We start from the raw sequence: 72,089 nt of genomic DNA, 5'->3' as shown, positions 1-72,089 counted from the left end.
TGGTCGCTGTCTTGCCATTTAAGCCGAACCAAGTAATTTAAACACACCCACACACACAAAAATGGGGCAGCTTCCAACTAGTGGCGCGAAGACTGCCCAAACAGCGAAGCTGACGACCCCACCTAGCGTATTCTTCGTTCGGCTAAGTTTATGCGTGGTTATGCTTGAAGACTCGGCCAAGTTTGTTGCGTGGTTATGCTTCGAGACTCTGCAAAGTTTTTGCGTGGTGTCGTGATTAGTTTCCGAAGGAGTAATGAACACTCGGTCATCAAAGTATGTACAATATAAGCGTGCCCACCGGCTTTGAGGCGAAGCTCGAAGAGTAACGGAGGGCTCAGCGGTACGAGCGTTTGCTGAAAATTTGATCAACGTTGTCGCGTCTCGGCCTTGTGGCGTCTTTCAGTTTGGCATTAATTCCTCTCTTTGGCCGTCAAAACTGCATTACTCGTCGCAACAAGCGATAGAGCCAGCAACCCCGCGATCAGTTTCTGAAGCCGGGCTTGCAGCAGTTGTACGCGTCTCGACATGTGGCGAAACGAGTGCCGCCCGAGTGCGGCGAGGCAAAGCTCCGGTAAAGCTGCGGTGTTGCCGCGCGCGATGACGTCATTTCACCAGTGCTAATTGATCCTCGTGTCACATGGTTTTCAAACGGCGGCAGTTTTGAGTGAGCCACTGCCCAGAGACGTTCAAAGGAATGACAAGTGATTGAGCTCAACATCGTAGTACCAGCTGGTGCCACGCGAAACAGTGTTGCATGTCGTACCACGCACCATAATTAAACTGAGGCAGTGAAGATGCCAACCGCAGTGGAATATGTGTACGTATGCTGCTTCGATATTGCAATTAGACTTGTTGGCCCACGTTCCTACCTTTGCTGCACGTCTGTTTATCTCTAGGCTCTGACGTTGAGCCGTATGTAAGAAAGTGCAAAAAAGAGCCGTAAGAAAGTGCAAAAAATTAGGTTTTGAGAAAAACAAAAATAAAGATTTTCGATCCATGTTTAAACCAGATAATCTTGCCCGGGAACGTTCAAATTCACCATGTTGATAGCCAGGGATCCCCTTAGCTGCTACGACCTCTTTTTCGGCTTTTGTTCCTGTCTGTAATTTTTTGAGGAGGTGTTTCGTTTCACCCATTGATTGGCGCTTATCCTCCACCCGATAAGGGTCAGTGTTAAAACGGAATGTGGTGGCCAGGTTCCATGCCCGCTCCACCAAAATATCTTCTGTATTTCTTTTGCCATTGTTGCAGTGTCCCACCGCCTCATATATACTATACCAAAAGCTAGGATGGGCAGGCCACCTGGACGTCTTAGGTAACCTAAGTCTCTTGTGCCAAAACAAGTCATAGGGTCCGCAAACCTACAATTACATTATCTCTCAATAAAGGTTGTTGCAGCGGCAGCTCTCAATTGTTCTCCAATTTCCCAAGCTGTGCAGCACTAACCGATACATTCACGTCCACGGGGTCTTCGATTGAACCATTTATTGCGTACCGATTGTCACGAAACTTTCGCTTTGGTCGCCTCTTATGATGGACTCGACTACCCCTTTTTATTAAAGCATTCATGCTATGTTATAACTGTTTCTGCTAAGAATAATACCTATACAAATGACGAGTGTGCTAGCATTCAGAGCAGGAGCATAAAGCGCGCGCAAAATAAACGACAAAACCCTTGATGGGTCACGCATCCCCCTTACAGAAATTTAGAGCATTGTTCAGAAAAAAGAAAGACTCAAAAATTGCCTTTCAATAATCTTTTACTTATCAGACTAAAAGATACCAGAAAATATTTAATGTACGCTGCTGATATTCGCTGCTTTATCAGTTTCTGTTACTGCACCAATGTAGTTTCGGTTTCAGAACCGTCCACCAGCTGCTAGAAAATTGGCTATAACTTTTGAATTAAGACAGGAACATGATTCTTTCTGCAGAACATTTGAGAATGTTTGGGGGTTTTGAAATCTAAGAAGAAAAAATGGTATTTGTTTAAAAAAACGTATTTTTCAAAGATGGTGACATACCTTAAGGTGTCAAGCTAGTATCTGGAAGCTACTTGCACTCAAAAGGGCCATGAAGACAAAATACAGCACGTGGCTTCTTTTTAGCCCCAGAAGATGTTTTTGAACGGAAAAGATGCAAAAATTGTAAAAAAGAACTTCAAAACGTCGCGCGGCAGTGATGTAATATGGGCCGCAATAAAAACATAGTTATGAGTGTATTACCTGCGCGCTAGCATTGAAATGACACGACCAAACGGAACTAGGATAAAACGGCCCCCCACGATCTCCTAGTACAGCAGGCTCAATAAACGGAACTTCAAGGGACCAAAACAATTAGTTCAATTTAACAGGAGTTCCGTTTACTGAGATACGTGTGCAAAAGTGCAAATTTGTGTGTGTACACACTCTTAGTACCATTTTATGGAACTCTGAGTACTAGAAGGTGAATGTAGCTGATAGGTTTTCAGAAATCAAGAAAACTACAAGAGGTTTAGGCGCAGCATTCACAAAGTTTATTTGGCAGCAATTAGTCACTGTGCACTAAAAAATGCGTCATTTTTTTTAGTCCTTGCAACTGCATCTCCAGGATAGTTTTTCCATGGCACTTGAGTTCTGGACTACGTTTCACATCCTCGTTCCTTCTGAAAAAAATCTCTTAGATACTGCACAGCTGACTGTGCTCTTTGAGGTATGGTATGTTCTACGGTGGCAATCGCTTCATATTCCTCTTCCTACTCATCCTCGCCGTCCACCTCTTCATCAAAGACACTTCCTTTAGTGCCCGAATGACGAAGTTTTGAAGGCATTCCGTAGCTTCTCCTTGTCGTGGGGGATTCTCGTTAAGCTGCTTTTCGATACACCATGCTTCTTCGCGAGCGCCGTTTTCGTCAAGAATTATTTCCATCATCGTTTCTAATTTAAGCGCATGGTGTGCGTGCTTCTGCGCCGCCTTTCAACAACGGAGGTTAGAGGCCTGAACTTCGCGATTGATGACGAGCGACCGAATTTAGAAAACGGCAACGTGGAAATGGAGCACGAATAGAACCACGATGGCACGAACCGGCCGGCCGGAGCTAAGCCCTGTAAACTCGGCGTTTCGGGACGGAACGACGAGAACAAGAGCTGCGATGTTGCATTCGTCGCGCTGGCATGGCTGACTACTTACGAGACGAAGTTTACGAGGTCAACAAGGCTAAAAAAATAAAACAGCAGGAATCGAAAAAAGCATATGCTCATGGCAATGGGTCTGACACTAGTTCTATTTTCGGTTCCGTTTACACGGAGACGTGCAAAGTTTAATTCTGATTGCCAAACGGCGTGTTACGTTATCTGAATACAAAACCAACAAACTCACATCTTACTGTTCGGTTTAAGCGGCGAATTCCTTTTCAGCGACTTCTGTTCATCGAGATTCTACTGTATTATCGATTAATCTGTCCTGCATGCTAACCTCCCATTTATTGTCAGTAGATTCGACCGTAGGGCTAGTTGGTGTTCGTTAAACAGCTCGTGAATTCCAGGACTATAGAAAGGCTATGTCATTGTATGAGATTAAACGCCGTCTAGTGTCTGCTTTCTCTTTGACCTCGTCATCAAGCTCTGCATTACGACGTCCCGTTCGCTATGATTTGAGCACTTTCATAATATTGCAATGGTACTTGGTATGTAATAGCTTTCAATCAGTTATTCCCGGGCATACACATCCGAATACACCTGCCGTATCTAGCCGTTAGCGCTCAGCTCATTTTATCTAGTCCTCTCTTGAACCACATACAGATTCACTAATGCTCATATGCACATTTTTAATATCGTAACGAGAAAAAAAGAAGAGCAAATTGGCGCGCAGCCACATGACGATGAGAAGGTCACACTGGATTTTGTCCAAGTTCATGGCCTCGCAATAAAATTCCTGAGAGAGGTCCTCAGGTAGAACACGACGTCCGGCTTCATGACCGCCATCTCTCCATTGCTTACAAGTCTTCGGGGTGGAACTTGGGACACAGCGGGATTATCTGGTTGAAGATGTCCTCCTTGATCATGCTGCCGCCACACCTGGTAGTGACAGCTGACGCAAGATGCTGTTGCAAAGGACCCGGGTCATGTGATGACGTTGCGGTTTCCGCAGGTTTTTTCTAGGGTGTTGATGTTCTCCGGGGAGTTTCTGATAAGTTTGTTGCTGTCTTCTATCAGATTTATGAACATGTAAATGGTGTACGGGTAAATTGACTTTGGTCGATTTCCTTGGAGTGATGTATCAAGGGCACCCCCTGAGAGGGATGCATCAAAAACCCCCGAAAATAGAAGAAACGAACAAACAAACGCCAAATTGAACGGCGCGGCATGAACGCACCAATCACAGAATGCCCCGAGGCATCATGGTAAAATATGGCAGCGGACTGGTCATCCAATCAGAGAAGGCCGTGCAGGAGAGCAGTGGTGTGATGCCCATATATGAATATGGGAAAGGCAAGCAGCCAATTAGAGTGCGCCAGTGCGCCACGGGAAAGCCCAGAGGGGATAAAAGCGGGGCGCACAAAGAGAAGGAGGAGGCAAGACACCGTGAGGAAAGAAACCAGGAGGCGGCAGGGGCACGTAAGCTTCACGAAGCGAGCAAGGGCGACGCGGCCAGGCCATCGACCACGCCAGCCGAGCCTGGGTGGGAGCTGGGCGACTTCGGATCGGCACCGTCATCCCATTTGCACAGGGAACCTGTGTCTTTGTGGCCCCAGTGGCATCGGTCGGGCACAAGCAGCCAACGTCCACGCTCCGTCGATGTCCGTTTCGACGGCCCCGAAAGGCTACGTTCGTGCCGAGCCTACCTGTAACCTCCAGCGGCAGCGGCTACCAGGGGGTAGCCACCGAGGAACCACGCCGCCCAAGGGATGACCGCGCGCGTCGAACGCCGGCATCAAGGACCTCCAGCGGGAGCGGCTACCAGGGGGTAGCCGCAGAGGGAACAAGTCGGGACGCGCGGAGCCCACGCCGTCCAAGGAGTGGCCGCGCGCATCGAACGCCGGCACCGAAGTGAGACGAGGACGGCTATCACCGAGTCGCGGCCACGCAACGGGTGCGACACGACAGCGCCAACGACCGGGTACACAACTGGAGAGTTGTGGTGCGAAAGGCATTAATTAGGACTTGATGTAAGGAGAATATATGAACTAATTAGAGCAGATATGAACTAATTAGGAAGTACTGTATTGTAGATATTTTTGGGGTTTGCTTTGAACAGTATTTCGGTATATTGAGTTTGAGGTTTGATTGTTCTCGGGTGTGTACTACTGATTTCTTAAGTTGTTTCTTTTTGGGGTTTTCTAAGTGTGCAATAAATTTGTGTTTTGTTAAACATGCGAAGTCGGCCCGCTCCCGCCTAGGCTCGGATGGCGTGATCGAAGGCCTGGCCGCGTCCCCCTGGCTCGCTCCGTGAAGCTCACGTGCTCCTGCCGCCTCCTGGTTTCTTTCCTCCCGGTGTCTTGCCTCCTCCTTTTCTTTGTGCGCCCCGCTTTTATCCCCTCTGAGCTTTCCCGTGGCGCACTCTCATTGGCTGCTTGCCTTTCCCATATCCATATATGGCCATCACGCCACTGGTCTCCTGCGCGGCCTTCTCTGATTGGATGACCAGTGCGCTGCCATATTTTACCATGATGCCCCGGGGTTTATGCGCTGGCGTTCTGTGATTGGTGCGTTCATGGCGCGCCATTCAAATTCGCATTTCTTTGTTCTTTTCTTCTATTTTCCGGGGTTTTCGATGCATCCCTCTCAGGGGGTGCCCTTGATACATGACACTTGTCAAACTTAAAGAACGGTAGTGGGTCCTTGCGAAAGAAGTGGATGTCGAACTTGGCCTGTGAATCTGGCGGTGTTGGAAAGTGCTTGCTCAGGCGTGCACAAATTCAAATTCGGGAATAGAAATCTGGTATTCCTCACCAGACGGAAATTCCAGGGCCAGTGGACACGACGACTCGCAGCAGCAAGGGCGAAGCAGCTCGATCAGATCATCCGAGGTGTTGACGTGCGTCATCTTGATGCGCCGAAGACACTGCTTCTTATTCGACTGCATTTTACTAGCGAAAAAAGCACGCGGACGAAGAAGAAGTACACAGGACACTCGATACACTACAACTGAAATTTTACTTAGCGTCCGTGAAACAAAGAAGATAACATATCACGAGGCCCTTCCCCTACACCACTCCACACGCGCCAGCCTATGTCTCACACATGCGCCCTCGTAGGTAGCCTATCCCCTTTTCTGTGAGAGAGATTGAAGGAGTGCTCACACAATTAACTCCTTCATTGAAGATATAAAATGCCTCGTTAATCTAGCGACTGGTTTGGTCACGTCCAGATCCTAAAACACGTGTTTTATCAAACGCTGTTGTACTACCAGCGCACCGTTTGCAATGATCGGCCAGATGCCCTCCCGCCCCAAGCGAAGAGACGGCTGCACAGTGCTCTCTCAGTCTGTCGTTTAAACACCGCCCCGTGTGTCCCACGTAGCATTTGCCACAGGACAACGGAATGCGGTAGAGGGCACCTTCTTTGCAGGTGACAAAACTGGTGGCATGTTTTTTTGTTGCAAGCATGGCGTCGCTTCTTGTTTACGGCGCGGCACATCCACATCAGCTTCCCGGGCGCGATGGCCAGCATTTCCACGCCGCATTTTTTCCCCACCTTTTTGAGGCGGTGCGTGAGCTGATGCATGTATTCCACGGCTACGCATCGCAACCTGTCCCGGTTGGCGTCTTCTCCCCTTGGAGAGCCCTTGCCGGCTTTAATCTTCTTGATGAGGCTTTCTGCGACCGAAGCCACCAACTCCAAAGGGAAGCCGGCATGCCTGAGACGCGCCACTTGAGCTTGCACACTACCAGCTAGCTTTTACGAGACATAGGCTGGCGTGTGTGGGGTGGGGTAGGGGAAGGGCATGGTGATATGTTATCTTCTTTGTTTCATGGACGCTAAGTAAAATTTCAGTGGTAGTCAAGCGAATGTCCTGTGTACATCTTTTTCGTCCGCGTCTGTTTTTCGCTAGTAAAAGGCAGTCTGATAACCTACCAGCCCAACTTTCTGCCTTAGCTCCTTATTCGTTATGCTGCACACTACCTTCCACGTGCTCAGCCGGTTCAAGTGTGAGTGAATCGCCGCTCCGTCCGGCAGCACGCATTCCTGCAGGTGTGGGGGGTCAGCGCCCGCATTCATCTGGCGTTCCACCCAGGGTATGCCTCGTTCACTGGTGGGCTCCCGCTCGGCCTCAGCCATGGCATGATGGGATATTATGATGGCGATGATGATGATGATGATGATGATGCCCTCGATGTTTCTGGCTTGTACCAACGGGGAATTGGCCAAGAATAATAGTTGACTGTACTCATACTGGACCTCAAAGCATTAATTTATTTAAAGGTCGTAAAATGAAAGTTCACTATACTCGGATACAACTCAAGAAAACTGCCGCTTTTCCTCATCAAAGGACCCCCCTCCAGCCAATGGTGTCGCCGTATCAACGTGACGTCGCGGTAGACCGCCTCCACGCCACGCTCACGGAAGAAATCACAAAGCATGTTCTTCCGCGCTTACGGACTTCTACCAAAATGGCCGCCACCGCTGTTCGCGTCAAACCGGAGGCGTCGTCAGGCTCTCTGAGGGCGCTTTTTAGTGCCGTTCAATCGTATTCCGTCTTTGCGTGTTGTGACGGCTGTTTGTGTTGTGACAGAACATGCTCGGTAACGACAATCGCTATGGTGATTTTCTTCTGCTTTGTGAGCGATCGGCGTTGCCGGGAAATAGCCGCCGCTGCTGGTGCTGGAATCTGTGTACGTTGTGTGATGGAAAGCGGTCGTCGTCATCCTGTGCGGGCGTTTCTTCTTGAGCGTGAAGTGCTTCTCGTTCTGTATACCGTTTAGTCCCTCCGGTTTCTGTACTACCCACGTTATCCACCAGTGACTGCGACAGGGGGCGATAACTCCTTGCTTATTTCTCGTAGATTACGCCAGTCGTAAATATTACTGTTGTGCATAGCGCACGAAGTTAGCGCCATGGAGAGTTATGCACGGGGCCACTATATTGTTTCTATGCACGGGGCAAAACGCAAACAGCGCGACGTCGCGCGCTGCATTTCGTTAGAGCATATGTCGAGCCGTGTGTCCCAAGTGCATGCCGGGCGCAAGCGTGTTCGCCCAAATTGTGATCAAGTCGCCAAATACAAGAAGCTGAATTTTCGCGTTTTTTACCGTGAATGCGTACGAGCAGTAGCTTAGCTGCGTGATGTTATTTAATATGCCATCTTTTCTATTTTGATTCTCGGTTACGCTGAGGTTCCATTGTTCAATGTGCTATTTGCAGATGGTATGTTTTCGTCGCCTGTTTTTTGGTGGAGCGCTTTAAGTTGTTGTTTTCGACAAAAACCTTTGGGAATTAGGTACGAATAGAAATCTGCGTTGAGTTTGCATTGTCTATGATAATAAAGATTCCACGTGAGTATTACCACTGCAAGTTCAATTTCATTGTCATGCTTAGGCTTCGTGAATGAGCTGTGCTTCGCGATAGTGACATTTTATGAGCTAGATTTCACCAGTATGACCAGCTGCAACAATGCACGTGAAGACATGAAACGCAGCACTGAAATCAAATAAACCACCTTTCAGCTTTTCCTACACGTGCACATTCTTCACCAAACCAAATTCTTGCATCATAGATGTGCATTATTGAAGCTATATAGGCACTGCTCGCCTTGTGTTTATGTCACTTAAGTAAGAAGTTGCTGCTGTGATGGTCATTTGCCTGCATGTGCTGTAAATTCGAAATAGAGCATTCAGGGTGGAAAACAAGTCAGCATTTCACCCATTCTCCTGGTCGCATCACAAGTGGCTGCTGGAGCGAGAAGCTCGCTGCTACAGCAGTGCTCAACATCGTGGATGTCAAGTCGAATAGTAAGCTGCTGCTTGCTGCAGCACTGTTCACAACGTAACACGTGCAATGTCTGCACATATATTAGGAGTGTAAATCACAATGACAGCACATCAATTGATGCCAAATTCATAACACGGGCAAGGAAGTATGTTTGAAGGGTTGCTTAGTGATCTGTACCATAAAACGTTATCTACACTGGTTGACGTATGACATGTCGGTTGAGTGGATGCATGGAAACACACATATGGTACATACCGCTCCGCTGAAACTGGTCAATACATATCATTCTTTTCTTGTTATGCAAGATCAAGAATCGGATCATATGTTCAGGAAAAATTTTATTATCTTGCCAAAAATGCACTACATAAAATTATTCCCATACATAGGAGGATCGAGTGAAGCCAACATTGTTTCCTCTTCCCAAAGCTTTGGGCATTGTTTTTATTAACGTTGTGCTTCTGCATTTATCCAGTGGCTTAGACAACAGATAAAACCTATTTATCTTAATTCCTGCGTAAGACAGCAGATAGCCAGATAGAAGTTAAACAGAATCAAAGTAGAAATAAAACACCGAATCAACTTTTCTTGTCCTCACTCCTGTTATCATAGTCAGATTTGGCCCAGGCAGCTAAACAGACACACTGCTGAATTATGCAGAGCAAATGAAATGAGCACTAAGAGACTGAAGCAGATTTATTTGTTCTTAACGCTCTATCAGAAGACAACTTGGCTCAGCCAGCCACACGGGCACACAATGTTCAGTTACATGCTTTCATGTAGGCATTTTATTTGCAACTGCTTCTGCATCCCATACGTGCATAAGTATCCAAACAATGTAAAAAACTTGCAGTGAAAACTCGGACTACTGTCTTGTCCTGTAGGTGAAACTTGCCTTTATAGACATTTACGTAGTGTCGCACAAGGAGCCCTAACGCCACACACCGCAGAAGTGATTCTGCTCGAACTGAATTTGTGAACTCGCTTGACTCAGCTTGCACACACCTCATGCTATACATGCGATAATCATCCTCCCCATGCAGCAAAAACTAAACTATCGCACAGTACACGCGTGGCCTTGCTTCCAGAAAATAGTTTAGAATGATGACGGTTTTCCTTAGCTCGAGATGTACGATTTTCGTTTATGGATACACCTGCCACACAGTATCCTGTCACGACTGAACTTATTCGGCTGAATTCCTGCCCCACACTTGCAGCAAATGAGATCAGAAATCAAGCAATTCAACAGCCTTTTCTTATTCTCATAGTTACATATGAAGGCAATAAACCATGAACCAGCACTACACAACACACCGCTCCATTCACTACAGAAATTTAGATCATAACCCAATTGTTGAAATAGCTTCTGCCGCCCTCACTGTTATACTGGAAGATAACTGTTGAGTCTACGACACACCAGACGACACTGAGTAATGACAAATGAGATTGCAAACCAAACATTGCAGTGGCCTCTTCTGATTCTCGTAGCTACATATCAAAGCAATTAACCCTGAGCAAGTACGCACCACACACAGGCTGCTCAGTTAACTCCAGAAATAAGTCTGAATAAAGCACACAAACAGCACATCTAGTCTTCTCTGCTGTCTGAAGGAGTTTCTTGCTACTGCAGCTGTGGAAACACAGGTATTTAAGCTAAATGCCGCACTCCGCACCAACTGAACGAGGAAAAGGCGGCACTGGCGTCTAGGTCGCAGCCTTACACATCTTGAAAGGACTTGATAGCAGATAGGTCACTGTCAGAGTCCCTGTCGACTTCACCCAGATGTATTATAATAGGTTGAACATGCGCACTTGCTTCACCATCTCGTGTGAACTTTGTTTCAATGTTGATCACATGCCGAACAGTGTTCGCCCAGTGCTGAGCTGTTACCTTGGCCACTTCTTCCCTCAGGAGCACGTCTAGATCTGCCAGCTTAAATGTGGCATTTCTTGCTGCGACGCCTCGCTTCATCTGTGCCCATATGCGCTCAATGGGACTGATCTCACAATGGTAGGGCTCCTGAATACATCCGGTCCTTTAAGCTGCACCGTCAGTACCATACCTGATGTACCGTGTCTTAACAGAGGCCACAAGGCTGTGGAGCTCCTTTTTAAGCGTTTTTTTTTTCATCCCAAGCAAGTCCTTCGGACGTCACCCAGTCCTGAACAACATTTGCGCGCGAAGTCGACGTAGGCACTGCTTCTTCCAACCACGAGTGGTACGAGGCATTGTCCATGACAATTACACTACCGTGAGGCAGTTGTGGCAAAACGGCCCCAAACCACCTTTCAAAGCCGGTGTCGTCCGTCTCCTCGTGGTAGTCGCCGGTCTTCGTACCCCGGAAGATGTCCAGGCACCCACCGACGAAGCCACCCTCGTTGTCGATGTGCGTTACAATCAGGCGCTATCCTTTCCATGACGGCTGCTTCAAACCTGTCATCAGACCACGCATAAAGGTGTCGTGGTGGGAAGCAATCGTCGTGTCCGTCAAACAGTCAATATCGTGTGTCAGGCATTCAACTAGGTTTCATCAAAGTAGAATATTTTTCTATCTTCAATCCTGTACCTGGCGATGTCGTAGAGGTACTTCTGCTGCCACGCGACAATGTCGTGCCGCTCGATCAGGAGCGAGTTCCGGCCCCTCTTCTCATACCTGAACCCGATGTCATTCAGCAGGCGGCGCACAGTCCATGGCTTCAGAGGAGTAACATCGCCGCTAGCGCTGACATCCGCAGCAGTTGCCTTCACTGTCGGGATCCCATTGCGGCGAAAAAGGCGATGCACGGACGACCACAATGCGCACTTCGTGAAGTCGTCGTACACTTCTGTGCGTCGTCTCTTTCCACCGCTTCGTGGGCGCTTTCGGCAGGGCGTCGCAAGACGGCCATCGTTATTTCTCATCTCCTTCTTCACGTCCATCACCAAACTCACGCTGATTCCAAGAAGATCGTTTCTTCAACGCTGCGCTCTGGCTGTAGATGCCGCAAGCGAACGTACGCGTGCCGGATCATCTCCCGTCCGCAGCTGCAGATGACACGGCCGCTTTTCTTTTCCTTGTACCATTGGCGTGGCGATGATAGGAACGCACCACAATCCTCACTCGAGAACGACAACGCACACTCAGACGCGACTTCTTCGGGCTCCAAACCAGAAAAGGGAACCGGGAATGCATAAAACCACAAGCAAGCGGTTGAGGGAATACCCGGAAGAGCCGAAATTTGCCATCAGCAATATAATTGGAACTCACTACTCCGGCTGACGAAGAAGTTCTTTGACGCGTTGCATTATATTGGCAAATAAGAAATTTTTAGCTAAGGCTTTTATCTCGGCTCGAAATGAAGGCATCCTGAAGAATTACTTTTCGGCGCCGACTCACTGAGAAAAGCTCGGCTCCGAGCGCTGCCTGCAGGTGCAAGGCGGTCGGCCGCGACGTCACGTCGATAGAGCGACACCATTGGTTGACAGGGGGTAGTGGAAGGGGGGGGGGGATTGGGCGACGTCCCTTGTTTCTTGACTTGTATGCGAGTACAGGATAAAAACCCTAATTACTCCCAAATTATGGATTCCTTAGCAATTCAAGTGACTTGTAGAAGAAAGCTGAGCTTGTATACAATTAGAAATATCCCGTATTCTGAATTAAAATTTGTTGCCCCAAAGGATGAGAGGGATGGAAAAGGTCAGCCACATACGCTCAATGGGCTCCTTGAAAAGTCCATGTAAAGCTACCGAAAAACGACATCAGTGGCCCTTGCGAGCATTCTACCCGAACTTCAAATGCATGTACTGTGCATATGTGAAAGCATCTGGACGAGTAGCATCTAGAATTCGGTGAGGCAAAAAGAAACCAGTTTGGGATGCGAAATTCAACGGGAGCACCGACAGCGAGGTTTACGTGACTGTCCGCCACCTCGTGGCCCCTGATGTCCGTGTGCCAAGTACGCATGCCGAAGTACGCATGTCTTCACGTGTTCCGGAACAGAAAAAGTTGTGGGCGGTACAGTGTAGAGTTTAAAGAGGAAGTTTTGGGGCGAATTAAGGAACATGGGATCGGATAAGATGATTTATGTTACCGGTTGTGGTACTTTATATAGAGCGAGAGAAATCATACATTCTGTCATAAAAATGGGCATGTAGTGCGTGATTCATAAAGAATAGCTTCAGTCTAGAAATTCCGAAAAAAATACCTATTCAAGCTTTCTAGACGTTTTGAGATGCATCCGATCCGTGTAAATCACGGAAGAAGCTGATTACTCGGAGAAATACACATTTAAAGGGACTGTTTATTTAGAGAGCATGGGAGAAGTTTCACGGGAGTAGGAAAAAGGTTTGAAAGAAAAACTCCGTTTTTCGATTAATAGCGGATAATGAAATAACATCATGCAGGTAGGGAAGAATACGAGCGAGGCATGTTTGTACGAACTGCACTTGGGGAGAAATATGCTTCTGATAGGCAGAAGCAAACAATAAACCGGGGGCACAAACAATTATAGGCTTGGCCGCTGCAGGGGGCCTCATACATGCGAAGAAAACTTTCAACAGTCAGCAAAAGAAATCTGACCCTGAGCTCCGGAATGCCTGCCTCTAAGTACAAACCCCGGTTAGAGGCGAACGGAGAGACGCCAAGGCAAAATCAAAGGATACTCCTGTCCAACTGCTACAGCAGCTGGTACACGCTGCCACATGACGATAAGGTCACACTGGGTTTTGTCCTAGTTTACGGCCTTGCAATAACATTACTGATAGAGGTCCTCGCCGAAGTAAATGACGTCCGGCTTCATGACCGCCATCTCCGCCCTGCTTACAGGTCCTCGCAGCGGAACTTGGGACACAACGGGATGATACGGTTGAAGATGTCCCCCTCGATCTCGCTGCCGCCACACCTGGTAGGGACATCTGATGCATGATGCTATGGCAACGGACCCGTGGCATGTGAAGACGTTGCGGATTCCGCAGGTTTCTTCTAAGTGTCGATGTTCGGGGGGTAGTTTCTGAGAAATTTGTTGTTGTCTTCTAGCAGCTGTATGAACATGTAAATGACTTACAGGTGGAATTGACTTTAGTCGATTTCCTCGGCAAACTTAAGGAATGGTCGTGGGTCCTTGCGAAAGAAGTGGATGTCGAACGTGTCCTGGGATTCAGGCGGTGTTGGAAAGTCCTTGCTCAGGCGTGCATAAATTCAAATTCGGGAATATAAATGTGGGATTCCGCACCAGACGGGAATTGCAGGGCCAGTGGGAACGAGGACTCGCAGCAGCAAGTGTGAAGCAGCTGGACCCCATCCTGTAAGGTGTTGACGTGCGCCATCTTGATTCGCCGAAAAGGCTGCTCCTTATTCATCATGCTGAACACTACCTTCCACATTCTCAGCCGGTCCAGGTGCGAGGGAATCGCTGCTCCGTTCGGCAGCACGCGTTTCGGCAGGTCTCGTGGGACAGCTCCCGCATTCATCTGGCATTCAACTCAGGTTATGCCTTGTTCACTGGGGGGCTCTCGCTCGCCTTCAACCATGATATGATGTGATGTGATGTGATGATGATGATGCCCTCGACGTTTCTGGCTCGTGCCCACGGGGTATTGCCGAAGGCTAAATTTTTGACTGTACTCAGATTTCATTTTAAAGGATTAATTTATTTAAAAGGCTTGAAAGTAAAGCCCACGAATTACCGCAAAATTATGGTTTCCTTAGCAAATAAAGCGACCTGTAGCAGAACGCTTCACTTGGATACAATTACAAATATCCCGTATTCGCAATTAAAATTTTATGCCCCAAAAGATAAGAGGGATGGAAGGGCCAAGAAGGATGGAAGCCCCATACGCTCAATCGGCTCCTTGAAAAGCCATTTTAAAGCTACCGAAAAGCGACAGCACGGGCAATTGCTAACATTCTAACCGAACTTTAAATGCATGTACTGTGCGTATGATGACAAAGCATCTGGACGAGTAGCATCTAGATGACAGAATTCGGGGATGCAAAAAGTGACAGATTTGGGATGCGAAATTGAACGGGAGCTCCGACGTCGAGATTAGCTTGACTGTCCGCCACCTCGTGGCCTCTGATGTCCGTATGCCCAAGTAAGCATGCCGAACGGACCTTTTTTACATGTTGTAGAACGAAAAAACTATGATGCCGTACAGTGGAGAGCTTAAAGTCCAAGTTTGTGCCGAATTAACCGACGTGAAATCGGATAATATGATGATCTCTGTTACCTGTTTTGGTACTTTACGTAGAGTGAGAGCAATCACTAAATATTCTCTCATATTCTGTACTCGGAGAAATACTCATTTAAAGGACTGTTAATAGAGAGAACGGGTGAAGTTTCACGGCACTAGGAAAGACGTTTTTAAAGAAAAACTCCGTTTTTCCCTCAATAGCGTGTACTGGGGTAACATCATGTAGGTAGAGAGAAATATGAGCGAGGCTTGTTTGTACGAAGTGCACTGGGGGAGAAATACGCTTACTACAGGGAGAAGGAAAACATAAACAGGAATCACAAACAATTATAGGCTTGGTAGCGGCAGGGTTTCCTCATACACAACCAAGAAAAGTTTCAACAGTCTGCAAAAAAAAATCTGACTCTAAACTCCGCAATGCCTGCCTCTAAGTACGAACTCCGGCTAGAGGCGAACCGAGAGATGCCAAGGGAAAATCGAAGGCTGCTCCTCTTTAACTGGTACAGCGATCGCAGTTGGTACGCATAGGAAAATTACAGAACAAAACTCAGCAATCTCCATTACTGACTGGATGTATACACTGGTGAAACAGCAAAAGTGTGTCCCGATGCATTCCTGCTCGTTTCCCCATAAGTCGCTTCGTGCGACTGAATACTGTGTCCGCTATAGTCATGAATGAATTAATACGTGTACTCTAATTAAGAGCAGAAGTGTATGCAATACCAACATACTTCAGGGAACCCGCCTGTGGAATGGCCTGATTGTTGTTAAGGGGGAAATGGAAACCTGCTCCGGCAACCTTTTAAGCTTTTTTAGTATAAATAATCAGGCCCACGTGACATTTGGGATGGTGTTTTTACTTTTCTTTGCTTGTTCACTTGCTGCTAGTTACTTATGTAATACTTCTTGCCCATGGGTTAAGACGGCAGCGGCCAATCTCACATACAAATTTGTGTGACGTAATACAGAAATCGCCGGAAAGTGGCGGGGGATTCTCCACTGCTTAATGTTTTCCCTGCTATCTCCATTGTTTTTTGAAGTTTGCGATAAACTTGGTTCCATTGTTAGCGTGGTTTAACAAATCGAACTGGTATTTCACGGCCTGACGGCCCCGTAAACAACTATTCGTTATATCCGGGAAAACGTTTATAAATGCGTGATGAAATGGATGCTATTGGGACGCATGCTAATTTCACATATATTCAATACTTTCCGAACCCTTTTCATGTGTATGATTCAGGGTTCGTGCAACCAGCATACCCATCTGCTGACGTCTTGCGATCGTGGGAAATCGAGCGAGCGCAACCTGCAGGCTGTCGAAAGATGTCACAAGCTGTCAGCTGTCTCGTTGACATAGATGCCAAGTTATTCGAAAGAGTAGGCGGTCTCTAACTTGGACGCTGAGGATGACGCTCGTTTTATTTACTCTGATTAGTCTTCCTTTTCCCGCGTCACTAACATGAAAAACCGTGCTGAACTAGCGGATTTGGCCCTTCGTCGAAAACATGCGCGTTAACCACTTTTTCACAAGCTTTACTACCACCCATCACTGCATGAAAGTTTTTTTTGAAAGTGCCCCTGCTCTCTTTCCACGAAGGGATCACACCAAGAAAGTTAAACGCCCACAATGTCATTCCTTACGTTTCGCACAATCATGCATACCGCGCACCATTGTTGAGTGGAATGACTTGCCAGCACATGTTGCCACCGAAAAAGACCCCCGTCACTTCTTGCAGCTTTTCAAACTGCTCTCACTAACTTGAAATTTTTTCCTTGTAGTTTTTACCTATTGTATAGTTCCCTATATTTACAGCATGCATTCGTTGTTCTTACACTTGCTGCAGGCTACTTCTGGGTATGCTGCCACGTGTTATGTTTTCTTTTCTTTGTTTTTGTGCAATATTGGTCGTGGAAAAGTTACACCAGAGTCCTTCAATGCTTCTCTGGTCATGAAACTCCCGGCCAAGTTTCGTACGGGGACAAAGGCTACCGCGAGGGGCACCACCGCAGATCAGAGGGCATCGGGTGGCCGCCGCTGCTCTGTAGCCAGACTGGCAGGCAGGAACGCTGTAGCAGCATGCCCGTTCGCACGAAATTTTTTCGCCACTCACAAAATGATAAGTCCATTTGAGCGGCCCACGACCCACAAAGCGAAAGTGCGCTGCTTATAAGGCGGCGAGCGACTGTTTTATCTTACTCCCTACTCCGTTCCCTGCCAAACGCGCTCTGACCACGCCCCCGGCTGCCCTCCGATCAACACCTGCGCCGCGGCGCGGCCTCCCTGGGCAGCGTGCGAAGCTCTCCCATAGCGAGACGGCGAAGTTTCATGACCAGAAAGGCATTGAAGGACTCTGGTTATGCTATCGTCGAAAAGTTTTACGCAAATGCCTATAGCTCTTGCGCGCTGTGTTCAAAATTTATTTGATTGTTTACAGATTGTACAACGCGGTATAGCTGTAGCTTGTATTTATAGTTTTTTCCATTCATTGCAGCTAATTACTGGTTATAATACTTCTTGTATTTTTGTTCGTATTCTCGTATTATGTTGTTTTGCAATCCCGACCTCCTCCTATGTAATACCCTCGTCCAGAGGGCCTTAATGGGTACTTTGAATAAATAAATAAATAAATAAATAAATAAATAAATAAATAAATAAATAAATAAAGGGGAATGTTGTATTTGTACAATTCCAACGCCGGGACCCGCCGCGGTGGCTCAGTGGCTAAGGCGTGGCGCTGCTGAGCACGAGGTCACGCGTTCGATTTCCGGCCGCGGCGGCCGCTTTTCTGATGGAGGGGAAAAGAAAAAAACGTCCATGTGTTCGAGATTTCAGCGCACGTTAAATATCCCCAGGTGGTCAAAATTAATCCGGAGCGCTTCACTATGGCGCGCCTCATCGCCTGCGGTGCGTCGGCGCGTTAAACCATGCAATCAATCAATCAATCAATCAATCAATCAATCAATCAATCAATCAATCAATCAATCAATCAATCAATCAATCAATCAATCAATCAATCAATCAATCAACTCCAACGCACCTCCGATTGTAACGTGCAGGTAATGTACTCTTAAAAATTCGTAAAAATAATTTGCCATCGACTGTACCGAGAAAATGCAAAAAACTCGGCACCACGTGCCTGGCAAAAGACATTGAGGCAAAAGATATGGCAAAAAAAAATCTCTCTTCGCCCACGCTAAGCCCCGCTTCCAGGCCTAGCGACACCGCCGTTCCTACCATGACATCCACCGCTACAGCGCCGGGCCAGGGTGGCCTGTCGCCATCCCATCAGCCGGCACCAACCACCGTCAACATTGAATTCGACGAGCTAAGTGGCCGCACCATTCCCCCCGATAATCCTTGGGAGACGGTGCTCGCTGCCCGACACAAATTGCCTGACGCCAAGTAGCCGCATCGCCATCCACCGGCAACGCAAACAACTACAACGATGCGCGTAACTCTGCCGCCAAGCCTCCCGGCCAACCACTACATAATCATTTCTAAACCCCAATCCGGTCTCAATATAGCTGCCTGGGCTCCCCGCACCCTTGCTGCAAGTCTTGCTGAAGCAAGTACCATTTCGAGAACGCAGTTTGTCAAAGTCATCGTGGAAGCTCAACAAGTTTGCAACCTCTTGGTGGCAAGTACAGCTGATGCCCAGATAGCAGTTCTGCTAAACAAAAAAAAAATGAGTGCCGTTCCACTCGGTGAAGAAGGATGACCTGCAAAGCTCGACGCAGTCCAAGGAGTGCACGAAACAATACACGTTTATCGTAATTTGCGATGGAGAATATTTCCTAGCCCATTAGCTGTATGAACCCCTGAAGAATTCATGAGCTTTGTTCTTGCAGATAAACATGAACTGCATGTGGCCCTCCCGCGTCGTAAGCATCTTACTGTTTGTGTAAGGCCGGGTACAGACTGTTGCCGCAACTGTAGTAATACCTCTAAAGAATGACATCACTTCACGTCTCAGCCAACCGAACAGCGTGACATGCCATTTTTTACGTGCATAGTTCACTTTTTGCATCGGTAGTCTGAACATAGCCTAACTCACAAACCCAATCTGCTCTACCACTGACTCCGGACATGTCCCCTTGGGCCGTTTAACGTCCGCGTTTAAACCTCGTACCAGCACAATGGACATGCCATCCATCAGTATGGACATGAAACCTATAGTTGCGTGTGCACGCCCCACCTCCTCCATTCCACTATTCTCCACTACAAACGTGCGCACGCATAAACCGGCAACCGGTCAGGCGCGAGTGCTTTGAAGTGAAAGACGCCGTCGAAAATATGCCCTGAAAGCCCTCTGAAGAAGTGATATTGGCTTACGGCGGCGTTCCAAGCGGGCAAGTTGCTCTTCATTTGGGAGGGATTCGCCGCTACTCGACGAGCTGAACTTCAGGCGTTAACGGCGGCGCCAACAGCCTACCGTTGTTTTTTCGCCCATTCGCGTTTGTGTTCGGGCCAACGCTTCAATCCTTGCTCTTCTTCCACCATACGAACGGCATGTATCAGTCCTACAAATATTTAAAACTTGGAATCCCTTGAGCTCCATTCTCGCGTACAAACATGTGGCTGTCCGTTTTCCGTCCCCCCTCGTATGCATCTTACTGTGTGTATAGGATGTCTGTGTAGCACATCAACCCACACCCGAACCACTCGATTATGGAGGACAGCCGACTACCGCTTTGAGCCATGTAATTTCGGGATCTACATCTTCCACCAGCACAACCAGCATTTCTTCGCTAGCGGAATGCAGCCTAGCTGTGCGTGCACGCCCCCCTCTTTCTACCCGCAAACCATGCACGCATAAACCAGCAACCGGTGATGGCGCATACTAAGGCGTGAAAGACACCTTCGAAAATGTCGCTCGGAAGGCTTTCTAAGCTGAAAAAGAAATACAGGCTTAAGCCGGCTTTCCAGCTAAGGAAGTTTCTCTTCTGGCGGGAGGAATTCGCAGCCACTTGGAGAAGTGAATTTTACCGGAAACGGTGACGGCGGGTTTCGGTCATTTTAGGGGGAGCCAAAGGGCTTCCCCCTAAAAGGGCTTTCCCCAGGCAGCCGTTACCTATGCTTCACGGGAGCGGCGTTTTATGTCCGCGCAACCCAGTGAGCGAACGTAGCAACGACGAAAGAAAACTGCCCGGACTGTCAAGTTCCAGCCACCACTGCCCACCTCGTCTTTCTGTGCCCTCAACACCCTGTTCCTATCTATTCCCCCACCCCCGAGCAGTGGGAATGCGCGTTGACCACTTCAGACCTGCAGAAGCAGCTCAGACTGATCCAGCGGGCTGCGCGAGCAGCGGCGGCGTGCGGTCTCCTGAACTGAGGGGGCCACCGACTGTTTTTTAGATGCGGAGCATCTCTTGCTCGGGGGTATGTCCAGCGGCGTCGGCGTTCGCACTCACACTACGCATGCGGAACTCTCCTCCTTCCCGCTCTCCAACAGCTGCGCGTTACTCTCTCCACTTCTCTCCTACCACCTGCTTGCGCTTCTCCTGCGTTCTCGCTTCTGCTCTCGCGGCGCATGCGCTACTCTCCTCCTCTAGTCTCCTCTCCTTCAAGTGTGAATATAAAGCGGGTAGAGCGCTGCGCGCGTTCAGTGCAGCGCTTGCTTCGGTTGACTCCGTTGATGCTTCCGATGAAGTGTGATGGAAGCAACAGTCCCGTCAGTGAGTGGGCTGACGCAAGCACGCGTCACCATCAACCCAAACACTAATAGCAACGTTACGTCCACTCAAGACAAAGGTGCGAAGCGAAGGGCACGCGACGCTGAACGCAAACGCTTGAAGCGAGCGGCAGACCCTGAACTTCGTCAGCGCGAAGCAGCTTCGAAGCGTCAACGTCGAACAGCGGATCCTGAGCTCCGGCAACGTCAAGCAGCGTCGGTTCGAGAACGTCGAGCGGCGGTACCGGAACTTCGACAACGTGAAGTGGAACGCAAACGTACGAAGCGAGCGGCGGAACCGAACCTTCGAGAACGGGAAGCCGTTTGTAAACGTCAACAAGGTCTACATTCCCATCGGGGGTTCCGTTGCGTTCCGTTGTGTTAGTAGTTGGGTTTGGGAGAAATGTAGGTGAACCCCGCGATGCTCTGCATCCTACTCAGGGTTCCCCTCTGGAAGATGGGGTATTTTTTTTTCTCAATAAACGTTTTGCCTCCTCCTTCTCATCCTCCCCCTTCTTCTACTCCTCCTCGCGGTTCATATATTTGCTTTTCGAGCTCCTGCTTGCCTTAAAGCTGGAGGCTGAGAATTTAAAGCGTTTGCTGTTATAAGCGACTTGACCTTCATAATTTCAGATATGGGGCTCTTGGTGGTTCGGTCGTTGCTCCTTCACAAATTCAGCCCTGGAGTGTTAGGGCCTTATTCTGAGTCCCTCCTCCATTCCATTTGCTCCGTACACTCGGCCGAGGGGAGGGTTCCGCAATGCTTATACATAGGGAAATCGATTTCAAGGATCTCCTCGACCGGAGGCTCGAATGGAGGGGGAACTCATTATACCAGGTTTAAAGTTCTCGAAAACGTTCGTGCTCGGGGCAATGAATCTTTTGCTCGAAGCCTTGCATGAAAACATGGCCCTGCTTTGCTTACGCCAATGGAGCACTCATGTCGCCGAGACACCCAGTGTTTGTGATGCCACTCAATTCTCCTACTCTCGACAATCAAAATCACATTGGATCGAATGACGCTTCATGGCAATACCTCCTGGAAGTCATAACGACTGAAACGGGGGACTACCGGCAACAGCTGCAACAGGTGTCTAAGTCAGGTGGTCGAGGAAGTCTTCCTTTCCTTCGCTGCTAATTCACTCACATGACGTTCGTGCATCCCTTTGGACTGGGTTGAGTTAGATTCCGGGTAGTGTCCATGGCGATACAGCCAGCCGCTGTGAACCGATTGTGAACCGATTTGAGTTCGATTTTAACGTGCACACAAATTTCAAGCCTACTTTTAGCGAGAAATTCTGCACGTTAGAATCATACAAATACGTTACACATTCAAGGACACATTCCTAGAATGCATTTACTGCAGTCTATGCCAACCGGCCTCCAAGACGAAATAACTTCATCCAATGGGGCTCTATAATTACACGAAACTCCTGTGGAATATCTGTATTGCAGTAAGATTAAATATTAATCAACAGTCAAGGAAGTATTTTGACTTAACAGTAACAAGACATCATAACATGAACCGTCACGGGCAATGCCAATCGATACAAACGGTGAAGTTGCAATGCAGAATTAACCTCGTACATATCCCGTGGTATACGCACGCACAGAATCGCGTACGTCTTATGTGCTGCTTTGGAAACGAATAGGCATCCCAGCACGTGCACTTTCGAAAAGATGGGAGCGCTGAGCGGGTGCTTCGACCCGCCCGACGCTTTTAGGGCTACTTTCTCTTCTAGATGCGTGCCCGCTGGTGAACTGACAGTTTTAACGCCTACGTCACAAAGTTGAGGCATGCTGCATTCTGTTCAGGTGTTTCTTATTCAAACGAATCGCTTCGGCATGCGAGGCACTTTGCTGTCACACCTCCAGCTGTTCTGGTAAATATGACGAGCCCATAGGTGCGCAGTGTGGAAGACTGACTGTACGATTCCGACTCTTCTATCGGGAAAAGGCGAGCTATTATCATTTCCAGTGACAAATACACGAATAATGGCCTCGGGAGCCACGTTTTGACTTTATAAATGCCTTTCGGCAATACCATACTCATTAGCGAAACTCGCGCTACCTCAAGTATTAGGAAGTCTCCTGCCTTGTATAGAGTTCAATAAGAAATTGCTTCGATTACGCACTACGCCCTACTGTAGCGTTTTGGATTTTGCCCATGCACTTCAGATTGTATGCAGTATTCCCCCATGGAGAGATGTCTGGCTTGAACGCCATAGCTTCTGTGTTCCCCTGTTAGAGTTGTGCTACCGACAGGATGATCTATATAGTCCGAGGAGGTGTTTGGCGCGGCTCCTCGGCTGCGCTTTCTTGCTTCTCCGTTTTGTTTCAGGACTGGACTTTCCGTCATCATGCCGCAAAAAGCGTTTGAATTTTCACCTGATACAGCTAACACTAGGAGTCATTGCACTCTCCCTCATCTCCCTTTTCCCTCTCCATGACGAGTAAACAGACGCTATGACAACTTAGCGGTGACTGTGCTCGTTTTTGCTGTCTGAGTAGAACCTGTGCGTCCTGTGTCACGAACGTGGGTACAAACACTAAGTAGATATGCGTCGCTCAGGAGCGAGCCGGATCTTTTGAACCGCAGCGAGTGAGGCGTTTCTCTTGGAGAGAGGTAGCCGCTTGTCGCCCGCTCAGTGATCCGTGTCGAATTGAGCGGGCCACACCAGAGCCACTGAACTAACTGAGCCGCTGAGAAAACCGAGCCGTAAAGCCGGATTTCCGAATAAGCCGGATCTTTTGTGCGAGTTTCGCGCCATCTATTATCGGTAGGAGAAAACTGCTTCGTCGGGCCAGGTGCAGAGTTCAGCGCCTTGCCTCGCTCCTGTAACGTGAGCAGACAGTCCGAGTCAGGAGCGAGCCGAATCTTCTGAGCCGCTCAGTGAGCCGTTGAGCGGCGTTTCTCGGCTTCCGGTGGTACTTTGGGAGAGCGCTCCTTGGCGAGGACCGACTCGCCCAAGGAACCGCCGCTAAAAGGTTCCTCGCTCTATTGGAGAACCTTGCTGAACCAGGTGGCTCTGGACAAACGTGTCGGCACGTTCTGGTAGCGCTAGTAGAGGCGTATCGGCCGACTCATCCGGGTCTTGTGTGGAACTTTGGCGTCATCTATCATACCTGCGAAAAGTCACACCCGTCTCGCTTCGGATAAACTTATAAACCACAATCTACATTTCATGTAGTAAAATTACATTCTTGTATCGTGTTTCCCGGAATGATTTTTTCTGGCGTCACAGCTCACTAGTGGAGAGCGTGTTTGTGAGCTAATATAGTTGACAAAAACTTACATTTTTTTTCTTTATATTTCGACCGAGAATGATCTTGAAATATCACAAAGACAAATAAATTACTCCCACCTCCCCCTGCGGGAACCCCTGTGTAGATGCGACGCATATGGGGTTCCGTTGTTGTTTCCGTTAGGTTGATTCTCCCATCGCGTGAAACGTGCCGCGTGAAACGTACCCCCTGCCGCGGCTATGACGCAACGTGGCGCGGCTATGATGCAACACAATCCAACACAATCCACTTTAATCCAATCCAATCCAAATCCAATCCAATCCAATCCAAGCCAAGCCAAGCCATGCCATGCCATGCCATGCCATGCCATGCCAAGCCAAGCCAAGCCAATCGAATCCAATCTAATGACCCTCGCGAGAGAGTGTTCGCTATCGGAGAGGAGAGGGGGTGAGTGGCGGAGAGCGCAGCTCGCGCGGCGAGGGGAATGGGGGAGGGGTGTGGACGGACAACAACAACGCCGTATGGAGGGACAAGGCGAGTGAATGAGATGCAGTCGCATCTAAAAACCTTTGTAGTGAAGATGAAGCCAATTCTTTTCCGTACAAATACACCCGATGCTGTGACAAAACACAGGTTTCCATAACAAGGAATAGTTCCCGTACTTTAATTAAGCAATAATTTAGATTATGCTTGACACAGGGTACAGACCTTAATGAACCTCTGAGCCGTTCGAATGAACCATTTCACTGAAGTGAACAGGGCCGTTCTGAGCCGCACACTGCAGAGCCGTTTTGCCCATCTCTAACACGAGGGTACTTGTCATGTGCTGCGCTACGTCAGGACACAGAGCGGACAAGTACCGCCGTCTGGTGGAGCCCATTTTAACAAATGACTCACGTGATTTAGACTGCGCGGGACCAGAGGCGGCAGTGCGCGCCCAAGCATATAACGCCGCCAGTCAGGCTCCGGCTGGTCCTAAATAAGGTACGCTCTTTGTCTGCAATAAGTGCGCCTACGAGTCCGGCATGCTTACCTCAGCTGCCCTTCAGGGAAGGAATTAACCGACCATTTCGACGGGCGATGAGGAGCGCTAGGCGGATATGACGTCACGTTTGCTCCCAGCGTTCTCCCGCCATATGTTTACATTCTTCCGAGTGCTGCCTATACAGCGTGCGATTCAACTAATCGCCCTCGACTTTTGCACTCTACGCAAGAATTCGCGAACTAGCGATGGTTGTCTTCCTATCAATCGTCGTTCAACAGCTCCAGCGCCTTCTGGCACTACGGCTTTGCGGTCTGCTGTGGCCATCCGACTGTCCACCATCGGCCGACTGAGGTGAGCGCTCCTTTTCGGCGGGTTTGCAATCTGTTCGTATACTTGCCACTGAAAAGGTTGCTTTTTCCTGCGACAGTTATATTAGCCACGTTTACGAAATTCTTAACAGCACCTTCTGCTGCGAGCACCGCGAGCTGTTGACGGTTTTTTGCCAGGTCCGGAAACTCGTTCTTATGCAAATCCATCTCGCCCATGGCCTTTCTCTGTCGCTTCTTTAATTTGGCGTCATTAACATATCCTCTGCGATTTTTCCGGGCACCGTGCTTTGTGCTAACCGATTTCACTCGTTTAACGAAAACGAACTGGCAGTGTGATCTATGCGGGAAGTTAGAGCATGACAGAACGCTGTTGGCAAGGGTTTCGTGTGTGCGTGTGGTTCAGGAAAGCGTTGTAACACGCTGCTTTAGCCTGTTGCACCTCATTACGGCATCCCGTAGTTTTGCTTGCGAGGAGTGCCTGCCAAGGGATGCTTACTTCATTGTGTGTTTTTATATTTAATAATTGTTAAGCCAATCGGCGTTCAATAACTCATTAAAATGCAGCAGGAATGACCCCGATCACAACACAGAGCAGGATTGTGTAATTCTTGTGTGGTATTCTCTGTGGTTTGCCCTTCTTTTAAGTCGTCGTACATTATTTATTTACTGCTCGTGAGCGTTGTTTCATTCTTCATGTTTCAATTCTTTCTCTTGCAGCATCTCCTCACTACAGTCACGGTGCTGCTAGCCTGCCTGCCACTCATCCTGCCACTCTAGTGGGAACTGATGTGTTCAGGCCACTTGTCACAACCCAACGGGTTCCCGCCCTTGCCTGGCTTGTCAATTATGGTGTACTTTAGATACACCGCTGCGTTCTCACTGTGCATACATTTTAAGCGAGGGTTTACAGTAACACAGTAGTCCATAGCCACGAAGACAGCAACTTGTCTACTGAAAATCGAACTCAATTATTTAGGCCAATGTCAAAAAACCAACCTGGTCTATGTATCCATTCCAGCGTGATGTTTTCAAGTACAAGTATTCAATAAGTTGTGAAAAATGAAGAGGCAGGGATAGCTCATGCACTCTATATTTACAACCTTTATTTTTTACTATTGGAATTTTATGGACGATGCTGTATGTGCCACGTCGTGAAGTCCCACCAGAAATTGCTATATGCCCTACCGATATTGTGCCATGTATGAGGCGGGCTGACGGGATTTGCGTGCAAATGGCATCGTACATGGTTTCTGTCACGACAAAGGTTACACTATATGTTGTCTTGGGCGTGAAGTAGGTTGTGGCTGACCACAGGGCCATTTACGGCGCCTTTCAGCTTCCGTTGAAGGGAGGAACAGAAATTACGTGGTCGGCCGGGGAACAATATACAGTGTTGATCAACCCCGTATATATATCGTGAGTTGGCCGCCAGCATCATTTTTTTATTTTACTTTTGAATTTTGTGGAAGAAGGTATGTATCTAGTGCCTCCATTCTGTCTATCCTTGGTTTCCGTAAACACTAGAAATAATACCTCACGATGGCTTTATTCGTCTCAATAAGAAAATATTTCTCAGGTGCCAGATTTCACGATCTCGCACAGTCTTTTGTGGCTGCGGGGACGTACAGTGTCTCGGGTTTAATTCCTGGCTGCCAAGGCTGCGTTGAATTTATAAAATAGGTGAAGAAAGTACCTTCTGCACGCGATGTACGGTTTACACTAAAGATCCTCGAGTGAGGGTTCTATACACTGCCCCGTGCCCTATAGTGTGAAGTGCCTTCTGCGGTGCAAAAATAGCAGTCTTACTCGATTATACAGCAGTTAACTAATGCATGCTCTACGTAAAAGTTTGAGTGTAAACTCGAGAAGAGGCACCTACCTCACCTTGAGCTGTTAGACTAAGTTGGCTTTTCCGCATGGCGGTTAAGCTATGCAAGAAACCCATACAGTGCTGAACGTGTTGTAAGAAATGCCTGTGATGTAAACCAGCTCATCCATAGCATTTAAGAAACACTAAAGGCACATTATTCTGCAATATGACCTTTAAACGTTTCACATTCCTCCTCCCGCCCTGCTTCTTTTAGTGTTAATAAAGATTATTTCTATATTGTCACGGCATAAACAAAACTACTAGCAGAATTGTTTATTTGCACAGGCGAACTTGTGCCCACAAGTGAGCTGTGAACGTCTAGCCTTTGCCGAACTCTCGAGCTTTTTTTCCTTCTCTTCTTCTCCGGCTCCCTTTCTTTGTCGTCTTCGTCTCCACACGTTATCAGCTGCTATCCCCCAAGTTGAGTATGTGGAGAAACAAGAGCGGTTGGTTGATGCCTGCCCAGGGATGGCGGTAAATTTCAAACTCATTACCAGCCGTGGCGTTGCCCCCCCCCCCCCCCTCCTGGATGGCATCGAGCCGATGCCACTCGTTGAAAAACAAGAGGATAATCATAATCACTTTGTTACAACGTTAGCATGCGGCGGGGATGTAAACGCGCACGAACAGTCATCGCCTTGTCACCGGGCGTGATACCGTTTCTGGCGTACGACATGTACAACTTCTGGGCGAGGTTGTCGCCCAGGAGAAGAAAACGCGTTTCCTTCTGAAACCACGACGTAGGTAACGCCCGATAGACGCGACAGATCCTTGTAAGGCCCGAAGCAACGCCGCAGTAGCTTCTGTGAAAGCCCGCGACGGCGTACGGGTGTCCATACCCATACGAGATCGCCGGGTCGGTACTCCACATCGCGACGTCTTGTATTGTACCGTCGGGTATCGATTTCTCGCCGTGTGAGGATTCTAAAGCGGGCCAGCTGGCGAGCCTCTTCAGCTCTCAGCGTCAGGTTTTGGATATTGTCGTTTGTTATTGTACCGTTGTCAACAGGCAGCATTGCGTCTAGCGTCGTAGTGACCTCGCGACCGTACACAAGTTCAAACGGAGTAAAGCGAGTAGTTTCCTCCACAGCCGTATTGTAAGCGAAGGTGGCGTAGACAAGAATTTCGTCCAAGGTCTTGTGGTGAATGTCAGTGTACATAGAAAGCATATATGCCAATGTTCGATTTAGGCGTTCCGTCAAGCCATTTGTTTGGGGATGGTATGCGGTACTTTTCCGATGAGCGCTGTGCGTCAACCGGGGAACGTCCTGCACAAACTCGGCGGCGAATGCTGTGCCGTGGTCTGTTATAATAACAGCGGGTGCGCCATGGCGAAGAACGATGTGCAGAGAAAAAATTTCGCCACCTCTGCAGCAGTTGCTCGTGGAAGCGCCACGTCTCAGCGTACCGCGTCAAGTAATCCGTTGCGGCAATAATCCACTTGTTCCTTGATGACGACTTTGGGAATAAGCCAAGTAGGTCCATCCCAATTTTGGCGAAATGGTGCGTCCGGCGGATCCAGCGGATGTAGTAGTCCTGTGGGTTTGACAGTTGGTGCCTTGCGTCGCTGCAGTCACGGCAGGTCCTCACATACTGCTGCACTGATGTTAGTAGTTTTGGCCAGTAGTATTTCTGATGGAGTCTTGCAAATGTGCGACTGACCCCTAGGTGCCCAGCGGTGGGTTCATCATGGCAGGCTTGTAAAATTTCAGTTCGGAATGCTCACGGAATGACGAGGAGAAACTTCTCCTTGCTGTGGTCGTAGTTTTTTTTTTTTTGTACAGGACGTCGCCCAGTAGGCAGTAAGAATTTATTCACCGAAGAGAGGCGCGTGGAGCCATGGTAACGTTTCCACGAAGGTATTCAATGAGTGGTCGCAATTCTGCGTCGGTCAGTTGATGTGCTGCCAGATCCGCAGTATGAACGACTCCGATGAACGGATATTCCTCGTCGGCGTCGGGCGATCCAGCCGGAACCGGTGCTCGGGAGAAGCAGACAGCGTCACAGTGTTTTTTATCCGATTTGTATACGACCGTGATGTCGTATTCTTGTAGCAGCCGCAAACTCCATCGAGCAAGACGTCCGGACGGGTCCTTGATGTTTGCGAGCCAGAGAGGGAATGCTGGTCGCTAACAGCACGGAACGGCCTACCGTAAGAGTACGGGCGGAACTTGCTGATAGCCCACATGTCTGCTATGCATTCTTTCTCTGTCGCGGAATAGTTACTTTCCGCTTTGGAAAGAGCGCGGCTAGCGCATGCTATTCCGTCATCTACACCGTTCTGCCACTGTACAAGGATGGCACCGATGACAACGTTGCTGGCGTCAGTACGAATTTCGGTGTCCGAAGTGTCGTCGAAGTGGGCCAGTACGGGTGCAGTTTCCAAGCGCTCACGGAGGGCGTCAAACGCATTTTCCTGTTGTTCACTCCATTCGAAGGCTATGTTATCTTTCATAAGTTGCGTGAGGGGATCTGCTATGTGAGAAAAGCCTTCCACAAAGCGCCTGTAGTATGCGCAAAGTCCGAAGAAGCGTCTGAAAGCCTTCTTATCACTGGGTAGAGGAAATGAGGGTACAGCAGTCACAGCAGTCGTTTTTCAGGGGTCTGGTCGAACGCCATTACCACTCACAGCATGGCCCAGAAATTTCAGCCATTGGAAACCCAGGTGACATTTCTCCGGCTTGATAGTTAACTGTGCTGCACGAATGGCTTCGAGGACACTTCTCAGGCGGGACAAATGTTCTGCGAACCTGCTAGAAAACACAACCACGTCAAGGCACGTCTGCCATTTAAGTCCAGCCAGAACAGTGTCCCCCACGCGCTGGAACGTAGCCGGCGCAGAGCATAGGCCGAAAGGTGGCCCCTTGAATTCGTACAGGCTGTCAAGTGTCACGAACGCCGTCTTTTCGCGATCTCGCTCGTCGACTTCGATTTGCCGATAGCCAGATTTCAGGTCTAATGAAGAAAAAAAAATTAGCATCACGCAGGTGGCCTAATGTGCCATCGATTCTGGGCAGGGGATAGACGTCTCGCTTTGTAACACTGTTCAATCTGCGGTAATCAACGCAAAAACGAAGGGTGTTGTCTTTTTGCCTTACTAGCACGACAGGTGAGGCCCATGCGCTTCTAGACGGTTGGATAAAATCATCTGCCAGCCTCTCTTCCACTTGCTTCTTATTGCCTCCCGCCCCTTAGGCGACACCCTGTACGGGTGCTGCCTCACAGGCCTCGCGGACTCGTCCGTAATTATTCGGTGCTTCGCGACCGGCGTACGGCGCACTTTAGATGTCGAAAAGCAATCGGAGAATTCGCGCACAAGGCGTATTAAAGCATCCTTCTCTGTGGTCGAGAGCTTCTGGTAGATTTCCAAAGGTATGTGTATTTCAGAGTTCGGCGACTCATCCGAAGTTGTCCCCAATGTGGTTAAATGGGTCACTTAGGCGACTTCCTCGATGAATTCAACGGTGGTACCTTTCGCGAGATGGCGACGCTCATTGGTGAAGTTGGTAAGCAAGACGGGTGTGCAATATGTACACAGGAAAATGAAGCAGGGAGGCATATAGATATTTTATCTTGCATTCTTTCAGCTACATAATGTCACAGGGTATGCAGCCGATGCAACGTTGTTTCTTCATCACGGCTTGCCTTTTGCATTGAAACAGTTTGTTACCATGCTCCAAAGACCCACTTGGTAATTTCATGTAATAATTACAATAATAATTACACTGGGTAATAATTACACAATAATAATTACACTTGGTAATAATTACAAAAAAATTATCTGGAAGCAATGCCCATCTCATTCTTGTCATTTTGTAGTTTATGAAGGCTGCTGCAGACAAGCATTCTATGTTACATTTATAAACTATAAAATACAAGGAAAAGCATGTGCAGCTTTACCGCTCATGGAAGTCCGTTCAACAGCGATTAATCTGTAGTTATTTAGCGTAATTGAAAGTTCTTTCGCGCTGCTAATATTGGGGGTGAAAACTTGCTTTGCGCACAGTTTCAAGTCTTGCACGTTTTGCGGCTAGGTTCCTGAGCCATGGAAACTATCCCATAGAAATGCATGGGGAGTAAACTTTGATCGCGAATTACACATAAACTATTGAGAATACGGAAAACTTCTTATAGTGTTTCTATATTCCCGTTGAAGTCTTGCTTTGTGCCAAATATCACTTTCCTGAATTAATTTTCCTAGGTTCCAGCGAGGTTAGAATTTTGAGCGAGAAAGCTGGGTATGAGGCTGCCTCTAAGCAAGAGGTAACCTATCGACTAGCATCTGCATTCAGTTTAAAATGTAGCGTGTTGCCAAACTGCTGGGCAACCGCTATTAATTTTATACCATGTAAGATGCCCATGATTGTGCTCAAGTATGTGGACTCTTAGGCGGTTACATGTTGATAAAAGAATTCCATGCTATCTTCATTCATTGACTAAAACTACTGCGTGCTCATGGGCCATTCACAGTGTGACGCTCAGCATGATAAAACCAGAATACGCCTACTCAGTTGGACTCAAGATATACCTGATCAGGATACCTCTGCTTCTCAATTCTTAAATAAACTGATCATATATGAAAAACGGTCAAATTAACACGCTGAAAGAAAAGAACCAGCCCCAACCCTTCACCGTAAAATAAAAAGAAGACAAGAAAAAACTATTTCGCATTGTTCGCAGGTAATTAAAAAAATAGGTCTGCATGCAAAAGGTCCAAGGGAGGCTGCTGTTGCTTACACTTTCAAGAATACATCAATACTGTTGTTGTTTTACAATATAAAGTAAATTTTTATTACTGCACTTCCTCGGCTTCAGCTGTCGTCCTTTCATGGACGTTAACTCGGCCTATTCTGGGTATGGGTGGCCAATATGATTTTACCGTTGCTGTTTTGAATCATGCTCAGGGCTTTGACGCTGTGAGTGGGCAATTAGCCAACCATTTTCTAGATCTGAGACCACGACATCACGTAATTGCTTTTGCAGCTGCTGCAATAGTAATGAAAGAGGCTGCGTGATTCTTTGACTAATAAGTTGGAAGTATGGTACCTGAAGTTCATTATCTCTCGTGGCTCATCTTGTCCAGTAAGCGGTTTCTAAAGACAAAATGATGGACCGATGTATGGTGCATGCAGTTACACACGTAGAATCCGTAGCAAGCTTTGTTGTGAAAATATTTTGCCTTTTTGTGAATTCTTTCAAAGCCTATTCTGCGTTTATTTCTTATTGCCGTCCTTAAGGAATCGCAGTCTTGGGTACTATTTACAGTTCCGTCAACAGAACACGGCTGCCGTATTTGGGGCGCGTTCAGGTTCATAGAAATCGGGCACACTGAAGAAAGCTCCAGAATGTACACTTTAAAGAGATGGATGGTATGTTTATGTATTCGGACCGGAAGCTTCGTTATACCAGGTCAATATTTGGGCTTAATGCACCGCTAGCGTTGGACGTCTCGTTTGTCATTGATGCTGTTTTTTTTACTTCATTTTTACCGACACATCCAAAGCCGTTATTGAGGTCATTTCCCTTCTTTGACCTAGATAAACGTACAGCATCGCGCGCCCCTACAGAACGATGACGTATGGGCGTCTGGGCAAAGGAAAACCAGAGTAATCGCCCTTAGCTGGCGGAGAGGTATTGAAAAATGGTTTTCTACGCAAGACTTGCTAGTAGGCGCAACCGAACACAGGAAATTGCGGGTATTTAGGAAGAGCGTAATCACTTTATCGACGGGTGTACCTAATTAATATCGATTCACCTGCCAACTGCTTAGATTAAGAGAGCCATCATTCCTTTATTGCCGCCGTTTTGCAATCGCAATTTTACGAGTAGTAAGGTCTTGTGAAATGCCCGTGCCGAGGTGAACGTTTGGTCTTCGGCTACACCCTGAATTGCAAGAAAGCATAGCTTCGTATAAACACTCTGGCTACGTGGCTCATATTACGGCCTTAGTTGCAAGGAGGAAATTCTTTTTCCAATGGCTTAGGCCGAGGCCCATCTGTATATATTAGATTCGGGGTACGGGGGGCTCTCGGACAGGACACTTATTCTGCTTTTCGACCCAAAGCTATGCACAATGCTTACGGGACTTCAATGAGTGCTCTCGCCACGTCAATCGGGACTTTGCGCTCTACCCTTCCAGAAAAGTAGAAATGCATTCAAGCAACGGAAGGTTATGGAGAGTACGCCCACTCAAGCTGAACCTGTTATTTTGTACTGATTTTTTTTTGTTTTCCCAGTTTTTAGTTCTTTTTTTCTTAGTGTCCTCCATTTCCCTTTTCTTCAGGGTCCGGCCATCTCAAAATAAAATTGGGCTTGTTTGTGCCAGTGGCTTAGCCAATCCACACATATTGATAAGACATGGACTGCAAAGGCGTTCGTTGTGCCTAAAGGCAGTTCGTGGGCTCGTTGATGACCAGTGGCTAACAGATACGCCAGCCTCTGCACTACTGTTTCAGTCCTAATCCCCGACGTTGCTTATAAATTGCTGAGTGCCGTGAGAACCTGGATCCCTTTTCTCGCCGGGAACAATGCACTGTTTCCCCTCGCAACTGCCGCAAGAACACAATGAGGAGTGGGCTCGTCATATCGCGCCTCATTCGTGACGGAGACACTCACGGAGAACCGCATGCTCACATTAACAGAGTTTATGTGCGCATGTGTGCCTAATTCATTGTTTTCTGTGTGCACCTCATGCGGTAGAACAGATGATGCATCAGAACAGCTGTAGCTTTATCATTGCGTTTATATTCTGATTGATTGATTATGAGGTTTAACGCGCCTGCGCTACACAGGCGAGGAGGCACGCCGTAGTGGAGGGCCGCGGAATAATTTTGACTACCTGCGGATCTTTAACGTGCGCCGAAATCAGCCCTTTTTTACTCTCCTGGCGTTTTTACTCATCACTGGGGCAATATTCCCGTTTTTTTTTCGCCAGTGCGATGTTCCTTGTCTTACTTGGAGTCTTGACCAATCAGTCCTCTTATAATTGGGCGAATGTCGTTATATTGAAAGGTGCATGCAAAAAGGATTTTTTTAGTAACGCCACTATTGTGTTGCCATAATTCTGACCATCGCACAAGTTTTCTGAGCTTCTTGGCGGCCTACGATCACCTAGTAAACGCAAACGACACTGTTGCAACACAGGCATGACAGAGAGGCAGTATATCATTTGGAGGCGCCACAGGGCTAAGACTGTGACCCCTGAAATGACACAAGGTGCAATGGGTGCAGAAAAGACAGTGTGGATGGATGGATGGCTTCCAATAAGATGTGTATGCATCGTCTCGACACCAAACATCGGGTTAGAAGACACCCGGGGCCGCGATTATGGTACCTAATAAATTGAACGTTACGAAGCTGCAGTCTGTCTTCGGCTGTCTTTAACCCGTGATTCCAGATCCCTTCTTTAAGTCACGAGCATCGTATCACTCAACGTTTTTAAAAACGGACATGTAAGCCACCTGCACACTGTGCGTGCTCTTACTTCTTCCGACGACTCCCAGGTGGAAGGTTTTCCGAAAAAGCCGCCGCCAATAGTCACTTTGTTGTCGAGGGTGTTCCCTCATTTGAACTCTAGCGCAGAGTTATTGTGCCTGCGCTAGGGTTTTCATAGTGTGACATCAGACTCCTCATGTTCCCCATAAGAATATCTGCCCAGCAATCCATCTGTGTACAACTAATGAAGCCACCTTGTAAGAAACTCGGTGTACAGCCCTCTATAGGGATACATGGCTCGATATCGTGGTATTTATTAAAATTTCCTTGGGCCATTATACTTCCATATGAGACTTCCGATATTTACTCCAAAATGCCTGTGTAGTAGTCCTTTGCGTGTGGTGTAAAATACGACTGTCAAGGGCTGATTTTAAAGCGCTTTAAAGGGACACAATACATTTTAAGAGGTATTAAATTTAGGTTCCTGGGGCCTGGCTATTTTCATTTAAGACTTCTTATACTGGCCCCAAAAAAACATCTTCAAACGCAACCATCACGGCACAGCAGTAAAGCCGACTTTAAATGGTAATGGTGTAAAGCGCTTCGTAAGGATACATGAATTCTTATAGAGGTAATATAAACGGCCTTTGGGGTTACCGACTTCCGTATGAGATGCTTATACTGCCCTAAAATATATCTCAGCATTGCAAGGGTATAGTAGTGAAGCTGGCTTTAAAGGGGACCGGTGTATAGCAGCGCGGCTTAAGAATTTATTCCACAATTTCCCATTGGAAGCTGCTGCTGACATTTTTCTCCTCCCTACTGCGCTGTTATGACTGGCCAAAGGGATACCCATCAGTCTATTTTTGCCGCACATGAACCTAATTGGTGTGTCAGATAAATAGGTGGTTGTGGTGAGTATTAGGAGGTATGCTATGTCGCCGTGCTCCACCAAGAGCTCTGTTTTTTCAGGAGCCAGGTCCAGCCCTAACGCCGGAAGGTTTGACGGGAGGCTGTGGGCCGCGGCTTGCAACTCATGAATCATTTCTTCAGTTGACGTGTAGTCTGCAGCTTCGGTACATACAGTACGATCATCTGCATAGATCGCGAATCGTGCAGCAGGATCGTTTTCCAGTATCTGTTCAACGCGGGTCATTGCTAAATTGAAAACCGTAGGTCCAAGCATAGAGTTATGAGGCACGCCCCTGTCCAGGTCCAATAGACCTGTCCAATACACCTTGCGACTCCATCGCGTGTGCGTGGCGCTTAGGCGTATTTGGTGGTTGTCTAGAAAGGACCGGATTCAGTTTTGGGCTCGTTGGTGCGGGAATGTGTGCGCCAATTCTGGGCCTCCTCGGTTTACTAGTCCGGGACGGCCCGCGGGCAGTCGGAGGACTGCCCTCGGATCGGAAGCCCTATAGGAATACATGGAAAACTCGAGCGCCAGATCGCGTCTCCGGTTGTCCGCACACAATACGGGACTGGTAATCGAGGGGGCCCTCTGTAAGGATTGCAGTTTGGCTCACGCGATCAAATGTATATCGATGGCAAGGACATAGTCGTGGTTGCCTGCTGTGGAAATGCGATTTATCACTCGTCGCAGCAGCCATAAGTAGTCGTTCGTGCCCAGGTGTGGCCAGAAGCCAGTTTGAAATGCGTAGAGCCGTGGCAGGACGTATTCCATATAGTATTCCCACTGAAGCCGAACACCATTCACTAGACCATGTTGCCTACAACGTCTCTGCTTTACTACCTGTCCGCATTCGGATCCTCACCGACTCCGAAACTGCTATTGACGAGTTCAACAAGGCTGGCTCTTACCACCCTACTGTCCACCACATTTAAGCTATGGTCGACATACTCACTCAAAACGGCACTAAAACTCACCTGGCATAAATGCCGGGACGCATGATGCAGGGACATGGCAACCAAACCGCGCACTCCGCGGTTAGGGAGAGCCAACTCGTATCCCCTCTGCCGGATGACCAAGGCCCTACTGCTGTCTCGCTCACCTCCTTTAGCTTGCAGCTAGACCACGCTCGCCACGCGCGCCGATACCGCCTAGCATGAGGCACAAACCTTGGCTATCTCAACGGCGCCCCTTCTCAACCGCACCCAGCCGAAATTTTCGTTAATAAGACTTAGCAATGCCGCTGTCCTCACTCACATTATATCGAAATGAGTTCACCCTGGAAAGTCAGCTCCCCCACGTTGCTCTCACTGTTCAGTGGCCTCTATCGTGCACCTAAACCATTTAATCTGGCATTGCGCTACATTCGCAGACCATGGCTATGTTCTTGAAAGTGAACTCCCCAAGGGTCCTTCACAAGATAATCTCTCATACCATGACCCCCAATCACTCGCCGCGTTAGGTACGTTTCCCCTTGAGAGCGGTCTGGCTCGAGTAGTGTGAGCCGGGGCCTACAACGCACTCGGGAGCCCAGACTGGGTAATTATATCCTCCATTGGAAGCTGCCTACATGACCCTTGAATATTCAAGAAATGTTATTCCTCCCTCCCTGCTAATCCCATTTCCCCCTCTGGCCAACCGGACTTCCCTTCCGAATTACTACTACTACTACTACTCCCTAGTACCGTTGTTATTGCCACGTTCTGCTTGCTTTTCCGACCCTTTAAAATTTTCATCCTTTCAATCCCACTGACGCGCACATAGGCACAACCGCACGTACACGTGCATGCTTGCACACGCACACATGCACGCTCACACGCACACACACGCTCGTAGAAACGGTAAGGAAGGTGAAACGGAAAAGCTCGGTGGGAAAGCGTGTGGCCTGCCCTACGGTGGTCACGCGGACAAGCCGCACGATACGAATGCGCGTCGACACAAACCTTCACTGCATGTCGCAGGAATCGGTAGTGCGTTGTTTCGCTGATTACCGAGCACGTGTTCGCTGCCTTGGCACTGCGGCGCAACGGTTGCAGTTCTTCGCACGGCTAAACTGAAAGGAGCCATCAGTGGCATTCAAATGAACATTAGTGCTTTCACATTCACAACTCGGAAGTGCTTAAGTCTTATGGGATGGTTTTTGTGCTGTGACGTGAAATTTCGCGACCATCAGCCTCTCACACAACCGAGTTTTCACCTCGAGGGCACATAGCCCCATAGCCTTTTCGCATTAAAATATGCAGGTGACACGGCATCCCTTGGAGCTCTTCTGGGTGACGGGGTGGTCATTTAGGGTGGTTGAAGGGCTGGGAAGGTCTCTCGACGTGTGTCCATGACGCTTTATTCCGCTTGGCCGTTCCGCATGGTGTCCGCACTCAAGTATGAGACAATGCCTTGCGTCAATGTCATGTCGCGGCATTGTTTCGTGCTCTTTCAAGGAAGCTTTTCGGTTTGAAGCTTCGAATGATAACGTTTCCAAAGACGTGTTGGTAACCGTTTTGATGAGTGCTAGTGTATTTGAGTTGTTTGAAAGTGGTGGTACAGCGTGTCTTCGAGCCCGACCCCAACAATCTATGTTCCCACTTTTCTGGTGTACGTTCGATTTTGAAGAAATATTTGAGTGCGAGCTCATGGCGCAGGCCGAACACGCTCCTATTTATGTTCATCCTTACACTTCATACTGGCTAGGGGCCACAGTACATTGAGTGCCGTAATGAGACGTTCGTTTTGAACATTCTGTGAACTTCAACTTTCTGTGATCTTGTCCCTGTAGCGTCTTGGTACTCCTCTTCGCGGTGTTGGTTTGGTTGTGCGTCGATTGCTTGGAATGCTTAAGAATTGATCGCATATTTGTAGTATTTGGTGCGGTGCTCTTGTAAATAGAAATCAGATACACCCCTCCGTCTAACGAGGACGATGGTTGAACGTGGAGCTTTCTCACGAGGGATTACTTAGTTGTCGTCCGAGTTGGGCCTTCGACTCCCAGACGGATTGTAGTTTGACTCGGTGAGCTTTGACTTTGACTCGCACGCAGTTTGGACTTCTGGTCACAGCAGCTTTAATTTTGAACCTTCGCCATTTGATTTCGCACAAAGGAAGCTTCGTTTTCAAACATTGTCGTCGTTCGAGGGAAAGTGACATGATTTTTTTTTCTAATTTTGCACGTCCATGCACCCCTTGTTGGGAATCGCGTAGAAGAGGAAAACGCAGCTCCTGGCACCTAGGACATGGGGATCGTCATCATCGTAACTGAGTCATCGCCATTAAAGAGATGTTCGAACAGGGGTCCCACGGCTTCGTTTCCTGGCGGCGCACCCGCAACCAGGTGGTCGATCCGCAACATTTGGTGCCGAAACTCAAGGGAAAACGAGCGGCTCCCAACGACGTGGGCAACGAGCGGCGGCGACGATGAGTTTCAGCGGACCTCTGGTCCTCCGCCACGCCCCCTCGCTAACCCGGTTTTCTTTTCTTTTTTAATAAAGTTTTGTTCTCTCTCTCTCTCACCGAAAAACGGTCGCCAACGCATCTTCGTCCTTCTCGGAACCGCACCCAGGGAGACAACGCGCGGACCTGACTGCCTGCCAAGCGAATAAGCCGGACTTTTTCGCTTAACGATGAACCGGCTGAAGGCGAAACGCGCTGCCAGGCGAGCCCAAGCGACAAAGATTTCGACCGAGGCGACAGCACGCATCGAGAGTGGCTGCTCTGACCGACTCGCGCTCCGAAAGGTGCTGGACAAGCTTATGGCTAGCCGCGAGGAGCATACCAAGATCGACGCCCGGTCGAGGACGCGATTCCTGTAGAGGTTCTGGAAAGGGATGATTACGAGTCGGCGGCACATTACAACGACCAGACGCTCGAGACTCTGATTCGCCTTACGTACCGGCTCGAGGAAATCAGCGTCAGCAGTACGGCGCAGCCTGCCCCTTCGGCTGCGATTAACACGCCCCGTGCCCCAACGACGGTTCCATCCTAGATCTCTAGACCCCTTGTGTCCATGCTCACCATCAAGCCCTTTTATGGAGACGTGTGTAGCTGGACGTCGTTTTGGGAGCCATTCAACGGCGCAGTCCACACCAACCAGGCTTTAACCACCACCGACAAGTTTCAGTACCCTGAAACTACCTGGAAGGTGAGGCAACAGCTGCCATCGCCAGACTGCCAACAACGGAGGCGTGCTATGAGAGTGCCATCCAGCAGCTCCAGGACAGGTTCGGGGACACGAGCCGGATTATACAGCGGCATTTCCGAATGCTCCGTGGGCTTCAGTACGTGCCATCTGCACCTGATTCGAGAGAGCTGCGCTGTATGTATGACTCCGTTCAGCTGAACATCCGCTGCCTGAACGTGTTGGACGTCCCAACGAGCAGCTTCTCGGCTGTGCTATACGACATCCTGCTCGAAGTTTTTGCCAGAAGAGATCGTCGTAGCGTTTCACCGACACATCCGCCTCCAGGAGAAATCAACGGCGACGGCGTCATCTGCTTCCGGGGGCGAAAACATAACGAGCTGCGGGCGGCAACTGGAGGAACTTTTGTGGTACTTGCAAATTGAGCTTGAGGCGAGAGCGAAAAGGGCGCCAGTGGAAACTTCGGCAGACTCAAGAGGCACTCTACAAAGTAACGGCCAGTCAACATCGGTTCTGCATGCCTCTCAAGCATCGATAACTGGAAGGAACGAGTAATTCTTTTGCGAATCGGCGAAGCACACTAGCTACACTTCTTTGAGCATCGAAGACAAAAAGAAGCGTCTTGCAAAGCAGAGGCGATGCTATAGGTGCACGGTGGTGGGCCATCGATCAAAGGAGTGCCGGCGAAATGTATCATGCAATATATACAAGGGAAGGCACGCAACCGTCATGTGCGACCCTGGCTACAAGGCCAGACAAGACAAGGTCCGAAGCGAAACCACCCCCCTGTTCCCGGTGAAGACGCAGGCCACCAAGTTGGCATCTACTACCCTCACTAGCTGCCAGCTGGGCGAAAACATTTACCTCCAGACATTCACGTCATGGATCATCAGGCCCAACGAAGCAAGTTACGTACGAGGCATTTTAGATGGTGGTAGACAGCACACGTTTATTAAGGAAACCTCGTGGCGCAATTGCGACTAAAAGTCATGGGAGAGGCAAGCCTCGCCTTCAATACCTTTGCAGCGTCAGTCCCTTCTCAAGTGGGAAGAAGAAGAATCGTTGAGGTTCGACTGCGCAGCCAGTTTGACGACGTAGAGCATGTAGTCCACGCAATTGCTGTACCAACGATTTGCTCGAACTCCCCGAATACGGAAATGAACGGTGCTTTTGTGAAACATCTACGAAAGTTAGGTTTGAGACTTCCTGATGAACGAATCGTTCCCCAAGAATGTAAGTACCAAGGTATCCAACTGCTCATAGGATCGGACTAGCTGTGGACGATAATGACCGGGGGCTTCATTCGCAGTAATCAAGTGTAAGGCTTAGTAGCTATGAAAACCTCGCTGAGATGGACGCTTCAAGGCCCTGTCCAGGAACCGAGTACTGCGAATTGGACAACCGCGGGAGTGTCTTGCGTGCGGAGTACGCAAGTACCACGCAATGACAAATCAAAAGGAGACCCTACATGGAGCCTGCACAGCAGCAGCCTTCTTGCCCTATACCCAGGTGCTGCATCTATCACACAGCACATCACAGAAAGGAACGAAGCAAGGGCATTTAAGGGTTTTGAAGTGGACGTGCACGGCCAAGGACAATCCAGCAAGCATCCAAGTTGGCCGGAGCCAGACAACAGATGCCGGATGCGTGAGCGCAAACATTCAAATCTTAAGGAATTGAGTAAATTGTCGACATCGCCTCAGAGTTTACAAGTTGCCGACATGTGCAATGAGTCAAAGCCTATGAATTGATTGCGAAGACAGCATTAGGGCGCATTCTATGACAAAGAGAGGAACTGCTTCGCTGACTAATTCAGCGGTGCGCGAGTATTTTAATGGTTACCGGAATCTTCAGCACAGCAGGCACTGTTTCAATGACAATCTGAACACGTCAGAAGCAACGTCGTTTCTAAGCAGCATACACCAAAAGAAAACAATGAACCAGGCCGAACGGAAACCCATCGTAAAAGAGAAAAGGACGGTCTAGACGGAACTGGATTGTATATACGTCAGATTTTTACCGATAATGATAGTGCGGTGTTTAGGCCAGGAGCTGCTGGCTACATGTGGACGTTGTTTTACTCTTTGTGGCCGCGAGAATGTTGGGAATCGCGTAGAAGAGGAACACGCAGCTCCTGGCACCTAGGGCATGGGGATCATCGTCATTGTAACTGAGTCATCGCCATTAAAGAGACGTTCGAACAGGGGTCCCGCGGCTTCGTTTCCTGGCGGCGCACCCGCAACAAGGTGGTCGATCCGCAACACCCCTTCCGAATTCCAAACTGCTTCGACAGTGTGGAAATGGAGCTAATAAGGAAACAACGCGCCGAAATAGAGCAATCAGATAGACGTCGACTTCATAACGCGGAGGATCGAGGTTCCACTCCGACCACGGGAGGCGTTTTTATCTTTCACTTCACCCACGGTCATCATCATCTTCAGAGAGAGTTGGCTTTCCCGGGGTGCGTTTTCGACTCTGCATACGACATGAGTGAGACGTTAGAAAGCTACGATTTAATAGTCGTTCCGTTGTAATGGGCACATGTTTTCGGATTACTTGCCTTCTTATGTTTGTAATAGAGATGAAGGGCGCCAAAATATCAATTCTAAAAAGAGAACTTAAATAATTTCCTAAAATAGACACCGCACCCAACCGGTGACAAATACTCAGTGATTGAGACGCAGCTGTCGATAGGGGCTCTTCGCGCCACGCTCAAATTGATTGATTGATTGCTTGATTGATTGATTGCTTGATTAATTGATTGCTTGCTTGCTTGCTTGCTTGATTGATTGATTGATTGATTGATTGATTGGCTGATTGATTGATTGATTGACTGACTGACTGACTGACTGACTGACTGACTGACTGACTGACTGACTGACTGACTGACTAACTGACTGACTGATTGATTGATTGATTGATTGATTGATTGATTGATTGATTGATTGATTGATTGATTGATTGATGCATTCATTCATTCATTCAATGGTTGGTTGATCGACTGACGTACAGATTGAGTTACGGATTGGCTGACTAACTTATTGATTGATTGAAAAATGCGTATTCAACAAGATAACATGTCCTCTCCTATAGTTGTGCCATTTCCTGGTAAAGGGGAGAGGCGAAGGCCAAAGATAGCGCGCTGTTGGGAAAGAAGAAGGGTTAAGATTTGTGGAACTAGTCGGCCGGAGTTAACTGACAATTCTGTATCGGCCTAGGTTTCTGTGTCCCTGGAAGTAGCTGCGTCAACTGGTCTCCTTTAATAACCTGGCCACTTAAAGTGGCCAGGTCATGTCTTTAGTTAATTTATTTTAAAGACCACAGGTCATTACATAAGCAGGGGGAAAACAAATACTCCGTGACAGTACAATTTGATGTCAACAAACAATGCACATTATACAGTAACAAACACGTTCAGGGTAGTTTGTTCTACAACAAAAAAACAAAAGATGCTTCAACTGGGAATGAGAACTTTAAAAACAACACAATTTTGCGAACATAAATTACACATATAGTACGCTGTTGGACTATATGCACAGCGAGGGATTATTCAACGGAATTTAAGTTGGGTTCCAGCTTTTTCGGAATGATGTCCCGTGAGTTATAACGGCAATGTTGTCGGGGAGGTGATTCCAGAGTTTAATTGCATGGGCGAAAAAGAAGTCGTTCATCAGGCATGTGCGGCCGTTGATGCGTTCAATGGGGTTCCAATGGCTAATGCGGGAAGAAGTTGCGTTTGGTGGCGTGAGTAGTTCGTGTCTTGATTGTGGGCGAAAAAAGAAACTTTGTAGAAGGCATAGGGACAAATTATACGACGTGATGCGATAGTTGGTAGTTGTAGTAACTGCTTTAGGGCAGTGACGCTGATTTCTCCGGAGAACTGTGAGTTTGTAAACACTGCGGCGCGGTTTTGTACTGATTGTAGTTTGTTAACGATATAAGCCTGGCACTGATCCTAGATGCACGATGCGTATTCGAGCTTTGGGCGCATATAGGTTGTTGTTATGTATGCGAGTTTATTTAACGTTAGGATATGCATATTTTTAGAATACAGCGCAGGAAGCGCGCTCTACAGAGATCATATGAGCAGCTGAAGTGCACGTGCGGCGCAAATGATAGAGATGGGTGCACTCCCAGATACTTGTATGACGTGTCCGGATCGAGGGGAAATGAATTGATGTGGTAGGTAGGATGAAAAGCAGAGAGTTTACAGGAAAACGACATCGATTTGCATTTAGTAAGATGCAACGGCATCATCGATTCTTGGGACGATAGCGCAACTGGGTCGAAATATTGCTGTAGTTTAGTATTGTTTTCAGAGTTCCGAATGGCGGTGTACATGACACAGGCGTCTGCGAATAGTCGAAGTTTGGTTTGTACGTGTGTTGGCATGTCTTTTATCAACATTAAAAATACAAGAGGTGATGAGCCTGCGCACTGAGGGACGTCTGATGTTGTGTTAGTTATGTGGCAGTCATGATTATCAGCAGAGGTAAAAATGTTACAGTTAGTGGGGAAGTTTTTAATGCAGGAGGCAATATTAGGTGCAATACCCAGCGAACGAAGTTAACAAAGTAATAGATTATGGGGTACAAATTAAAACCGAAGTACACGATGGTGATGGCCGACGTAAAAGCAGAAAAGAACCCAGTAGTCCGATGCGTAGTGGAAAAAACGCGAATTATTAGACGGAGTGTGTTAACCTCGAGGCAATAATTCATTTTTCTGCATACAAATAATGGGAATCGGGTATAAAAATCATCAATGCAGAAACTAAAAATGAAATAGCCTTCATTCTAAATAACAATGCAAGATTTGCGCAAGATATTGGGGCCTGCGCTGGATGAAAAGCATTGACCACAATGTGGTAAGGAGCAGAATAAGGCTAGATCTAAAATGTGGAAGGATGAAACCAGCTAAAAGAATTTAGCCCAGCGTGCAGTCGGTAGGGCAGGATGACGTCAGGGGCTAGAGCACCGTTTAGAACCAATTTGTGGTCTTAGACGGTGAGTGGGAAGGTAGCTTAGACATACTAAATGACAACCCGACGACGACAATCACAGTCAGGAGTAGCTGCTGCAGGAGGGGAACCAACACGCTAAACTGAAAAAAAATGTCTCACAAAACGAAAGACCTTCATGCGAAAGTCAGACTATTAAAGGTTTAACATTAGTGCTGCAACTCTATTTGGCAGAGCAATCGAAATTAACGAAATTACAGTTAGGGATAGTGGCACCGACAACAAGGCACCGAATAAAAAAAAGGTAAAAAGGAGAAAGTCCGAAAGAAACCAAGATGCAGCTTGCTTTGGCAAAGATAATGTGTATGCACGCAGAGAGGAACGAGACAACACTGCGCGCAACTACCCCGCACGGGGCACCTTGAGTAATCTTGGTGACGGTATTGGCGACACCGCGGACCCCGAGCCCCCATACTCACGCTGTAACCGACCGTGGTAATGAGTTTTAAGGTGAAGGGTAGAAACCTCAAGCGGTGGCCGTCGGAGCCCAGGTCAAGCTCCGGTGTATGGGCTCTCTGTCTGTTTACCAGGCAGGGAGCTCCGGGACCTCTCTCGGTACCAGGGTAACCCGGCCGAGCGAAGAAAGTACCCCCGTCCCCTGCTTTTATACTAAAGCATATGGTATTTACATTTCAAGCATCCCCCCAAAGGTTATCGGTCATTGAAAAGGCGCGGTACCGAAGTTTCTTTTCCTCCTTTTCTACGATCTCTCTTCCAAAGCCTGATAATTTCTCGCGCTTTTTTATAATGAAATCCCTGGATAAGTCCAAACCCATCACCTCCCGGTCCGTTTTTTCTGACTTCCAAGTTTCTCGAAAGCCTTATCGGGAAGTCGTACAAGGCAATGAAACTCCCGAAGGAAGAAGTTTTGATTAAGGCCGTGTCTAGAGTGCCGTCCGACGGTTTTATAAGCACTCCACTATATCGACGTCCACCGACGTTTTATGACAAAATTGCCGCGTCCGGCAGTACATTGCTCGAGATAACGTAAAGCTAGGCAACCTAACCTAAACATAACATAAGCTAACCTAACGCACACAAAGAAATAATTTAAAACACCAAAAATAACCTAAGGCACAAAAACTACAATTCAATTAATTAATGAAAAAAAAACAACCGAGGCAAGAGTCGGTCTCGAACCACCGACTATGGGATCAATAAGCTAAAACGTATGCTCTACACTACAACGACAGACTGTTCGGCAGCTGCTAGCCTAGTGTTAAATATTCGAATGTCGTGCGACGGCACTCTAGCCATGCCTGCAGCGATCACCGATCAGTGCCGTCGGAAGGCAGTCTACACACTGCGTTTGATTAAAGTAGAAAACAGAACAATTCTCTAACCTCCTCAAGCAAACGCGCATGGTCGATGTTGACCTCAAGATCACGCCCCATCTGAGCCTCAATAGCTGCCAGGGCATGATCTCTGATCGGGATCTAATAAATGAGACTGAAGCAGATCTGCTAGAGGGCCTTCGAATCAGGGCGTGACAGCACTGAGGCGAATCACCATACGCCGAAATGGTCAAATAATACCACCAAACCACATAATCTTCACTTTTGGCCACTCAACACTTCCTGAGTCGGTCAACGCCGGTTTCATGAGATGTCCGATCCGACCCTACGTGACAAGCCCACGCGCTGCTTCAAGTGTCAGCGGTTTGGTCACGACACAACCCCTTGCCTTGGTAAACTGATGTGCGCCAAATGTGCAGCACATGATCCCCTAACCGACAATTGTGCATCCGATAGCTTCACCTGTGCCAACTTCCAGGGACCGCACGCTGCCTGTTCTAGGAGTTGTGAAAAGTTCAAGCAGAAAAAACAAATCATTGCCCTGAAAGTCAACGAGAACATCACCTTCCCAGAGGTGCGAAAGAGGTTCGCCTCTTTCCCCCTGGGGAGGTACGCCAACGCGGCTCGCCTGGGGGCGGAGTGGCGTCTGGTTTCGGCGGGGACCCAGTACCGCGAGTCGGATTTGGTCCCGCCTCCCCCCCCCTCCCCCAGGGTGGCCCCGGGCAGCCCAGCCCACCCCTGCACCGCTCGCTCAGCAAGCAGCGGCTGTGGTGGCAACCACGTCAGTTGTGGATGCCGCTGCATCCACTGCTTCCTCTCCACCGGCCCAAAGCACACGCGAGGCAACGCAGGACATGGACACGGAGGCACCCGCTGCAGTTCCCACCCCCGCCGTACCGCCTCTGCCACCCGGGGCGCTCCTGACTCCCTCGGCGGCCGCGGCTCCAATGAAGGTCACCCGGAAGGGTGCCAAGTTCAAGGGGTCCGTTCCGCCGGCTGCTACCCACAAATGTGATGACGAGATGGATGTGGGACCTTTCCTGTCTGCTTTGCAGCGGAAGGAGCGCGTACCTTCATCCAAACCTCCAGAGGAGGTAAAAAAAACCCTTCCAAGACTAGAAGCCCCGAAAGCCCTTACATCAATAGTCACACTCCAGTAGCTCTGAACACTTACTAATGGGAAGAGAAAGTATTGTTCAATGGATCTTGACTACTTGATAATCTTGACTACGTGTACAAGATTCTGCATTCTAATCAGCCAAGTGTAATGTGTGTCCAAGAAACACATTTAAATTCCAGTCATACAAATTTCTTAAATAGATATATGGTATTCCGAAAGGATAGGGTTGGCTGCACACACTCTTCGGGTGGTGTGGCCATAATCGCCCGGAAATCCTTAGCATGCCACCCGATCACCTTGAACACTTTCCTTGAGGCTGTAGCAATTCCCACAATAATATCTAGTAGGTTGATAACGCTATGCTCCATTTACATTCGTCCTGATTTTGCACTTTCGAGCTCTGACTTCAAGGCGCTGGTTGACCAGCTGCCCGAACCATATATACTCACAGGCGACCTTAATGCGCACAATTCTCTTTGGGGCTCTTCTCACACGGATGCCCCAGGTTGCCTGACAGAGAAATTCCTTACATCTTCAGGAGCATACCTCTTCAACACAAATAAGCCCACATACGTTAATATGGCACACAACAGACACTCATATCTTGGCTTGGCTATTGGCTCCGCAGTTCTCTTTCCTCTTCTCGAATGGGGTGGGGACACTGACCCATATGGCAGCGACCACTTCCCCACCTCACTAGCATTTATAGGTAAAGGCCCATGCAGTCCATCTTCCCAGAACAGGCTCAATGAAGCAAGAGCTACCTGGAATACATTTACAGAGACATCCACACTACACTACACAACCATAAAACACCCACACATTGAACAAGCTTCCCAACTACTCACGGCGCACATCCTCGACGCCGCCGAAAAGTCCATTCCCCACGACTGTGGTTCCCCGCGCAAAAATAGGAGGCCGTGGTGGAATGAGGACTGTAGGCGGGCGCGAGAGGCCCAGAACAAGGCGAGGGGTATCCTTCGTAGGTACCCCACGTCAGGTAACCTCCTCTTGTTCAAACGGGCCAAGGCGTTTGGAAAACGTGTGCGCCGTGAGGCAAAACGAGAGAGTTGGCACACCCTCCTGACATCCATTATTTCACACACGGACACACACAAAGTCTGGACACATATACGTAAGCTCAAAGGACAACAGACACGCAGCCTGCCCCTGGTTAACACAACAGTGGACACACTTGAACACCAGGCTGACACACTTGTGCAACACTTCCAACACGTATCCAGTTCAGCACACTTCATACAATTCTCCTTTTTCAATTCATGAGCTGAAGGCTGCTGTGACCACATGTAAACCTTCAGCTCCAGGTGCAGATGAGATTACGTACACCATGATCGAACACCTACACCCAGACACTCTTGAAACACTCGTACACCTATGCAATAAAATATGGCTTTCGCGCACATTTAATGCTCTTGGAGGGAGGCTATAGTAGTAGCCTTCCTGAAGGAAGGGAAGGACCCTTCCTCTCCTGACAGCTATTGGCGGTGAGCGCGACCACGGACGGCGCAGTGAAGCACGCTTCCGTGTCGTCGGCTTAGGGAATCTTGCATTTGTCTTCTGCTTCCCTTGGGATCGCTCTCCTTTCTGTTTCTTTGCACTCGGTTGACGTCTGATGCTTGTCCGCACGAGATTTTGCGTGTGCATAACTTTTTGTCATAATAAAATGCTTTAAATCGCATACACCATCGGAAGGCGTTATTTAAAGTATAGTTTTTGATACCGCTGCGGTAGAAACATTGCCGGCGCCGCCTCAGTTTTTGCGAAGCCGGCCCTTTACGGAGCGCGCAGAGTCGGGGTAAGCATCAGCTTCAGTGTTTAGCAGTCTTTAGAACAAAGGCAGCTGCCAGCTGCTAATAACCGACAACAGCAAAAATGCAAGACCAAAAAAATACCACGCCTTCGCGGTTGTCGAATTTGGCAGAAGGCATTACGATTCCCGATAGTCATATGTAAGCAAAACAGTTTTTCTACCTCGCCGAACGATCGAAAGTATTATATCACATGACTTCCCGTTGTAAAAGCATGGAAGTATGCCGACAAGCACTATGGGACGCAAAAACTGTAGGTTGAGTTCCAAATAAGCCACTGTGTATAGGCGCGTGCTGGATTTATACCAGGCTTCTAACCAGTATGATGTTTATTGAGCAAAACGAGTAACGTCTACGATAAAGTTACAGTAACACTATGTTTGTTCAGACGTCGAGGGAAATTTGGTGCATTCCCCGCACCCTTATCTCCCGAATATTCAGGTATGCATCATAGGAAAACTGCGCTCAAGAAAAGGAGGAAGTGTAGGAGGAGCAGAAAGAGGAGGATTAGGGGAAAACGTTATTAGCAGTAAAATCGAACTGATAAGAGGGCCCGGTCGTCAGTCAAGGACAAGGGAGTAAGCGTAATTTTCTTCGATTCATAGAACGCCATCCCGAGTAGACTAGGATTTGTTGTTTCCGCCTGGAAGGGGTGACAACCAATAAAGAGCTGTTTGAAAATATTCATCGGTTTTGATTCTTCTAATATATGCACGTATACTATTTTGTGCGTACGTTAGCTAGTATATCACACCGTCAACACCGTAATCATGTCATAATTGCTGGGGTTGAGAGTCAGCTCTTTATGATAACGATGGTCACGGTAGAAATTCGGAGCACAAAAGCGGCCTTCGACTACTCTGGACAACGTACGTTGTTTGTAGTGCGATCGCAGTGGCGTAGCACAAACCTTCTCATTCTATTTGCACGTGAATAAACAACTTACGCTGCGAATATGCATCTTATTGCATGCAGCCATAACGAAACCGAATTCGGGAAGGAGGAAATGTGTGCCATACAGCTTAAAGAAAATATCCACACGATCTTTGTGATCCTCCCAAACATCCCAAAACCTACTAATAAGACGTTTGTGACTATGCGGAAAAATTAATACCTTGGTCAAAGTAAAAAAAAATATCAACCTGATACAAGTCAACAACGAAAGAAACAGAAGACAGCCGCTTTGTTTCCTGCTATGCAATGCGCGTGTAGGTGCCCTTTGCTTGGCCCGTAGCATTAGACTGTTCAGTTTTCATAAGAGCATCCAAAAAATGCTTCATAGAAGCCTACGCATTTCGATTACTTATTGACGAGCTCTGAGTGCTGAACCTCGCATATAAGCTACAAAGGACAAGTTACACACGATCTTCTGGCCGATGCTCTGAAGAAAGTTGTTCTCTCTCTCGTCGGGTGTGGCAACTTTTGGGGGATACAGCTTGCAATTACTCATGTGTGTCAGAAGCTGGTAAAAATACCTGAATTACTAGAAATACGCTTTTTGATGCTCTAAAGCACCTAAGCGGGCGATTTCTAGCACAGGCGCTGCCGCCGCTCACAAGCGGAGTGCAGCAGACGACAGCGGAGAGTGTCCCTAAGCCGACGTCACAGCCAGGGGGCGCCACTCAAACATCTCACCGCCAATAGGCCCATTTGCCTTACCAGCTGCCTATGTAAGCACGGCAGTTCGATAGAAACAAGGTCCGGCCAGGTGAATGAGCCCCTCCGTCGGTGACAGCCCTAGCTTTTTTTTTCCGCCGCAGCGTCGGCCTTGGCGCCGGTCATCGGCCTACAGGCGGCTCTGTAGGCGTCGGTGGTTCAGTGGTAGAATACTCGCCTGCCACGCGGGTGGCCCGGGTTCCATTCCCGGCCGACGCAGCTTTTCTGCTTAAAATCAGGCGTTCTATCAGGCCTTGAAGTAAACCAGAGAAGGGTAAGACGTTTGGCCTTAGGCGCGCATGGAAAAACAACTGACGAAACAGTTCAGGGAGATATGGGCTGGGGGTCGTTTGAAGTTAGAGAAGCACAGAGTAAAATATGCTTTGAGATGAGGTTGATGGCAATGGATCAACGAAGGAGGGAGATATGGGCTGGGGGTCGTTTGAAGTTAGAGAAGCACAGAGTAAAATATGCTTTGAGATGAGGTTGATGGCAATGGATCAACGAAGGTGGGCAGCTAAGGTTTTTAGGAACCTATACTTGAAAAGCGTGGACACGCAGTGGTTAAGAAAGACTAGAAGGCTAACGATGAAATACGGAAATAACAGTGGAGAATCCAAAACAGCCAAGGTAACCAAAAAAGAGGCAAGGCAGATTGAAACGAATAAATGGAGGGAAAAAATGGAAGCTAAAACGTCGTTAGAGATGTACAGGGCTGCGAAATTGAACATCAGAAAGGAAATTTTCTACGATAATTCTCAGGGCAGTGCTTTCCTTTTTGAGGCTAGAACAGGTTGGCTGCGAACTAAGAATTTTTGTGGGGAACTATTCACAAAATGTCTGCGGAAAAGAAACAGAAACTATGCGGCACATAGTGTTAGAATGTGAGGGTATCCATCCAAATCTACATGAAGGGAACATTGGGCTTCCAGGAGCCCTAGGATTTAAGGGTATCACAGAGGAAGTTAATTTTAAGGCTGTCGAGGGGACGAAAAGAAGATTAGAATGCTTGTGGATGAAAAGCAGAGAGGGGAATATTGCTTAGGACAGTTACCACTTGTAACAGGAAAAAAAGTGTTTTGTGCCTGATAAGCTTTTGTGCCTACCCTAAGGGGCGCTAGTATTAAACCAAGAGTGTAAAACATGGGTATATTAGTCCTTTTTGGTAAGATGACATGTCATCACCGCGCTACAAAGGGGAAACCAATCGAAATCATTATCATCAGAACCGCGGTGGCTGCCGGCCGCGGAAACTTCTTCAAAGCGCTGCTACCCACGTAGACGAACGGCCGTAATTAATCACAGCGTATTTTTAAGTGCGAATGCACTTCTTAAGCGAGCCTGAATCGTCCGCCGCCGTAGTCCGCATAGCAACAGCTGCGGGTGCGCGCGCTCCTCGTCTTCCTCCTCGTCTTCCCTAGCAACGGGGGGAGATGGGCGCGCGCTACTCTCCTCCTCCTCTCTCCGCTCAGTGACTGCGTGTGTTGGGCGCCTCCTCTCCACTTCGGGCGGGAGAGCTCTCGCTCGCGTAGCGGGCGCTCCGCATTCCGACGCGTGAGGGCGCTCGTGTAGCCCTCGCCGTAACGGCGGGCGCTACTCTCCTCCTCCTCTCTCCGCTCAGTGACTGCGGGTGTTGGGCGCCTCCTCTCCACTCCAAGGTCACGATATCTACCGTAATCGCGCAATCAACAACCGCGCATTCGCACTTACACACTCTCCCCCTCGGGGAAGTGCGAGGGAATTTTTTTTTTAAATTGTGCGGCGACAGTGAGCGTTGCAAAGTGATCGACATTTCCAAAGTAGTCACAGAGTCCGTTTTTAAGTGCTATCGGTCAGAGCGCTTCCTTTCTTTTCCTCGCAGCGCGACTTAGGAGCATGCGGCGTAATAAACACGTCCCGCTCGTGGCGGCTCATTTTTCAGCGTTTTTCAAGGATTGTGCATGTAATGTTTGGCGCGTCATGGTCTTTTTTCGATTACAACTTAGTTGAACCATTCTCCTGTTGATATTCCACACACTGCGTTCTCATCAAAAAATGAACAGGGAGGACCACAGCCTCTTTGGTACTTGCGATGTAAAACCGAAAATTCTGTGACGTGCCGCCAACTTTTAAAAGTGCGTTTTACAATTGTAACCATATTTTTCCTCTTTATTCTTTATTCGTGTTTTCGAAAATTTCACTAATAGCCGCTGGGATTTTCTTGTAATTTCTTCGGTTGATTACCGAAAATAAAGAGGCAAGATATTTCATTAGCATTCAACTGCTGCAAATTATTACCGACTAAAAATTAGGCAACATTGAAAAGGACCTCCATGCTCGCTATATTTTTCTATACAGTCATACCCCTTTAAGCCCCTTCCCGAGACATTCAGACAGATTGTTTATCGTGTGGCGCATTGTCTTTATACCGAGCGCTCTCTTAAAAAAGTAGTCAACCGTCAAATGAAAGATTCAGTGTAGCACAGTTATAAAGCCATTTGCCAGAGGGTTCATAAGTGGATCTTACAACCAGTAGAACATTGTGGGGTAGCATAGGAGGAGGCAGGGAAGGAGAAAAAATGGAGGAAAAACTTCACTTAACGGGAGAGCTGGTTGGAAGGCGCTTAGATGACATCACCAGTAGTCCAGTTTGAAGCAGTGACCTCAGTAGTTTTTTTACGAACACTTTACATATTTTAAGGCTCGGATGTGTGGGTTCCTCCTTCTGGCACACTGCTTAAGCTGCTTAAGTCTGCGAGGCGTAAAAAATGGCGTCACAAAAAAGTCTGCAGATTTTCTCTCATTGATGTATATGCGGGGATTGCAGGCATTTCTCCACAAATGAGCGTACTAGTTTGCTCAGCCCGACAGCTAGCGGATGTGGCTAGCTAAGCCTGCCTTTGTGACGTACGCAGAAGCTGACACTCCCTGTCACATATATATATATATATATATATATATATATATATATATATATATATATATATATATATATATACAGAAAAAAATGCGGGCAGTCTACAACGCCAAAGAAGGCATAGGGGAATGGTTGGACTATTTTTTTTGTGCGATGCTTGCGAATGTGCGACGCTTGCGGGGGTGTAGGACACCAGAAAGATGTATGCCCACAGCCGGAGAACAAAACCTGCAAGACCTGCGGCGCATCCAACCTGGACAGTGCACATGGATGCATACCTCAATGTGCAATATGTGGCAAGGACCACGTAACCGGTGACAAACGTTGCCGCCAAAGGTACAAGACCCCCCTACCTGCTCATTCAGAGAAAATGGGAAAAAATCAAGCAACAGCGCCTACACTATCAACATGCAGAATCAGAAGCCCCGGGCAGTGACAGTCGAGAGGAAACGCAGCAAACTCGAACTACGGCCCACCTTTCACGGAAAGATCTACTTGACAAAGTGCACAACCAGGAGAGAGACCGATCAAAGTCCTTCCCAAGGCTACCGCGACAGACACAGGGGGCACAGAACAGCAGGAGGAGCTCCCGCTCAGCATTCAAGAATGTCTCCGGCTCAACGCGGGGGCGCTCAAAATCCCATGCCGGTACGGTTAGCAGAGATCATCTTGAACAGAAACTACAAAGTATCTGTGAACTCTTAGAGACAACGGTTCGCGAAAACGTTGCACTTAAACAAGAAATAGCCGCACTGAAGGCACAGATTAACACAGGCCAGGTAGCAGTAAATCAAGTACCCACAATTGAAAATGAGCCAATAGAAGCGGACGGGGCAGACATCAATTCTGATGCAGATTCTCCTCCACCCAATCGGAAATATTCAGAAATCCTTAACAAACCAAGACTACAAGAGGAAATCAGAAGGCAACTAAGCGTTAACCTCGATAAACGCTTTGACTCCACCACCGAGAAGATCGAATCGAAAATTGCCGATTTTGCTGCTAGCATCCAGAAACAAATGGGAATTATGAACACGAGAATCACCAAGCTAGAAAACACCTTAGCAGTACGGTGCAACGACCCCAGGCTTGCAGGCAACACTCACATCGTCGGGGAGCACAACTAGAAGCGAAGACAGGCAGTACAGGTCCCATGTCCAAATCTCGAAACCAGTATGTAATCTGGCAGTGGAAGTGCAGAGGGTACCAACTGAAAAGACATAACCTACAAATATACACTGACCAATTGGAAACAGCAAACAAACCTGACGTCATTACACTGCAAAAAATGGGTGTAATTGCAAAGCTCTCGGGATATGTTACATACGTCCCGCCAGAAATTACCGGCAAACCTCCTATAGCAACGTTAGTTAGACGAAATATCCCAGTCATCCAGCACAACACAGAAATTAAGACGGCAGATCACATCCTTCTAGAAATGATCGGACGTCAGAACAAACAAATTAAATAAAAATTTGCGCCGTGTGTGCCTGTCCTCACTCCGTCCGTGTCCCTTTTTAGCGCAATCATTTTATTTAGCAATGGAGTACCAACGTGCCCAGGACGCTACCCTTATTTAAAAAATTAAATACAGTATATTCGTATTAAACGTATACAGCAATCCAAGACAGCAGCACAAGTTCACCAAGCTCTTCAAAGCCACCCTCAACATCTCTAAGAATAACCCCCTACTAATTATTGGCGACTTCAATGCCCCGGACGCCGCTTGGGGTTAGGATAAGGAAACTCGTAAAGGTAGAAATCTTTGGGAAGACATTCGTCAATTAGATCTCACACTCGTCACCGACTTTACCTACCCTACCCGAATTGGAAATAGCGTCTCCAGAGATACTACGCCGGAGAAACACTCAATGCCTCAACCTACAAGAAGACTTACGCAGTGATCATTACATAGTCGCAACTACAATAACAACCACCTCAAGTAACGTAAAATCAAGAATGACCAGGATCACCGAGTGGGACAAGTTTCTAAATATCCGCAACAATGTAAGGGAGACCATCAGTGAAATCACAGACATCGATAGCTGGGTGCGCAAAATAATTGACGACGTCAACACCGCCGCAGAGGAGATTGCTAGGGGAGAGGAAGAACCAAAAGATGTGGATGCGAAAATCGCTCACATATGGCTGGCATAGAAACGGTTGCAACAGAGGCTCCAAGCGCACACACACCTCCGCAATCTGCGGAGGAGAATAGCCAAGCTTAATAAGCAGATACAAGATTACACCCGACAATTGGCCAATCAGTCTTGGAATTCACTGTGCGAACCAATGGATCGACACATTGATAATAAGAAAACGTGGCACCTCTTTCGTTATCTTGACGATCCAGAGAAAAATAGAACAACCCAAAAGCACAATATTGCAAAACTCATACATACATACATACCCCAGAACAGAGCAACAACTTATCCAGGAACTATGTCATCAATAACTAAAGGCAGAACTACCCACCCCCCAGGCACCGTATGCTGGGATGGATAACCAGGCATTGGACGCCCCTATAATGCTAGCAGAGGTTAATTACACAATACAAACCCTACGAGTTAACTCTGCACCTGGACCGGATGGAATCACAAATAAAATGATCCGAAATTCAGACGACACCTCAGTGGAGGTGCTGACCAAATACTTCAACAAATGCTGGGAAAGTTGCAACATACCAAGGCAGTGGAAGGCAGCCGCAATAAAACTGATCCCAAAACCAGGAAAGAAACTAAATCTGCAAAATCTTAGACCGATATCCCTCACGTCATGCCTAGGAAAGCCTCTGGAACACGTCGTACTCAACAGACTCAATCGATACATGGAAGAAAAAGATCTGTACCTCTTCACCATGGTGGGTTTCAGAGAAAAAGCTCTCCACTCAAGACACCATGCTTAGATTGAAGAAGCAGATTCTCGAGGGGCACGGTGGTTCCCCTCTGGACACCAGAGTAATACTTGGGTTAGATCTAACCAAAGCATTTGATTCCGTGAGGCACGAAGCTATTCTCCAGAGTCTCCAAAAGATAGGGGTAGGAACGCGAACATATCCCTATATCCGCAACTTTCTAAGCGACAAGACAGCCACACTCAGTCTTGCTTGCATCCAAAGCGAAAATATCAACCTCGGCAGCAGAGGAACGGCGCAAGGCTCAGTGGTATCTCCCTACCTTTTCAATATGGCTCTACTGGATCTACCCAAGAAACTAGAGGGCATAAAGGAACTGAAATTCAGTTTTTATGCTGACGATATCACGCTCTGGACAAATAAAGGCAGTGACGGAGAAATACAAGAACGACTACAACTCGCCGTAGATACGATAAACGCATTCATCTCTCTAAGGGTCTGACCTGCTCCACGGAAAAGTCAGCACTACTTATCCTCCGCCCTGCACACCGTACGCGACGGTCAATGCCCACTGATGGTCCCCAGATTGAGCTGCATCACGCGGGAAGAACCATACCTACTGTAATCTCAATTCGAATCCTGGGTTTAAATATCCACGCCACAGGAAGTAACACGGAAATCATAAAGGCATTGGACAAGCAAACTACACAGACCATCCGCCTTATCTCTCGCATAACCAACCGAAAAGGGGGGATGAAAGAAGAGAGCACCATAAAACTCGTCCAGGCTTTCATCATCAGCCGGATAATCTACGTCACCCCTTACCTTAATCTCAAGAAGGTGGAAAAAGAAAAAATCAACTATATGATTAAAAGGGCATATAAACGAGCTATTGGACTGCCAATGTCAGCCCCAAACGACAGGTTCGATGCCTTGGGCCTTCACAACCGCATCGACGAGCTCATAGAGGCGCAGCAAGTCTCACAATTTGAAAGGTTCTCCAAAACTCCTCAGGGGGGACATATTCTAAGGGAACTTGGCCTTCCCTATGGATCGACACAAGCCGAAGAAGTTGACATACCCGCCACGCTACGAGAGCTTTTACGAACAACTCACTACCCTTAAACATGGATCCGACATATAATAAGGCCAGGAGAACGGCAAGAGCACAAGCTCTCACAAAACATTACGGCAACCACCCCGAAACAGTATTTGTAGACGCAGCGGACTATCCCGACAACAACGCCATGCCGTGCCCACTGTGTGTTCTCAATTTACAATTCGATGTGTGCACTTTTGCTAAGAACTTGTTGATTTGCGGAGACGTTGAATCAAACCCTGGCCCCGACGAGAAGGAAATGTTGGCTAAACTTCTTTCTGGTCAAACTGCTATGACAGCATCTATCAATGAAATTCTGAGTAAGCAAACGAAACTTGAGGCAGATATCACGTCAGTTACAGAGCGCTTAAATGGCCTTGAAGTTCAGCTGTCTGCAATAAGTGCTTTGAAAACAGAAATGTGTGCGCTAAAGGATACTGTAGTGAGACTAGAAAAAAACGTGTCGTATCTTTTGGGAAAGGTTGACGATTTAGAAAATAGGAGTAGAAAAAATAACCTGATTCTGTACGGTATCGATGAAGACCCGTCTGAAACACCCGAAGAACTTGTCGAGAAGATAAAAACGAATGTTTTCGAAGAGAAGCTTAAAGTCTCGGTGAGCAGTATCGAAAGGTGCCACAGACTTGGCAAAAAGAACGAGAAAGCTCGCCCGGTTATAATTAAGCTCCTAGATTATCGTGACAAGGTAGAGATTTTGAAGTCGTGTCCAAAATTAAAAGGAACCCCGTTTTCGGTCTCGGAAGATTTTTCTAAGAAAGTGCGGGAAATTCGGAAAAAGCTCTGGCAGAGTTCTGCAGAAGAAAGAGAAGCTGGTAGTAAGGTCAAAATGATTTTTGATAAGCTAAGCATTGACAAGAAAATATACAGATGGGACGAAAAAAAAGGCAAGCGTTACAAGGTTTCCGGAAATTCCGAATGACTTCATAACAAAACGAAATCGCCTTTCATTATCTTAAACGTAAATTGCCGCAGCATTGTCAACAAATCAGTCCAGCTTGAGGGTCTCATACTGTCGCACGATGCTGATGTAGCCGTACTTACTGAAACGTGGTTAAGCAGTGAAATTTTTGATAGCGAATTTGTCCCAAAAGGCTATAACGTGTTCCGCAAGGACCGCGACCGAAGAGGAGGAGGAGTTGCGATACTTTTCAAGAACTCATTACATCCGCAACAATTGCCTGATATATTAGAAGTTGAAGGTATATTTTGCAAAGTCTATATAGGTAAAGTTCGTTATGTTATAGGTGCGGTTTATCGTCCCCCGAACTCTTCCGACAGTGTTCTGAATAAGCTTAGAACCTACTTGCGGCAAAATATAAAGCCACATGACAAACTCATCTTGTCAGGAGATTTTAACTTGCCTAATATTGACTGGGATAATTTTTCTTCTCATTCTACTAGCAATGCTAATCACGAAATGCTAGATATTGTTTTTTCGTTCGATTTACTGCAGGTTGTTAAAGAATACACTAGAGAACTAAATGGTTCAAAATCTATCTTGGACTTATTCTTTTTGAGTGGCTCAATCCAAAACACGGCAATATGTGAAGTTACCAGCGGTATTTCGGATCACAGGGCAGTTTTGCTAACTTTTTTAGATATGTGTGTTGATCGCTGCAGTACAAAAACTTCCTTTCCGAATTTTTCCCGAGCTGACGATGAATCCATTCTGGATATCCTTGACTTTCATTACGATGATTTTAAACACTCGGGTAGCAGTGTGAATGACCTGTGGCTTACTTTTAAAGATATTGTCTTTGAATGCGTGGAGCGTTTCATACCGAAAATCGTTAAAAAAACTGAATGCCGGAACCCCTGGATTACAAGAGAAACGCTACACTTACAGCGAAAACTTAAGCGAATAAAAAGCAAAAGAGCGAAATCTCATGATAAAGCTGCTTATACACCGCTGATAGCTAACCTGTCGGGCGAACTAAAACTGCAAATTTGCGCGCGACAAGGAAAGATACCACGAAACATCGCTTCCAACTTTTATCAAAACATCACCCGAGAAATTTTGGAGGCTCATCACGCCAACATCTCGCTCGATTGACGCATTCACGATAAGCGGCCAAAGAACATGCAATGAAGAAACAGTTTGTTCCGCCTTCAACAACCACTTCAAGTCTGTTTTTACTTGTGATAACGGCATCCTTCCAGATTTTTCAATATCGCTCCCACCTATTCCGGACTTAGTCATTTCCGAGAATGGCATTTTAAACTTACTGCTGAATCTGGATGTTAAAAAATCAACCGGGCCAGATGGCATTCCAAATGCCTTCTTGAAGCGCTACGCAGAATGGTGTTCTCGCTATTTGTTTATTTTGTATACCCGTTCGTTGAATGAGGGCCAACTGCCAGATGACTGGAGGATCGCCAAAATTAAGCCTTTACACAAAGCGGGAGACAAGTCATCTGTTCCGAATTACCGACCGATTTCCCTTATATCAACATCATGTAAAATTCTAGAACACATTATTCATAAACATATAATTAGCTTCCTAAATTCTCATAAAGTATTAACAAATGTTCAACATGGGTTCAGGCGGGGCTTTTCAACGAATACTCAATTAGTGGAAATTACGCATGACTTTGCTCAAGCAATTAACGAAGGGAAGCAGACGGATGCCATATTTATGGATTTTCAAAAAGCCTTCGATAAAGTTTCGCATGCTAAATTACTTCACAAATTAACTTGCATTCTACAAAATAAAAAGATCCTTGACTGGATAACAGCATACCTAACAAATAGGCGTCAATTCGTTACGGTAAACAATACATCTTCTAAACACGCTCCTGTAAACTCAGGCGTTCCGCAGGGATCCGTCCTTGGTCCTCTTTTTTTTCTGTTATATATAAATGATATCGTCACTGACCTTTCTGTTCACATTAGGTTGTATGCCGATGACTGTGTCTTATATGAAAAGATCACCTCAGTTGACGATCAAATTAAACTAAATCGGAACTTTCTAAAAGTAATTTCGTGGTGTGACAAATGGCAGATGCCTGTTAATTTTGCTAAAACAGTCTTTATGAGAATTACCCTTAAAAAAGACCCTCTTTTGTTCCAGTACTCCACCAACAATACAATTCTGTCAGAAGTAACTCAATACAAGTACCTTGGTCTCTGGATTACAAAAAATCTATCCTGGTCAAAACACATAGATTTTGTAGTAGCTAAATCTCTCCGTAAACTTTTTTTCCTAAGGCGTTCTTTAAGATCAACCACACCAACTATTCGTCTCCTCGCTTACAATGCCATTATCCGTCCTATACTGGAGTATGCTGTGGTCATATGGGACCCGTTCACTCAGACTGATATCCAAAAACTTGAAAGGGTGCAAAAAAAGGTTGTTAGGTTCATTTATAACTCGTACGGTCCTACTTCGATTACAAACCTTCTCTTGAAAAGCAAATTGCCAAACATTCCGGACCAAAATCGAATATTGCGCTTAAAATTTCTCTTCCAGTTGATAAAAGGTCACTATGCAGTTGACACATCACATATCGTTCACTTTTCATAGGGTTACGCGACAAGACAGAGACACAATCTTACTATCTCTCCATTGATGCAACGAACCAATTGTTTCAAATATTCTTTTTTTCCTAGGACAATCGTGGATTGGAATAATCTACATAATGATGTTGTTACCCTAAGTACATTGTCTGCTTTTGAAGATTCACTGCAGAAATGATTGTTATCTATGTTTGTACCTTGCTTTTTGTTGATTCTCTTGTCTCGAAGAATCACTGCAGCTATCAGTTACATAAGTTTGTACTTCATTTGTTTTTGATTGTTTGTTTGCCTGTTACCACTGATGTTCATGTTTTGTACCACCCCTGCTATGATCTTGTAAAAGATCGCAGTATCAATAAATAAATAAATAAATAAATAAAGGGCAAACGCTCTCCTCGGCGACAGTTCTGACAAAACATACTACATCTTCAGAACAAGCAGCCATCGCTCTTGCGATCACCGCAACTCGAGCCAGATACATAATCAGCGTCTCGAAGGCAGCCATACGTAGCTAAAGCAAAGGGCGGATATCCCAAGTCGCCGCCACAATGTTTCAACAGCTGCGAGCACCAAATTACCAGTCAATGAAACTTATCTGGACTCCTGCAAACGAAGGGTTACGAGCAACGAACAGGCCCACACAGCTGCTTGCGAGATCGTCACCCGAGCAGCAGTTAACCCCCCCTCTGTGGCAACAGAGCACTCAGAGAAATTCGACAGCGTCAACTCGTACAAAGAGATAACCAATTACTACAAACACAGCAGGTGCGAATTTCCAGCCGCCCACCGCACACTCAACGCTGCGCAGGCCAAAGCATGGAGGCAACTTCAAACCAATACCTACCCGAACCCGCTGGCCTATAGTCACTTCCATCCAGAGATCTTCTCGGATAAGTGCAAACACTGCGGCCACCGCGCAGACCTCACGCACATTATGTGGAAATGCCAAAGAAAACCACGGACAGAGACTCTCTACCCCCATAGATATCAAACACCTAGAACACTGGGAAACCCTGCTCCGCAGCTCTGATCCTCTAACGCAGCTACGCCTTGTCCAGATTGCCGAAGAAGCCAACAGGGACCAAGATCTCTTGGCTGACTAACGCGGCAAAGAGAGTCCAAGCTCTCTACATCTGGGCAAATAAAGTTCTCTCTCTCTCTCTCTCTCTCTCTCTCTTCAATTGAGTGTTTTTACGAACACGGGAGAATTGGGCGCCCTTGAGTACTGCTCCTTTGTGGTCAACACGCTCGTTTCGGCCATTTAATACCAAAATCCTCTGAAGGCTGAGAAACCTCATTAGTAAAGCGCAGTAACGAAACACAAACGAACAACTTCCCAGCGCCAAATAGCGGTACAAAAAATCAAAAGATGATAATCTAGTTTGGATGAACTTCAAAAAGAAGAGGAGGAGGAATAAACTTTTATTGATGCCCAATCTGACTCCGTGTGTGGAGGCAGACCAGTGGGGAGACTCCTTATTCCAGGAGTCCCTGGCTCTGGCTGGCAGTCCGGGCCCGTGTCACCAGGTTAAGCTGGGAGCCTGGTTCAGAGCTGGACAGCTGCGCCGCCCACTGTGAAGGGGAGGGGTGGGGATTGGGAGGGAGGTTGGGTGTGTGGGAGCATTCCCATACGATGTGATAAAGTGTACCCCTTTCGGGGCAAAACTTGCACTGTGGGGAGTGAGAGGTGGGGAAAATCAAATGCCAAAGTGTATTGTGAGGGAAGGTCCGGGTTTGTAGTTGACGGAGAGTGATTTCATCGGCTTTTGTTAGAGACAGGTGAGGTGGAGGGAAGGTGCGACGAGAGAGCTTGTAGTGTGTGAGTATGTCATTATAGGTGACTAGGGGGTGGGCATCCAGGGTGGTAGGAGGGGGGTCGGGGGCAATGGCCCGGTGTACCACTTCTCGGGACGCGTCGTGCGCCGCTTCATTGCCGGCCAACCCACAATGGCCAGGGGTCCATAAAATGTGGCACTCCTCAGGGAGGTAAGAGGAGTGTTCAATGATGCGTAGGGCCGTGCGAGGGACTAGACCTTTTTGAAGGTGTCGGCAGGCTTCCTGCGAGTCCGTGATTACTGTCACGTAGTCACGACGAGTGGAGGTAAGGGACAGCGCAATGGCTATCTCTTCCGCTTCAGTTTGTGTTGAGGCTTGCGTGGAGGCAGGGGCGACGGTACGTTTTTGACTATCTACAGTCGCGACGGCGTAAGTCGATCGGTTGGGGTATGGGGATGCATCGACGTAAAGCGTGTCCGGCAGATGCTGGTAGTCGGTGCGGATGTAGTTGGTTCGCGCGGTGCGACGACCATCGTGGATGCCTGGGTGCATGTTCCGGGGTAGCGGGGCGACTTTAATGCGAGCGCGTAGTAGGGGGGGAAGACGTGCCAGGCGGTGAGGCTGAGTCGGGGTCGGATAGCCCAGGCGAGCTAAAAGTACTACAGCCAGTAGGTGTAAGCTTAAGGCGTTGGAATTGCGAAGTTCGTTGAGCTTCGCACAGCTCTGTCCAAGTATTTTGTATTCCCAAGCATAAAAACAAGTCAGTAGATGTGTTAGTGGGGAGGCCGAGTGCAATTTTGAATGCTTGCCTAATTAAAATGTCAAGTTTCTTGTGCCCTGCTGGTTTGAGGGACAGGTAAGGTGCTCCGTATGTAAGGCGACAGATGAGAAAAGCTTGAACCAGACGGGCAGTTTCAGCTTCTTTCAGACCAGTACGTTGGTGGGTGATGCGCTTAACTAGTTGTGCCAATTGAGTAACTGTGCGTGTAAGTGCGAGGATGGTGTGCGAGCCATCTCGTGGGATTGTCAGTCCGAGTACCCTGAGATGGGTTACTACAGGAACGGGGCGAGTCTCTATAGTAAGAGCCGGGTCCGGCGTCGGCGCCGTGTTTCGTCCCCGAGTTCTCTGCTGAAGGGTTAGCAGTGCGGATTTTTCCGGGGAGCAGGTAAGACCACATTTAGAGAGATACATGGTAGTGATGTCGATGGCTCGTTGAAGCGATTCTTGTTGTTCGCCCATGGAACCTGAGTTGGTCCATATGGTAAGGTCGTCGGCATATAGGGCATGGTGGAGGGATGGGACGGTGTCCAGCACTGGAGGCAGATCTTTGAGAGCTATGTTAAATAGCAAAGGAGAAATGACGGAGCCTTGTGGTGTTCCTCGGGGAAGAGCTGGGAAGGAGGGTGTGCGTAAACGAGAGATCCCCACTGCAGCCGTGCGGTTGGTAAGGAAGGCTCTCACATAGTTGTATAGTCGTGTCCCAACATGGAGAGTGGCCAGGCTGTTTAGTAGGGCGTCGTGGGAAACGTCATCGAACGCGCTCTTGATGTCGAGAGCGAGGATACAGTGTTTGTGATGCTTCGGAAGGTTATTGAGAAGGTCTTCCTTGAGCTGCAGGAGGACGTCTTGGGTAGACAGTTGAGGTCGAAGGCCGTACATGGTCGTGGGGAAGAGGTTGTTATCTTCTATGTACGCCGTAAGGCGATTGTAAACCATGTGTTCAAGCAGTTTCCCGAGGCATGAAGTAAGGGAGATGGGACGCAGGTTGGGTATCTCGATTGGTTTGCCAGGTTTGGGGATCAGTGAGATGTCAGCGTGTTTCCAGGCAGCCGGAAGCGTCCCTTGTGTCCAATGATCATTAATAAGATTCAGGAGCTGGTCGAGGCTGGCAGAAGGAAGGTTGCGTATTAAACGATTCGTGATTTTGTCTGGACCTGGGGCTGTGTTGCGCGTGAGGTTGCGGATTGCTGCCTCGAGTTCTTCGTAGGTAAAAGGCGTGTCCAGCGCCGCGTTAGGATCACCAGTATAGTCCGAATAAAAAGGCACAGGAGTCTGTGGAGAACGTTTGTACCTTTGTCGTAAGGTGTTGAGGAGGCCTTGTTCATCTCCTGGGAAGGCATGCATGAGTCGGCGGATGTTATGTTGATTGGTGATCTTCTCTCGGGTACCCATTAGTGATCGAAGTAGGTGCCAGGGTTTGCGCGTACTAAGCGTTCCTTGTAACTGGGCGCAAAATTGGAGCCAATTCTGCTGGCTTAGTTGTTGGGCGTAGTCTTCCGCTTGCTTTGTGAGGCGAGCTATGCGTAACTTCAGGCGCCGGTTTGTTTTGTTACGCTTCCAGCGTGTTACCAGGCTGTGCCTGGCTGTCCAAAGGGGATCGAGGTGCGGATCTACAGCGGGGTACTCGGTCGTGATCGGGATTCGTTTGGTGTGTTTTTGAAGAGCACGTTCAATGGTGGTCGTCCATTCATCGAGGTCCGAATTGGCGGGTGGGGTAGCTTCTAGAGTATCCCGGAAGGCTTTCCAATCTGTGAGGCGGGCGACGCCTAGTTGGGTCTTGGTTATGCCCGAAATGGTGAGGTGAACGATGCTGTGATCACTTCCGAGAGTATGGGGAAGGCATTGCCATGTGTATTGGGAGACGTTACGAACGAATGTTAGGTCTGGGGTGGTATCCCGGGTGACGCTGTAGCCGAGGCGGGTCGGGATGAGGGGCATGTTGCAAAGAGTAAAGCCGTGACGGTGTGCTGCATCCCAGAGGGTAGTTCCTGATTTCGCATTGCGCGCATAACCCCATGCAGTGTGCGGTGCATTAAAGTCGCCGAGGACTACTAATCGGTGGTGCTTAGCTAATTTAATGACATTCCGGAGGAGTAGAGGAAGTTCCTGGAGGTTGCCAGAGGGAGGGGAATAGACGTTGAGGATAAAAACACTTGGTTCCTTCTTGCTGGTAGGTAAGAGTTCTACTAGTATGCAGTCAATTGCAGTGCTCAGCGGATGATGTTGCGCTGGGTAGGTATTGTGCACGAACGTGGCGGTCCGCGGCGAGTTGGTATTTTGAAATGTGGTGTAGTCTCGGAGAGAGGGATTGGTGAATTCTACTTCTTGTAAGGCGAGTACTGCTGGGGGGTTAGGGGCGATAAGCTGGTGGAGGGACGATTTTTTCCTGCGAAAGGAGCGACAGTTCCAATGCCAAATTTGAAGGGACGGGCAGGTGGTACATTTAGGCATTATAAACAGTCCGAGTTTTCCTCGATCGCTTCGTCAAGTGGAGCGGTTGTAGGGGGTGGAGGGGTAGAACTGGGCGGGCGGTGCTTTTTGCGTTTTACTTTCTCAGCGTTGCGGTCTTCTATAACCTTGATGCGGCCCGAGAGTGAGGTGACTTCTTCTTGCAGGGCCGTGAAATTGGTTTAAAAAAGTAGCTTGAGGTCATCCAGGGCAGAGAAAATGGGTGCCAGTGCGGAATTGTCAGGCATTGCTGGATTTGCTGGTGGTGAGGGTGGGACGAAGGGAGTGGGTGGTCGTGGCAGAAGTGTCTTAAGCTCCGAGAGCTGTTGCTGGAGGGTAGCAATTTGCTTGGCGTTTTCGGCAAATTGTGCTTTTAGTTGTGCATTTTCTTGTGCAAGAGTCGCTAGGTCGGAAGATTCAGCAGTTAACACGGTGGTTTGAGGGGTGGGCAAGGGGGGGAAAGGGTCATCGTGGGGGGTGTGGGCGGCTACAGCTGACCAGCTCACCTGAGAGGGCTTGGAGGGTGGACCGGACGATCTTCGGAGTGTGGAGAGGGCTGGTTGCCGGGTTTCTTCTGCTTGGCGTTGTAGGCGGGTGCGCGCGGGCGGTGGTGGGGGCTTGAGCTTGCGGCGACATTCTCGACTGGCCGTCAGGTGGGGGAGTCCGCACAGCTGGTACTAAGGTTGGCAGGGGTGGTCAGGAGCTGGGTTGGGGGTATGGCACCGGGAGCACAGGTTGGGCTGAGGGTTGGGACAGACATCGGGTCGGTGTCCGAGGCCGCCGCACTTCGCACATCACTGATAGGTATTCCGCTAGGGGCGACAGCGTACCAGGGTGCCGTACGCTTTCACGTAAAATGGCACGTGAGGAACGTCAAACGTGAGTGCTGCTGTGTTCGAGGTGCCGAGCATGCGGGCTTCAATGATGGGTGGTCCGGTGGACGTAATTATGGCGAGGAGTTGCTCAGGAGGTGTTCCAGGGTCGATGCCTTGGATTACTCCGCGAGAAGTCCCCGGGGGGTTCTTGAGGTACGCTGTGACATCATATGTCGTGTCGCCAAGGTGGAGGGTGGTGATCTTGCGCAAAGCGTCGGCGCATACTTCGCTAGGGGTGCTTGTCGTGATAAGATTCTGCTGCGGTTGCGGGAAGGTGATAACTTGCCCGTAGAACGTAGAGGGTGGGATGCCGGTGGCTTGTTGCAGGCTGTGTGCGAGCTGTCGCGCCGGCCAGGCTTCGACGCGTAGGCCGGACCTCGGGCGGATTATCACCTTGTAGTCGTTCATGGGGAGTTTCGGTTGGATTGCCCTGCGTGGAGCAGGGACGGAAGCTGGCACGTGGGTAGTGGAAGGAGTGATGCGCTGGTTGTGGCGCGATCGTAAGATCTGACGCCAGGGGTCATAGGTTGGGAGCGTGCGGCCGCTGTCCGGGTCGTATGTCGGTGGGGCTTGGGGCGATTCTTGCATGTCGACTTCCAGACTCCGCGCAGGTAGTGAGGCAGGCCGGGCGCCCGAAGGCGTCCACGATTGCAGTTGAGCCGTGTTCTTTGGAACGTTAGGGTTAGCAGAGACGCTCACCACTTGAAACTTCGGGTGGGTCCGGCGAGGTGAGAAATGGTCCAAGGCTTTTGTGGCGGGTATCAGGGTGAAGCTGATGACTTAGCGAACACGATGATACTAATTATAGAGCGCTGCTGCAGGGAGGTCCAAAGCCAGGACCGTGCAAAGCAGTAGCCCATGTGAAGCGGGTGTGGGCTCCGCAGCCCCCTGGTGGCGTTTTTTCACTTCAAAAAGGGAAATTTTTTTTATACCACTGCCTCAAGTCAATGTTTCAGAGCGATAATGCAATATGAGACAGCAGTTTGGGGCTGTAGCGCACCATAATATCCCTTGTTGACCTACTGACATTCGAGAAAGCGCGGAAAGTGAGCGAGATTGCTTGAATATCTCATATTATACGTCATATATATGGCGTAAAGCCTTAAGTACCTCATTCTGCGAAAACCTTCATCGTTTCGATTGTTGTTTTCCGATCAAGCAAATGGACGCCACTGTAAAAAGAAAAAAAAGTTGGCGCAGCTTGCACTAGTGGTGCAAGGCTGGAGAAACAGCAGAGCTGGCAACACATCTCTCTTCTTGAGACAGGGCTGTTCAAAGCGAATGCCGCGATTAACCCAAAGGAAATAATGCTGTGCGCCCGGATGGCGGTCATAGCTCAATCGGATAGACGCAGGTTTCGTAACACGAGGAACTCAGGTTAGATTCCCACCACGGAAAGCGTTTTTTTTTTCAATTGAAAGCTTTGTGTTCGCATTGGACCACTTACGGCCGAGTTAAGCAGCTCCGCTGTTACAAAAAAGTACGTCCAACCCAGTGGGAGCTTAATCCGGTCTCCACAGAAGGAGCCGAATGCGCTACCACTTCGCTAGGTCGGGTTGTAAGGTTGTCGTTGTTCCTTTATTGTGGCACATGTCCACTGGCCAGTGACCGGGAGTTTCGAGCGGCTAATATAGCCGTTTTACAAAGTTTATGAAACCATTAATTCTGGACGTAAAAGTAGTAGAATAGTGCGTGCCGCCTTAAACCTGAACGTCATGGTTCGTGAGTAGGACAAGCGCACATCAGCCACGCATATCCGTGGTTTTGGGAAAGCTGTGGCCTGTGTGTGCAACTCTGCTTGCTGATGTAATTGGCGCCCCAAGGAGACGAAACAAAAGCGAATAAAGAGACGCAAACACGCTATTCCACAACAGAAGACGGCCGAATCAATTCGCGCCAAAATACAGTGAAACGAAAGCCAAGAAAGAGATACAGATACGATGTATCCCTAAAAAGTTGTTAATTAGTATCGCCAGGCTTTCGCATTCAAAGCATGTAAGCAGACTTTATTGTCCCAATGAATTTTTCAGCATTGGTCTTTGTTGTGGGGAACTTATGGTTACAAGATGAACTGTCCACACATGCAAGCAGCTCATCTTTAGGAGAGAGAAAGAGAGACGAGAGAGAGAGAGTAATAAACGTTTATAGGAAAATTTAAATACCCTCATTAGACCTCCGGTAGTCTTTCACAACCTTCCATAACCTTAATGATGTTTTTAGGCTGTACATGGCTATTAGGCACTTCATAATGTAAAAACAGTTATAGAATTGCTGCCATTATTTTCTATCGGACATGATGTAGCGAGCGTAGGAAGCTGTATATAAGATGAATTATAAAAAAAAAATCATGCCCGTTCCACCCTGCGAAGTTTTGCTAGCGGAGCTATTTAGCACCTTGGGGAGTGGCTGTATCCGTTTTGGTACATGGACTTGCGACAGCACACCGCAGTAAGGAATACTTGTACGGTGTGCACACTTTGAACATTGCCATGATAGCCTATTCAGGAAAGGTACGAGGCAACGCGTCCGTTGCATGTTCACGCCACGCGACATATCGAACGTTACCAACCATCATCAAATCGTTCTGGTCCCAGTTTGCCGCTGACCGAAAACTATTTCATAAAGTCCCTCTGAAGATTTTGTACGCACCTTTGTGCTCGTCGGAGTTGCTGGCATGGCATCTGCGGCCACGGTACAGAACTGCGCCTTAAAATACAGCCAACCGATTTTTGTCGAGTGTATGTTCTCTATCCCAAATGAAAGGGCATCCTTTAAAACATCTTAATGGGAAAAGGTTTTGTTAATAGAGCCATAGAACCTTTTGAATCGGAAATTTTAAATCTACCAGCCGTACGAGTACTCCCAAAAATAAAGCTGGCAACCATGACATAGAGTAGCGCGGTAACTTATTCCTGTCTGTATGCGCGATATAAAGCGTTATTTAAAAACTTGTCCCCAGCTAAAAAAATTGTGAATTGCGTGCTTTGTTATTCCTTTGTGTGTTTCTTTATTACTTCAAGGTTCCATCTCTTGGGATGGATGAGAAGTAGAATGCTGGCTTCATGTTTTGGAGCGTGGCAGTTCGATTCTCCTCGGGCGCGTCCTTTTTTTTAAGCTGCCGTTGGCGTTCTTGGAAAATGAAAACGAATATTTCGGTAGAAGAGACGCCCCTGACTGAGGCAGAATCGTCAAACAACGTACAACACAAGCAGAAAGCGCCTTCACTGGGTCTGTTTACTGAACGCTGCCGTTGACTCTGGGAATGGAGGTTCAGTTAGCCACACTGAGAGCAACCCAGCGGCGACGAGGCGGCGTGTGGCGTGTCTTTGAAAATTTCTAAAGAAGGTTTAAAGATACATATACAATTTAAACTTATACATATACTTGTGCTAAGAGGTTTTCAATAGGGGAATAAAAGTTTTAGCGGTTCCAGTAGCCGCAACGTTTGCAGGGGACGTGACTGGGACACGTAATGCATTGTCACGTTTGTACACTACGAAACCACTACCTTCCATATTTCGGAAAATATATTGCCAAATTAAGATTATTGCGCCAATTTGTTTATTATGGCTTGTAGTTACCCCCCTATATAAAAAGTTGGCTTTCATGCGATCTCGAGAACATATACTCGAGAAAAATCGGTCGCCTTCCCCTTTAAAGAATCCTGGCACGTCTCGCACATTTTGGATGGTGCCTTGCCATACTTTTCAAGAAATGCACATGGCTGGGTTGGATAGATTACACCGCAATACGTCCATTGCGCGTTTACGCTCTGCGACATCTCGAACGTAACAAATCGTTATCAGACGACAGCTTGGCGTACCCCACAGAACTGAATCCCACATATCTATCCTAAAAGTCTGTCTGAAATTTCGCATACGCATCTTTGCGCTTGTACAGTTTACTAAAGTCGCTTCGGGCGCGGCTACTTGCCGCCTATTTTCTAGCTTCTCTCTTGCAACGCCAGGTGTAGGGCCTTACTGGTTTGCTCCACAGCCTTCTGGTTTGCTTAGCCTGATCATAGAAGGTGGTGTTATGTAGTAGTGACAGTATTGGGTGATTTCTTAGGTTTAGTCTTGCTACAACAGCTGTGGGATATGCCTCAAAGGCCCGGATATCGAAAAATCTACGGCAGGTTAAACATATACAGCTCCCCTGTAACAACAGCGCCGGTCTTTGTACTAGCAGCAAGTCAATCCCTTGCAGCTGAAAACAAAGAAACAACCGCATGGCACGGCATTTCCTCGGATTGCAATATTACAAGCGCACGTCTATGTAATAGGGTTCTGTGGGAGTTGCATTGAAGTCTGTAAGCTTGATTTTGCTATTATTCCTACTTTAACCTTTTTCAACCCCTAGGCTTTTATTTCCTTTTGTTTATCCTACCCCGCATGCTGTCTACTGCACTGATCTACCCTTTCCCCATAACACAAACTGAATGAAATACTCCTTTGTGACCCTTTTTATTTGCAGGGGCAAAGCATTTAGCCAAACAAGCCTTTAGCCAAGCCTTTAAACAAGCATGTAGCCAAGCATTTAGCCCAAATACGCGCCAGATGCGTAGTATCAGTCTTTTAAAACATAATTACACACGTTCAAGTGTGTGGACTAGCTAACGACAAAGAAAATGCAACTGGTTGAGCGCTCACTAACAATGATATCCTTAGATGCTACTCAAACACTTTTTGCTGCAACTGGTGGCCTCGTCATAAGAACCTGTGTTTTTCTTTTTGATTTGATCCCCATTTGATTTGAGGCATCGTTTCTGGCTTCTGCTCCATCGTAATCCTGAAATATACATGACGCGTTCAGGGCTTGTACGAACACTCAACGAAACAAAATCGAGCAGTAAGCCACCAAAGACCATTCAATAATATTCTCATCACCTCAGGATAGTTATGAGAGCTATAACCTGACCCCCAAGGTTAAGTCGCAGTTGGAGAACTCTCGGAGGTGTTCCGGGGGTATTTATTGGAACTGCTCTTTTGGTTCTGGAATTAATTGGTGGACAAACACAATTTCACGATATGCACGTTAACCGAAAGCCGCAACGTACAAAATGCCACCTCCTCAAGTAAAAGAACTACGGCCGTTTTAGTGATAGCATAACGTCAAATATCCACGTCTAGCTGTCATCCAACAGAATACCAAGACAAAGCCTTTCCTCAGCTCAGAGTCTTGCAAACGCGGGGAGATGGAAATCAGTGAGTCGAAAGACGGCATTGTGATGCACACACTAAATTTTGTTT

General features: G+C 47.8%; 1 non-coding gene across 1 annotated transcript; it reads left to right on the top strand.

Moving 5' to 3' along the window:
• The first annotated feature begins 50,721 nt into the window (after positions 1 to 50,721).
• On the top strand, positions 50,722 to 50,792 carry Trnag-gcc (transfer RNA glycine (anticodon GCC)). Its single transcript has one exon. It is a non-coding gene; the product is annotated as a tRNA-Gly (tRNA).
• Positions 50,793 to 72,089: the final 21,297 nt, after the last annotated feature.

Source organism: Haemaphysalis longicornis, unplaced genomic scaffold, assembly GCF_048455015.1.
Source record: "Haemaphysalis longicornis isolate Haplotype H1 unplaced genomic scaffold, Haemaphysalis longicornis Haplotype H1 scaffold_1, whole genome shotgun sequence".
In the NCBI taxonomy this organism is placed as follows: Eukaryota; Metazoa; Arthropoda; class Arachnida; order Ixodida; family Ixodidae; genus Haemaphysalis; species Haemaphysalis longicornis.
This window is presented reverse-complemented; position numbering and strand designations above follow the sequence as displayed.